Here is a 70,576-nt window from a genome sequence, read left to right as displayed (position 1 = left end):
TTTTATTTTGATAGTAATGCCTTTTTTTCTGATATGAAAAGTTAAGTACTTGAACTCATTTGGTTGCGGTGGTTGAAGCAACCAACTCCATCCATCCCCGCTACATTAGCATAGAGTACCAATCCGAGTGCATGTAACCATACTCATGCTACATTTTCACTGGCTTTACACGAATATCAATAAACAGTGTTTATTTTGTTTTCTTGTCTACTGCAGATATATCCTACCTCCGTCAGGACAACTGGTGCTGGAGTTGCCAACTCCGTTGGACGAATTGCGGGCATGATCTGTCCTATTGTTGCTGTTCAATTTGTTTCGGGGTGTGAAATAATGGCTGCCATAATTTTATTTGAGGTTATAGCAGTTGTTTTAGGACTTAGTGTTCTGCTTTTCCCCACGGAAACCAAGGGCCAGCAACTTAGTGATGCGGTGGTTGCTTCATGAACATTTGTTTCCGACTATTGAAACGAAAAACTACTACGTGCTACGCTTCTCAGTATTCTTAATAAAATATTTATTCGCATATTGCTGCCTGCCTGTTTTCCATACGCATATTTGTTTTTCAAATTCTGCCATTCTGGACCTTTTCAGTGATAGAATAAGGGAAAGAGAAAGAAAGACTCAGATTATGATCAAAATAAATAGAGGGCACTAGAAAGAAAAAAAAAAACACTGTTTTGGAATCAAAATTTTTCCTGCAGTCAGAGTTGGGCTTTGTCACAAGTTGCCAGTTATAGCCATTTATGATAACTAACTAATTCTCAGCATAGGAAGAAAAACTTCAGTTGATCTTAGGCTTCTGTCTTCTTGGCCTCAAAACAAACCACAGAATGGAGACAACGACCAGAAAGGCAGGTATGGTTGTCATGTCAAACTCAACATCAACTTTCCGGTTCCTTGTGCAATGAATTGGATGGAGACTGGCAAGAGTGGCATTTACATATTCAGCAAACCTGCAAAATGCAAGCACTTTCTTAATGAACAAAGCAAGAGAACAGAATGTATATGTGGAATTTCCAGTGATTATGAATTGATCTATAAAGTACAAGGCTGGGGGAGGACAGACTACATATTTACATCATATAGCTCTATAGCTTCAAATTCATTCATGTTCAGGGACCAAAAAACACTGAAAATTTTATTGAATACTGGTCTTCTTCACAAAAATTGGTCACATATCAGTAAATACAAGCAGAGAGAAGCTAACCCTTTTGATGCATCCTCTAGGGTGTGCACAAGTGCCAATGCATCTGTATATCGAAGTTCCCCTGAAACACTTGAAATCTGAAAAGAGACTCAAATCATGAGTATAACCATGAGCAAGAGAGAGAGAGATCCATACTGTGTACCAAATACCAGCAAACATGAAAGGCCATGAAACATGATAATATGAATCAGAAGAAAATGGCATTTTACCCAAAAGATTTTTCACATAACCAATAGATGTGTTTAGAGGATGCCTTGGAATTTATTTATAAGCTCTTGTAGCACCATCTAGTTTCATATTTGCAACGAAGCGGGAGTATGGGAACATGAAAATTTTTAATTGCATTCTATATACGGCTATATGCAACACTAGAGTATGCAGAACCGTAAAACTCTCCAGTGTGGAAAAGAATGCTAAAATTGTGCTTCGCTTACCCTTCTCCACAAGCTGACAACATAATTGTATTTGTTCAATAACTCACGCTCTTGAGTCTTAAATGGCTTGAAAGTCCGCTCTGCTGTTTCATGTTAAGTAGAACAAATGTAGATGGCATTTACAAGTTTAAAGGGCAAAGAGTATACAATAATTTCTTGGACAAATATTTTGAAAATTATGCTTTGGATTCTGGACCTAGTCAACATATGCCAAGGATACAAGTTATATCACAGATAAGAAATGTCTAACTAGTAACCACTAGCCATGGTATTTTAGCCAAGGATACAAGTCCCTTAATCATTGGCATGCTTTCAGTTCGGAACATGTCATAAATGCAACTAAAAATCTCCAACTAAACACAATGCAGTGTAGCTGAATTTCAGTGAGTAAAGATAATAAACATGGGAAATTGATCTATGATAGTATGATTGAAGGATACACGTCTTCTCCCTGACAAGGCGTCTAATAGCTGAGTTGACAAGTAGAATTGATTCCTCAAGAGTTGTGAGCATATAACTTCGAGCAATAGTATCAGACAGAAATCTTGAGGTGTGCCAGCCTTGAGAAGTGATGGACAACGGGTTGCAACCCACTGACCATATCCAATCCTGTTAAAAATACCAGACACTAACAAGATTGAGTTAAGTAGAAAAAACCCAACTCAGTGGCACATGATCCTCCAGTTAAAGGCTAAATTAGGATGCATGGAAGAAATTGCATGTTATAATAGATATGGCTAGAGATAAATTGACCTGAATGGTTCACAAAATAAGCATGCATTGGCATTTTCTAGCGTCAAAAGATGATCACAAAATTTTAATTTTTTTTTTTTAAGTATTCAATTAGAACACATTGCACAGTCGTTTTCTAGTCTTGAAATAAGCAGAGAAGTAAAGGTCAACTTGAAAGGGTATGTCTAAAGATATCCAATATTTGTCATCTCCTCACCAGGCATGAGTTGCCTGTGACCATTTAGCTTCTATCTGTGGTCATAGAAGTGTGTACCTGGATGTCTAGATGTTGACTTGTTCAAAGGAGTGAAAACACTTCATGTCAAATTAGACAGATATGTCCATCCATGTATCAACTTAAAAAACCAATAATTCAACTCACTACTTTTGCAATAATATGATTTAATCAAATACTACAAAAAATGTGATCAATTTTATTACAATAAAGAACCATAAAGAGTAATGTAGACAAAGGAGTTCCCTTAGATGGATAAAGTCTACACTCTACACCTATGACAACGTAACAAGTATGCAAGCAAGTGTTCTCAATAATCAATGAGTATAAGAATCCAAACTCAAAGATTATGATGGGTTATTGAAACAGGAAAAGATATTAGTAGAATCCTATGCTGATTTTTCCTCTCACACGATGAACCTTGGGAAAAAAGAGAGAATTTTCCCTCCTTGTCTTCTAGATTGTAATTTGATTTCTCTCCTTTTCAATAAAATCTACTTTTTCCAACAAAATAAAATTAACAAGAATGCATAATATTGGCAATTTAAGAAAATAGCAGACACATTAGTTCTTTAAACAAGCATGAAAAGTAGGGAGGATGGAGGAGTGTGAGAGACAGAGAGAAGATTTATTAGTCAAATGTTTAAGATTTCTACAAGCATAAGGCACTTGTTTGGCATTTGAGCTTAAAAATGAACAAATCCTGAAAAGCTTTAAATATCAGGTAATCAAGGTGGAAACATAAATTAACATCCCATGGAAGGCAAACCTCGATTGCAGTTTCATGGGCTTGACTGTAAACAAGATGGAGAGGAAGTATTCCTGCCAGATGTTCAGAAACAGCAGCTAAAGCAGCCTTTATAGGCCTCCTGACAGACCATGGGAAGAAAAAGGCTAAATGAGTACTATCATTAACACTGATTTCAAGAATGAAAACAATATTTTATCTGAGGAAAAATATAAGTGCTCAGGATGAAGGATGATACAGTCTGTGGTCATGATAAAAATGACTACATGGGAGATTAAGCCTTCACTTTCTATCTTTTTACCAAACTGATATCAAAATGGTGATTATACAATGCGAATGCACCGAGTGTCAACACAATAAATTAATGATTCTAAATTAATTACTTCAAAACAACCTGCAGATACTTAAAAAGATTTTAGACAGAGCATAGCATTCCAAATATGCATTGTCAGAAAATAATTTGCTATCTATACCAATTATAAATGCATCATAGATATTCATAATAATTTGTTCCTATCTATACCATTAATTTTAGATTCAAAATAATGCTGCTACTATCTATGCCAAATATCCATCATAGATTTAAAATATAACCTCAAGTCCCACTTAAGTGACTGCCCATTACACTGCAGATGACTTTCCCATGATGATGATTCTGACTGAACAACAATAACCATATCGGATAGTGCCTTTGCTTGGTAATGCTTGTCAACTAACAATGTTTCCCCATGAATAAACCAAAAAATAGGGATTTCGAGAGTCGACCTGCTATGTGCATGTGACCCTGCATCATCAAAGAATTGACGGGAAGTCAGTAACTATACTTACAAGTGTAATATCAGGCATGACCCCCCCCCCCCAATATAAATAAACCTAAAGATATTTATAATTTATGAGCCATGCTTATTAATCTATTATAGATACATGCACATGTACAAATTAAATTTGTCAAGACAACCAGGGCAAGTGATTCTAAAGATAATTGTTCCCCCTTCTCCTTCCCTTCCTTTCATTCCTCTTATGTTTTTCTAGGCATGCCACATTATTGGAATAACTTTTTTAAGTAACCTGTTTCCTGCATGGTTGTCTTACATTCAAGTTATTGCTCAAGTCAATCGGGCTTGATAATAACATCGGTTTCTTTTGCCCTTTGGGGGGTAAGGTTGGTTCTTCACCATATCTTGGGAAATCACGGAAAAACAAAACACACCAAAAATGCACATTTCATGAAACAAACCTTTCAAAGAACCATGATCATTCAATCGTTGTAACTGATGTTGGAGAATGGAAGAATCAAGATAGGAACGAACAGTTTTCCTGTATGTTCCATTAACCAGTAACAGAGGGACAGCAGCAGCTCTTCTAGCCACAGAAAAAGCCATTGCCAAAGCAGGATCTTCAGACAGAGGTAACCTACAAGTGTTAGGTGAAATTATGAAAATATTACAGACAAAAGCACATCCACAAAGAAAGAGCATATGAACAAACTGACCACAAGGTTCATGCAACATACACAAAGAAAGAGCATTCTCTCCTTTTCAAAGTTTTTAGGGGTGGGGATTTATTTATTTATTTTGGTGGAGGAGTTGGGGAGGAAATATAGGACTTCTACTTTCTAATCTACAGGGATAACATAGGGTAATGTAAGAGAAAACTCAAAGAGGTTAGACCAAACAGGGAGAAGACAAATAAGTCAAGGGCAAACATTTATAATGTCACCTGCTATAAAAGCAAAGGAGAGAATCCAAATGAAAAAGGAGCCAATACATACATATGTTGACTGAACATCACTTTCTGATTAGGCAATTTCAGCATTGAAAGTCCTTCCATTATAGACTTGAGGTCAACAGGCAGCAATTTAAAATTTCTAAATTTCTGCAGATTAAATTTGGAGAAACATTATTCATAAGAAATACTGTCAATTTCACATTATAAAAAAATAATCATACCTCCTCTGTGATAAAAAACAGCTGGAAAGATAGTTTCTCATAGTAGTGAAATGCCCCATCAGCAAGCGAAGGAGATATAACATGTCTCATTGACCCCCACAAGGTAGCACCCAAATGTGCAAGGAAAGTATCACGTGCTACGGTGTAATTTTGAAAATCCTGCAGCATCAAATTCCTTGTTATAACTTCTTCCTTATCATTAATTTCCTTTTTCAAGTGCCAATATTACAACTCTATTTTGCAGATATGGTGCAGATTGCAAGCACTTTCAAAATTTTACAGACAATAAAATTTCAGCAAACAAGTGTCTCAAACGACTGAGCAAATATATAAAAGCCAATGACACACCTCTCGAGTATCACTGAATAAATTCCAATTCTCCATCCTTTTCAATGCATCCACAGCCTTTTGTTTATGGCTTTCATCATACTCCTCACCCTCAAAAGACTGGAGTTCGTTTTTCAAATCCCGCATTCTCTCATCAAGCTCTGGTATCAGAATTCCAAAATAAATCATTTCAATACCAGCCCATTCACTTCATGTAAAAGCATTGCAGGAAAAGGAAAATGTTTTTCCAACATTTAGTTTGAATACTGAACTACTTTTAAACTGTTCACTTACAAAAATAAAATAAATGCAAAAATTTTCAAATAACCAATACACTATTACAAGCAAATAAGATAATTCATTTTTATCTTCAGGAGATGTTGTTTTCATCAACTTCTTCACATGAACAGATCAAACACCTATCCTGCCACTATCAGGGGACAAAAACAAGCATTCACATAATGAAATTCTTTGACAACTGCAGTTCCATCCAGATCCAGTGGTCAGCTCTGATCATCCTAGTGGTACACAAGTACAATGATTGAGTGGCAGTTAGAAGGCTCGGATGGAAGAAAGTTGAGTGGCGAAAGGGCTTGGAGAGAAAGAAGTTTGAGCGAGAGAAGTGACTAAAAATCAGATTAAGATGGATAGGAGGGTTATATAGGTATAAGAAAAGATGGAACAAAGAAAAAATTTTACATGGCTTTTGAAGCATAAAAACAAGTTTCAACTTTCAAGGAAAACAATTTAGGTGGGCTTCAATTCAGTAAACATCATAAATACTGAATACATGACCCCCATTTGATTACATTTTAATCAAACATAAAGAAATTTGATAGGGAAATTTTTTAAAAAAAAAAAAAAAGTAGACCAGAAAGAAGTAGCACAGGTTTCATGAAGCTTGAACTACACAATCTATAAGGTACAAGGAAAAGGGCAGAAAAGAATTCCAATACATTAAAATAAAAAATTAAAAATTAAATATTAAAAATTAAAAATTAAAAAACTGAGGTGGAGAACAGAAAGTTACCTTCACAAAGAGCAAGTTTAACCCTCCTACCCTTGCAATGTTTAAAAGCAAACAGCTCGTATATGTCAATTTCTGCAAGAAGGATATCTATGGCTTGATGATCTTTCTGCATCTGCATTTTCAAAGATGAAAATGATAGAAACATCAATATCCACATTTATCCTAAATTTCTAACCCCTGCATAAGAATTAGTATTAATAAAAATAAAATAAAATAAAAAAGGAGCAAACCATATGGGAGCTCAGAAGAGTCAGCTAGTTCGAATCCTATATTCAAGCACTGTGTATGTGATCTATCAGCATAGTATGCAGGATCCTGAATTGGGAAACTATTTTCTGGCCCTGGTACTCAGTTGTTAGTCTACTAGCAATACATGCAGTGACTACAACTTCCTACCATATACCTCTACATTGAGATGAAAAGGCCAAGCCTGAACAAAATCGTCATTATTCCGTAAGTCCTAGATGTGCCCATGCAAGCCACTTACTCCCAAAAACCAATAAAGTATATTTCTTTAATCAGACATTCTTCTCTTATACCTTTATAAAATATTTAGTTATTTATAAATAACTATGTAAGAGAATAAATCAAAATGCTCTCACAGCATTTCAGCAGAACAAAGCAACTTCAGAAAATATGAGCACCAAAACTTTTCTTTAATTAAATTAATACTCCGTAAATGAATAAAGAAAACAAAGCAAGATTGGATCTTTCAGAACATACATCACCGAATACTGCAAACTTCTCTTGTATCGCCTCTTGCAATATATCTTCAGCCTCTTCTTCAGAAATTTCTGGTGCAATTAAATTACATTTAAGAAGAAGAAAAAAGAATAAGAAATGACATAAAAGGATAAGAGGCTCTGCAAAAGACTGAGGTCTACATAAAATGCATTTAATAAAAGTGCGGAAACTAGAAGTGCTACAACTTTGACATAGATGTACTAATTTAGAAGTAAATCTTTTTTTGTAACCAATTAGACCAAAGAATCACAGATTTCATGGCATTTTACTAATTCCATATATTCTTGCAGCTTTAGGAATAGGTCACAAGCCATCATGGACACCCTTTCTGAAGAAAAAGAATTTCTCAACGAAAATATTGTTCAGATTATGCAAGGGTTTCAGATTAATTCATCAAGTTATTAAAATCCTTCTCCATGGAAAATAAAATAAGAAACCAAAATTCTAAGAATAGGGCCACAAATATGATTTAAAAAGCAGTAAATACAACAAACTAAAAAAAGACTGCACCCTCATTTACGATATCTCTGCCAACTTTATATCACAAAAATATTACTTAAGCTGGTTAGCAAAGCCTAGATCAAATTGTCAAATACACATTAAGTAGAAAAAAAAAAATTAAATCAGAAAGCATCCTTTCACTGCAGTACCTGCAACTGCACCTAAGGTTTTTTCTACACTTGGTAAGCTCAGTTCTGTGCGAACACCTTCTCCACCAACAGCAGGCCCCCATGTAAAGGGCCCCGCAGACAAGTCGATAAATGCCCATCTGAGAGCCAAATACAACAGAGTCAGGAATTGTGGTAAACATAAAGAAAGCTGTTAGGTGAGAAGCACACACAAACAACCATGGCCACAAACAGGAATAGAAATGAACCTGTGATTCCCTATCCATGTATCTGTGAGACATTCTGCATGTAAACCACTAAAATCCCCAGATTTTAACTGCTTATCAAAGAGAATCCGCATATCTTCATTTTTCCCTTTCAAGAACTTGAGAAGATTTGCAAGTTAGAATATTTCAACAGTCTATTTTTATTGTGCTTCAAATGATAGAATAAAGCCAATAAACATAACTCTAAAACTGAAATGATTGCTCAATTAAAATGAGTTGGTTTTCTTTTAAAGAAAATAACTAGTGCTTGTTTAGCCCATCTTAGTTTGGGCCTTATATAATCCAAAAAGTAGAAGTCAGGCCAGACACTAAGAATTTAAAAGAACTTTCAAGGCTAGATAAGAGGGAAAATTCACTTTTTCAAATTTCAATAAACCCCAATATTTGAACTTCTTGAAAAGGGTTCTTAAGAAGCTCAAGTTGAGCCAAACAAGCCTTTACTTTGAATATGCCATATGTCCATATATTTACATTCTGCAATGGTCATTTTAAAGGAACTAAATCACTTCTAAATGAACTAAATTCGCAGTTTGCAGTTTTGCACTAAACCTAACACACCACCTAACACACCATAGTAAGACTAGAAACTTCACTCCATAAAGAATTCCCTTCTTCTCATCACTGCCAAAAGGCAAGGTGGAAGGACATAGAGTCTCCATATGCACAACCAAGTAATCAAGTATACCTGCATAACTTTGCTCTGTATGATGGTGGCTGCATCCTTCCCTTGAGATAGATTTTCAACATTGTTTAGCACATCCAGGCATCTCTTGTACCATTCTACCTGTAATTATTTCAAATTTTCAACAAGGAAAGTACACTAAAATAAACAAGTGTAAAAACTTTCTAGTTTCAGCACTTGAAAAATTGAAATATATATAGAAGGCATAGGTTCCAACAGTCACTTATCAATTTGGCAAGAACAAAAATTATGGACTACAATAGGTCCGATATATTAAAGATTAAAGAAGTATAGGTCACAAAGTAAAAGTCAAAGTATAACAAGCTCCAATGAAGCTAAATATTTGAAAGACATTCCACTAATCCACCACGCATGTTAGACATTGAAGTAGCTCACAACACAGCTTCATAAGAGGAAATTCTAGGAAATAGTTCAATTGAAATTCCAGCATCAGTGTGTAATTGAATGCATCAGTGAAGATCAATAAATCCTTCAGTTAAAAAGAACCCTAAAGACAAGTGAAATAGAATCACCAATAAATAAGACATGAAATCAGAAATCCTGAATAAAGCAGTGCCCAAAAGAACACTAGTATTAAGCACTATTTGTCAATGGCTTCACAATCATACTGCTTAATGCTTATACATCATTCTGAGCATCTTCATGGAATGTACATGAAAATATATACTCAACCAATGCCTAAAATTCCTGCTGCTACAGTGTACTACATGTATTAAAGTACTTTAACAAGCATAATCAAAATTTAATTTTTTTTTTTTTAAAAAAAAAAAGTGCGAGTGTGTGACGGAGAGAGAGATTATTTATCCTATTAACACCAACAAAAGATAAGGAAAGATCAGCCACGGCCTCCTCCAAGTATAACAAGCTAAATCTAAAAACATTTCAAATTGCTTCAAGAGCCTAAACAGAAAATTAACTTACCGTATCAGTTTCTTCAGTAACAGTCCAGGAAAACTTTGCCATTGGATGCTTTTCGTATAAAGGTTTTTTTATTTTATCAAGAGCTGAAAATAAACCCAAAAAAATGGATGGAGTTGTAAGTTGTAGCCCAAAAACAACAAGAGAGAGATAGAGAGATAGAGAGAGAGAGAGAGAGAGAGAGAGAGAACATGAATTAACCTACCAAGAACACTTTCCGGAACACTTCCTGACTGAAGAATTTTTGACTGCAACTCCTTATTCTGTACAACATAACATGTCAGTATAATCACTTCAAAAAGTTCTGTACAAGGGTTAAAAAAACAAGCTTCCGGAAGTGTTAAACATACTAATTACTAAGAATGAAAAACAGTGCACTATGAAGGCGGGAAAAAAAAAAAACACAGCATAAGATAATTGTCCAGCACATAAGGGTCAAAAGTAGTAACAACATTCATGTGTACCTCTTTCAGAAAGTTTATTTCAGCCTCAGATAATCCTCTCCTGCAAAGTTTTATTTTGAAATATTCAGGAAAGTGAACTGAAGTAGAAAGAAGAAAGATGAAAAAAAACCTTCATAGAAATCATGTATGCATGTGCAGGTTTTAGACCCCTTAACCTAGCATGGTTCTAAGATCTTTTACCCAGGATCAAGAGGCCAGAACTGCTTCCTCAGCTCAGATTTCAATCATTAGGACAGTACAGTTGCATCTCATAAGTATATATTACATCAATACTTGGTTTTTATCAATTTGGATCAAAATGTTTTTAAAAAACAAAACAAAACAAACAAAGTTTTGATACTTATAATTAACTACTAAGTCACAGAGCAAATAAATCCAATTCGGCTAGTTATATACTTATATATGAATATAAGATTAAGTCACCTCACTGTGACAGGACTCTGAATACAATCTGAGAATGATATTTTTAGCCAACAAAAAGGAGGAAATCTTTTGGCCTAAGGAAAGTAAATTGGAAGAGAAAAATCAATTGACCAACTATTCCAAATACAAACCGGTAGCCATATTTAACTCTCTTTTCAGCGCGCTTGGGGTTCAAAATGAAAATGTTGTAGGCATCTTCTAATTGGAGATACTCCACAAGGCTATTAAAAACAACTTCCATCATGTCCACATCTACTTGCCAAAGATTGTCTCCATCGTCCCTTCAAAAAAATGGTGGTGCAAGGAAACACATAAGAATACCCAAAGCACCCACACAAAATGGTGTGTTGCTGGAAAATAATATGCACCTGGTATTTAACACATCATCTTTACGCCCAAAGACATCAATGGCACGTTCAAAGATGGATGTGACTTTTTCTCCCATCTGGATGGCATGAACTGAGAAGCTGCACATGCATGTTTGTATTAACAGAATGTCATAGTGAATACTGTCAACTACAATTCAAGGATGTACATTGACATTAAGAAAATTATACTAGAGAGAAACATCAATACTTGTAACTTAAATGGCTGATTAAGGGAAGATGATGTCGTTGTTCTTTATCAATACTAATCTTGTAAAATGGTGTAAGGACTTCTCCTATCTGTGGAATCCTTGTATGATCAAATATGTGATCAATTTTTGTGAACCAACGCTCCATTTCCTCAGGTTGTAGCTTGAACTCTAGAGCAGCAGAAGGAACAGAGTCCATATCATAAAATACATAACTAATTTTAAATTAAATAAGATTATATAAGACTGGAAAAAAATGTTCAGCCAAAATTGGTGAAGAATATGAGTTAATACCTAGGTTACCCTTTCCTTCAAATCCTATGAAAATGAAATTCACAGGGATTGGAAGGTATATGGAGTCAATTTCCAAAAGCTTCAAATAATTTGCAATACTACCTGCATACAAGAGAGATAGAGCTTTACTATTAACAGTTGTGTCCAACAACAAACTATACTTCACATGGTTTTACTGTTTTATATAGAATATGCAAAAAAGTTACTTTTAAAAGAGCCACCCACAACAAGTGCATTTCATTCAAAAAAACATGAATGTGAAATGCAAGTGTATCAGAGATCATGCTTCTTTGTTGTTCACAATTCAGCATAAGAATGAAGACAGAGAATCATGACTATTATTGAACTCTCCAAGACACTGAGTATAAACATATGCTCTTTGGGAATCTATGTGTGCATGCTACGCAGCATGTGAAATACCACAAAGAAATCAACCTTCATTAGTTTTCCAAAACATTGGCATTTTGCAGAGATTCTGGAAGAGAGTCAATCTCTCATATCTTAAAAGTCTTTCTTAGGTACTTTGAGTTTTGGAATAGTTTTTAGTATGCAAAATAGGTTTTATAGTCCTTATTTAGTAAGACAAGATCTTAGAGTATATAAATCCTAATTTAACACTTCTTCTTCTTCTTTTTTTGAAAGGACTAATTTAACACTTCTAAGTTCATACCCTTCAGTCAATTATGAATATTAGCCAATGATGCTTGCTTTGATGTAAAGGATGAAGTTAATATTCTTAGACTGGTTGCTGAGGCAAGCCCACAGTGAAATGTCATGGGAAGTTTATGTGTGATTGCAATAGCATCTTTATTTCTTGTACTGCATCTTGAAATTCAAAATTACTTGATTTTGTTCTTAATTCCATGTTCATCCCCTGAAGAGCCTTTCATTTCTTTTTTCCTTCCTTGTTATCTATTTACATTACAATTTGCTATACATCCACCTCCAATGCTTTAGCCCTTGTATAACCTTACAATTCCATATTTTTCCAACCACAACACTTTACAAAATCAGGTGTCCTCGTCATATCGTCCTACATCAATTTGGTCTCATCTTGAAAACTGAAAAGTATAAAACACCTACTTGATTCCTACATCAGCATCATTTTATTATTCATATTCATGGGGGAGAATCAACATTTGATCTATGAAGACTGACCAAATGTTGAAGAATGAGATAAATATAGACAAAAATATTATTGTTCTCAGCAAGATGGTAAGTATAGCTGAGCATCCCAAGGGAATAACAAACTGAGAAAGGTTGTTGGATCTTTCTAGGCAAATAAATAAATAAAATAAAAATAACAAATTAAGCCCACGCTTTCCACACACACAAAAAAGGGAGAACATGAATTAGGAAATAGCATAATCAGTTAATCTCTGAACACATTTTATTGGTATCTTATTCATCCATCATCCAATGAGATTATAGTTTCCGGTGTTCGCCAATTCCCTTTAAATTTACCCCCAAAAAGTCAATTAAACAGAACAATTCCTTTGAATGATAGTTGAAAATGAAAATATATCTATATGGAAAGGCCCAAAAAAAAAAAACAAACAAACTTTGAGATTAGCTTATGGACTTGGTAAAGCATAGCCCTGGGGACACACAAGTACCTGCCTTGGTATAATTGAGAATGTCCATTTTATCTGGCCCAGAAGATTCCAAATCATTCAGATCTGCATGCATACAATGGCATTGTCACAGATCAATATAGATAATATTGTAATAAACGATTCAGTTAGCAAGTTAAATAAGCAGAAAAATGAGTTTACATACTCACCAGTACGGATAACAGATTCACTCCAGAATCTACTCTTGTCTTTGAGGTTAAACAAAGAAAACACAGAACTCCCGGTTTTCCGATTTCCAACTGAAGAACCATATGAGCCATCACCAAGTAACTGAAATAATAAAGTCCCAAACATAACTTTTAACAACTGTGAACATATCATGAAAAGATTGGTTTAAATTTCTCACAATAAGCACAGAAACCCAAACAAATTACACAAATTGCAAATGCCAAGAACATTCAACCTGTCAACTAATAGATCCATTACCCTTGGCAAGGAAATTAAAAAGAAAACTAACACTAGGATTTCAACCTAAATACATGGATCTGCTCAATAACAAAACCTATTCAATGACCTAAAAGTTACTTTTCCAGAAAGAAAAAGAAAAATCAATCTCCTAAACTCCAAGGTCTGCTTTAGGTCCTTTGTGAACCAATATCCAGGAAAACAACTCAACTTTAAATAATAATAATAATAATAATTTAAAAAGTTATAATATATATATATATATATATATAATATAAAAACAAAGTGGCACACTTCCACTCTCAGTTTAGCAATTGCTTGGATGGTGAAATTTAGGGAGCCCAGCTCGGTGTGGCAGCAAGAGAATGCATCCTAAGGATCAAAGGAGCATCACCTAAGTACATCCTCTTGCTCTTCATTTCTGCATTTTGGTGTTTAAAAGACTATGCATAATCCATTCTACGTTCAAATGTTAATAGATAAATTTATGTATTGATCTCATTGAGAGAAAAAACTATTAAGTCCTGTCAAATACAACCTAAAGCAGAATTCAATTCTTAAAGCCAATAAACTTAAAGAGACCAAAAACTACGCAATGTGAATTGACTGAACAAATTATCTAAAACGGCACAATGAAACATGCAAAGTAAAACGAGAAAATGATACCAAAATGAAACTAAGTTAAAATGCAATAATTAAAATATCAAACAATGGCAAAAATTGATGAATTTCCTAATAAATTGTTTTTTTCAATGGATAACTACGCTGACCAGAATGATGAGGAACACGAGAGAGAAGCGACGACTTGAGGAAGAGCGAAACATCTTGGCGGCAGATCTATCGCGAGCTCAAATAAACGGATCGTAAATTCAACGCCCAAATCGGAACTTCAATTCGGATTCAGACTCATCTGCAGTGCGACAGGGGAGCTCGAGAGGGCACGGAGAGACTGAAGAAGACGAGCAACGACTGTTTCTTATTTGGTGCAAAAATTAAAAACCCCCAACCCTCAATATTAATTTGCTAAAATATGATTTCACCCCTACTCTTTGCACTTAACGTCAATTATTGAGCCTTTATATATTTCTCGTTTGCCATTTGACGTAAAATCTGTTGAAATTCGAACAATTAGTCCGAAGCTATTGAGTTCTGATGACGTGTCCGACTACATTCTACAGGCTATTGGCTTTTGTCATGAATTTTATTTTATATTCTTTGAATTATTTTTTTAATATTATTGACTGTATTACAATGTAATATATTTTCTATACTTTTTCAAATTAATATAGTCCAAATAATCAATACTCAACTATCGGATTCGATCCTGTGACCTTCCTTCAAGGGGAGTCACATATGTGACATTCGAACACAAGGTGCTTGACATATTAATTATTTAATCTTCATTTTATTCATAAATTATATATTTTTGATATTGTTACAGTGTTTTTTTAATATTTAATTAATATATTATATAATATTATATTTATTGTTTATATATTGTTTATTTATATTATATGTAGTGCATTATACATTTAAAGTATAATTAATTATACTACTTATAGTAAAGGAAATATATTCTTTAAATGTATAAGGCCACTTTTCTTTTCTTTTCTTTTTTCAAATACAAAATACAAATTTATTTAACTTATTAAGGCATTCATTTGATATTCATGATTTAGAACTTTTAAAACTTTAATATAATATCATTTGAAATTCATGATTTAAAGTTTACAAAACATTTATGCAATGCCTACAAATTAATGCATGATAGAAGCCCAAATGCAAGTCTACTAATTCAAAGCTACGCCTTATTTAGAAGGACAGTTGTGGTGGTGAGAGTGGTTCATCATGTTTTAAATTTTAATAAATTCTGAAAACGATTATATGACAAAAGAGTATTGAAGTGGTTAGTGTGCTTCAAGAGCGTCAGGCAAACTATCATCTACCTATGTTCAGCAGAATAGTGTATCATATCATCAACCATAAAAAAAATAGTTAGGTGTTGCTAATTGGACTCACTAGTGTATTCATGCCCCAAAGGCATCAAGAAGTTTGTTCTCATTGATGCTTGACAGAAGTGTGGCATTGACCATGAAAACTACATTGTGTAAGATAAGTAAGTTCACTAGTGCATATATTCATGCTCTAATGTCCAAATCCATATTGTGACAAAACAGTTCGTGAATAAGGTTGGACACTTGGTGGATGATCATTTCCACACATGCTTGATACTTTGTGCATTGGTCCTTAGAATTTGTGCACCCTTCAGGGGAAAAAATGATGCAAATGTAATGGGATAAACAAAACTACACATCCAAGGGCCTTGTGGTCTAATTGCACTAAGTTGCTCCCTCATGTGGGAACTTGAGAGATTGTGGGTTCGAGTCTCATACTCTTTGTGCTTACAGATACTGCATTGTAACAGAGTTAGTAATACTAAAAACAAAAAAAAAAAAAAAAAAAAAAACAAAAACAAAAACAAAACTACACATAAATATGTTTCATTGATAGTCAATGTCCATAGTGACAATATTTATAAATAGGGCGGATGACATTGTTAAAACAAACTTTATATCATCTCTATTTATATGATATTTAATTATTTATAAATATTTTTTATTTTATTTAGATCAATTTTAAGTAATTTTTAGTGAATGTAATCAACTTTTCATTATATGCCACTTGCCACTGTCAATCTAATGATATAAAGTATATACCCTGTACTTTGGTTATGCTGAGTCTAGAATGCTGGCAAATACAATATTTTGAAAACATTAGTTCTACACATACTAATTGATTTGTATCGGCCCATAAGCAGCTTGTAAGTTTTAACTACTTTCCTGCCCTTGTTAGTTGTAATAACATTGAGTTTTATCTAGATAACATGCATGAATCGGCTACTCTTTTGATAATGATGTGTGGGAAGAAATTCGAAATCTCAAGAAATGCCTCGTTATGATGTTTGCAAAGCAAGAGAAGGATATTGTGTTCCTTGAAATTGTTATGGGGTTGGCAAAGCAAAGGGGCGTCAATGTTTAGTTGAATGCATTCCTCTACGGCAAGAAGTTGCAAAACACGTACATATCTATTTCAAGAATGTTTGACTTTAAAACTATCCTTTCATTTATGCTCTAACGGCCTATTTACTTTGGGGTCACTGATGGGATGAGTTTTTAAGTAGTATTTCTTGTAGGTTTGTGAAACTTGCCAACCTTTAGTTTTATATTGGAGTAGAAATTGGAATTCTGAAAGCATGGCTGTTGCAAGTTTGGCACGGGATTGGGAGCCTTTTAGAATTGTATGATTTGTAATGTCTCAATATAAGCCTCAGTTCAGATTCCCTTGCATGTATAATGTATTGCAGGAATGTATTAGCATGTTAACATTCTTGCACCAATTGATTTCATTTTACTATTCTGGCACTATTGCCATATTTCCTTATGAGGGTACAGGCAAATGAAACAACCAACCAGATTATAATTAAAATATTTAAAAAAAATTGTTATTTTTCACAAGAAAAAACTCTTTCACGTTCATTAGCTAATAGTATAAAAGAAAAAAAAAATGTTCGGCAACTCATTGAAAAAAACAATGAAACATGGGCAAAAAAATGCCGTAAAAATCTTACTATCCAAATTCCGAACTAAACTACATATCTGAAACAACTTTTCATAATTATAATTCAGCATTGGAATCTAGAAATACAATTTGTAACAAAGAATGCATTCCCCAGAGTACAAGTTTGGATTTTATTGATATTCAAAAGAGATGTTTTGTGATCTTCCCTTCAATACTTGATGCAATTGTGTGGTTCTTTGGACCTTGGCACCTTGCTACCTGGCTGCATAAGTATATACCTGGCAAACAACAAGACAATAGAAACCATACCAGCTTAGAGGCTTCCCATTTCATAGGGAAAATATGACAAATCTCAGAGAGCTGCACTATCAATCTCATACTAATTTCAAGGCAATTCAGTAATCTAATATTCTAATCCAAGGGCATAACTTCATGGCATACACTGGATGCAAAGCTTCAACATTCCTCCAGTTAATGACTTATTTTTGACAAGTATCATGAGTAACTTTACTGAAAAAATACGGCAGCAAACTTGGTTACTTGGGGCTACAACTTACAACAGGCTATATAGGGGGTCAAATTTGAATAGATCAACTGCATAAGCTCTTTCATACCACGATTAGACTCATCATGTAGTTCACAGCTTCAGGACAATAATTTAATTGAGATATCAATGGGATTAGAGCTAACACTCAGATTTGATTTTAATTTATTAGAGCTTTCTTATTCATTGGCTATGCCAGTTTTAAGGCATAAAAATAAAAGGTTATGCCATATCATAAATGTTACCCCATATGACCCAGTGTGCTTCTACCCTGCATAATGTAGGGTTAGTGTTTCCAGAGTCTGGACTAATAACCTACTGGCCAACAGTCTGCCCTGCAGTAATAAAGATGCATGACCGTATAGAGAAACTACTACAAAGCTAATAAATAGTATTTCTAATTACCTTGGGGCCAAGAAAAACCTAGTTTTCACAATTGAGATTTACTGTCATACACTACGCAGTAAATTTGGTCCTACATTTAACGAGTCAGCTAGCATAGAAACAGCATAGAAACACCCATACAGATTAGCAAAATGCCTGATAACAAGTAAAAACAAACTATTCTAGCATAGTAGTTCCTATAAAATGACATAAAAGGGAGGTATTAACCTAGAAACCAAATATACAAATGGAAAATCATGTTTGACTCCAGAGCATCAGAACCTGGCATGACACACATTAGACAATAAGCTTAGTCAGACCTTAGGTTGAAGATGGAGCTGAAACACCAGGTTTTCTCTTTGAATTATCATTGGCAGATACTTCAGTCTTCATGTTTGCCTTTGCCAAGGTTTCCGCAGATGGAGGCACGTAGATTCTTGCTCTCTTCAAAATTTCAGAAACAATCCAGTGCTTATTCTTGCTCAATGGTCTGGAAGGATCCAATTTGACCTGAAGTTGCAGTTGCATGTAAAGGTGTTACCTTTTTCCATAGACTAAAACATCTACTTATGGATGCATCAAGTATGATATTAGGAATTTAGGAGTGGTTGAAAACACAAATGAAAACAAGGGCTTAACTTATTGCTGTGGTTTCATAAAATGAAACAAAGAAACACAGATTAGAGTGGTCCTTCAATAACTCAATTACTTTTGCACACTCCACATAACAAAGGCAAAGTAAATAGTTGACGTAAATCAATGAAAATTTCGTAGATATTAGTAGCTGCATCTAAGACACAAAGTAATAACAAATTTATAAACAAAGCAACCACATCATATCAATAGAAATCAAAACAATCTCCAAATCTCAACTCCTAAGAAACATATTAAAAGAAAATGCAATTACATCCTCCAGCAAGAAACAATAGGAATATAAAATCCATCATCTGATTTTTTGCATGCGATTGTTCTCAAATGTAGCAATTGAGAGTTTTCATGGACAATAATATATTTGTCCTCTACTTTCCAGGTTCTTTTACAAGCAGATTTGGTATTTCTCCAATACACAATGGATGGGGACAAAGTGGAGATCATTTTTCCAAAAATATTGATTTAAATCTGTCACTACTTTCCAGGTTCTTTTACAAGCAGATTTGGTATTTCTCCAATACACAATGGATGGGGACAAAGTGGAGATCATTTTTCCAAAAATATTGATTTAAATCTGTCACAACAAAAGGAATTTTTAACAAATGGCGATCTTGTCACTCAAAAATAGGCAATGACACTACGAATTTGAGCCAATTTCAATGTGTATTCTTAGTAGATAAGCAGGAAACTGGTTAAAATAAGTACCAAAAAACGAGTCATTGAATCAGTAATATATATGATGAAGGTTTTACAGAAAAGTACGTACGCGGTCGCCGATGTTACACTCGTCCTTCTCGTCGTGCGCCATGAACTTGGAAGTGCGCTTGACGTAACGGTTGTAGACCTTGTTATGGAAGAGACGGTCCACCGCCACCACCACCGACTTCTGCATCTTATTCGACACTACCGTCCCCACCACCGGCTTCATCTTTTCTGTTCACTTAAAACCCTATAAAACCCTAGCTTAGCGCCCTGCTAAATGTTAAACCCCTCCGGCTTCCACACCCTCACGGCGGCACCTGCTTATGTCCTGAGCACAAAACGACGTAGTTTGACTGCCTTGCTTCTATTTATACGCAATATTTCAGTAGGAGTTAATTACTCCGTATTTTCTCACCAGCACTTTTCCCTTTTCTAATGTTTTTTTTCCTCTCTTTTTTTATTAAAATTTTTCCCCTCTCTCTTTTTTTTTTTTTTTTTTTTTTTTTTTAATTAAATTTGTCAAAAAACTAATAATAACAATGCAATTGAATCATTCAACATTTGAATTATAAAAATAAAAATAAAAAATTGACTCAATAAATAGTTGCATTTTTTTTATAATTTGAATTTTATGCTTTTATTATTTTTTCATCTTTATCTTTATTATTTTTAATAAATAACTTCCTTTACCCTCCCAATTAAAACAATAACATCCTCCTTCATATTCATTCGAACCATTGGGACCACTTTGATGGTTACAAAATGAGCTCCAATAGGTTATTTATACTTATTCCACCTCTTCAACACGGAAGGCGGAAGGTGTATACCTATTTGATTGTATGACTATGATTATATCTCTAAAATCTTTCATAAAATTATCTACAACTATATGAGTTTTGTAATGTTTTATAAGATTATATAAATCTCTACACTAAAGGCCTATTGATCACCACTATCCATCATTCGCACTTGTCGTTGAAGAAAAATAGACAACCATATGGGTCGCCTTATCGTCAGAGAAACGACTTATACCAACTTCTTAATGTGAGAAGACAACCATCTAGGTCGCTTCTCACGAAAGGCGATCACTAGGCCGCCTTATCCAATGAGGGGCGGCCTAGATCGCCTTCTCACGTGAATAGGTGACCCAACCTTCACCATCAGAGAAGACAAAAGCGACCGGTGATTGTTCGAAGTTGTTAGTTGTAGGTATTTATCCCTATAGCATCACATGAACCTAATAGGGAATTACTATTACAAATCACTAATTGAGTTTTGGGCTTTAATACACCAAAATATAATATTTATGAACTTAATTGCATTTTTTAAAAGTTTAGAGAGACTTAATTGAATAAAATTTATGAGTTTATTTAGGTCAGGTTTGGTAAATGGCCATTAGTTGTTAGCTGATTGGATTAATTAGAGGGTATAACTAGATGATAGCATTAGCTGATTGTAGAAAGATGTTTGGTAAATTAGCTGTTAGTTGATAGTTGTTTGATATAATTTATTTTCTTAAAAAACTAATTGAAAAAGTTGCTTTGAACAACTTTTTGAATTTTAACTTTATGAAGTTGATTTTTTTTAACAAAATCAAACAATTAATAGTGGTCAAATAAGCCAAAATTATCTAATAGGCTAATATTTTACCAATGGCCTTAACCTTTTTCCCGATTATGTTCAATACCGCTCTTGAGACTCAAACATATAACATTCCATTTAGAAGAGTCATTTCATGCCGCTAGACCACAAGGTGAGCGACATTTTTTCCTTACTTATTTGTGTTTAAAATAAATTTCATAATTAATTTAAATAATCTCGTATAATAATTTTGCTCTCAAAAAAAATAAAAATCTCGTATAGTAATTAGTACAAACAAAACTGGTGAAGTATTATTAAATTTTAGAGTTAATTCATTAAAACATCCACATTTGGTCTATTGTGGCATAAAAAGAATTAGAAGTAAACTACCACCTATTAAAAAGAATTAACTCTAAATTTGGGAGAAGATAATTAACTCTAAATTTTATTTATCAAGGTAAGAAAAACATTATTTCCATCGGTTAAAAATTAAAATATTACGTTGCAAACAGAAGAGAATCATAATTTGACGAATGTCTGACGCACTTTGAAGAACAGGGTTTATCCCAACAGAATCGAATCCATACCGTTATCCACTAAGCCACCCTCCGCTTTTGGCTTCCACCCAAAATTGTCTCCATTCTGCACCCAAACCGTGAACCCAACTCCCACACTCTGCAGTCTACTGAATCGAAATTTGGTCCTGTTCCAACGGCATGCATTTCTTGAATTTTGTTGTAAAACACTGATGAGGATGCTGGAAAATGTGGAGCTGTGTACGTTTTTTTAATGAGCACTTCAATACTCTTCTGCCCGAATCCCATCTCTCTGAAGCGACCCACTTCCGGTAATTACTTGTTCCTTGGCGGGTCATCGCCATTCAGTGGTTCCGAGGTCCAATTGACCCATTGCCGGAGTTGGAAGAGAAGGTTCCGGAAGTTAATTCCCCATGTCAAGAAAAGGAATTCTAAGAAGAGCAGGGGTAGGAAGAGTTGGTGGCAGAAGTTCTTCGACGAGGAAGGGAACTGGTTTGGTTTGAAGGACGATGAAATGCTGGATGAGGTGGAAATAGAGGAGGGATTGAGCGGCGGCGGGGAGGAGCTGTCGGAGGATGAGAAGTTTGAGGCCTGGAAAAGACGAGCGGAGGCCATTATAGAGTTGAGGGAAGCGCAGGAGGATATTAGGAACGAGGAGAATAGGAGGTGGGAGGACTGGCTTGTGGACCCCACTGCTATTGATCTTGGCAATGGTTCTTCGTGGGTACGGAGCTCCAATGGAAATCCCGAAGAGGGCGCTGTGGGGGACGATCTCAGTGACTTAATTCCTGTGAGGGGATTGGTTAAATCAATGAGGGATATGGTGCTTGGCAGGGAAGAAGATGACATTTTGTATGAGGATCGCATATTTCAGTATGCCTCCTTCAATTCGGTAACTGCATTTTTCCTTAGTGTTGTGTTCAATCTTTTACTTCCATGTCTTTTTGTCTTTTGAGTGACAAGGAAAACCCGCAACCATTATTTGGTAGGGTGTGCAATGGACAATGGTAAACCCCGCCACTTGAGCCTAGTCGGCAAAGGACCATAAGGTAAACTAGGTTGTCCATAGCTGATCGGCTCAAACGAATAAGGTCAATAGGTCGCTCCCGCTGGGAGTCGAACTTGTAATCTTGGTTACCAAGTCTGTAATAGGCCACTCTTGCTAGGAGTCGAAATTATAACCTAAACAGCTTTGGCTGGGGTTGCCCCTTACTTCCATGTTGTTATCACTATTCTTATGCCGTGTGATCTTAAATTAGAGTACTTTCACACTCAATGTATCATGGATGATATAACATATTTCTTTCCTATATACAATACTCCATGTGACTAGGAATCAGATATTTGTATTGGAATCCATATGTAACCCAGATTCTTATACTAGCAACAGAAAAGAACGGCAGCAGATTAAAGAGGCCATACTGCTGTATGCTCATGATTAGGAATTCTGTAATATCCATTTCACTAAGATTATGAGTGTCTTGAAATGAAAAAAAGAATCTTACTTTATATATAGGCTCATATCAATCCAACAACATTAGATATTATAAACAGTATCATATTGCTAAAGTAAAAGGATTTGCAAAATAAGTTTCTCTTGGTTAGTTTCGTCTGTTATGTAACTTGACAGATAGTAGAAAGCATAATTGGAAAAATGTTCATCTGATGCTCTCTTAGACATTCCATTTGTTGTTTTTATTTTCAATGACAAATAATTCCATCGATTTGTCATAATTTTGCATATTACACATTTCTCAGTAGAACAAGATCCTGAATCTGCTATTGTATATAGCATGGTAGGTCAATTTGCCTTGATAAAATTTTATTTTCATTTTTAACAAGGCTTTTTTTGTTTTTTGTTTTTTTTTTTTTTAAATAAAGTATTATTCCTCATACCATTGCTAGGATGACACTAAATTATGTATGATATGTACTTCCTTTCTTGTTGCAGGCTAAGTTTTTGGCAGTGTTGATTATTATTCCATGGGCCTTGGATTTTTTAGTTCATGACTATGTTCTTATGCCCTTTCTGGACAGGTGATCCTTTTCTTATTGCATTCATACAAAATTCTGAATTTCAGATCTTTTGCTTCCAAAATTTGCTTGACAAATGGTTTTACTGGTCGGGGAAAGAAAGGGATCCTAAGTAACTTGTTTTGTAATACTTAAAATATGTATCCATTTATGTGTGTTCTTATTCTTGAACCTCTCTTGTTATTTTCCAGCTATCTGTTTCCTTAAGGATGTATCTGAATGTTGTCCACTCACCTTGAATGCTAATTCAAAAGATAGTTCCATAAAGATATAATGAACAGAACAAATAGTAACCATTATAATGGTAGATTGGTCCATGGTCACTCAATTGGGCTATAATACACATAGGCTAAACCACACTAAAAATTGAATCCAACCAATTAGCTAGTCTAACCCATAGCCTTATAAACTCATATTTTCTGTCTTATTTTATCAATGTGGGACTCTTAACAGTAACTAAGAGACAAAGATGGAACACTGCTCTTTACATTTAAAACCAAGATTTTTCAAGAATATGATACCACATTATCTGTCTATACTTTATCAAATAAGCTTGGTACTTGAGAATGCATAGAATTGGCACGTTACTAATGTTTATTGATTATTGGTACTGTTAATCCTCTTAGAATATTTATGGATGGTTACTACTGTGATTGGAATTCATATGCAAGCATTCTGTAAACTGACTCTCATATATGGTTAATATTTATGGGGAAGGTATGTGAAGACTGTACCACTTGCAGCACAGATGCTTGATGTGAAAACAAGCCAGAAGCGTGAAATGATTAAGGAACTCAAACTTGAGCAAGCACGATATCGTCTTGAGGTCGAGATTGGTAAATCCCCACCTCTTTCTGAGAAGGAGCTTTTCATGGAGCTTCATCAGAAAGCGTAAGTTTTAGAGTGGTCAAATATACTTCAATGGGTAACTTTTAATTACATTTAGCAATGCTCCCTACACATCCTGTTTGTACCTCTGACCTGCCACCATTTTTGTTTTTCTCTGTTATTTTGCTGAGGAAATCTCATAATATCATTAATATGTTGGAGCTAGACCTTTAAATGCCTATGATCTCTTCTTTTATTGCCAATGTTGTTTAACATCTTGGCTGTTGATCTTGCAGGTTAGAAATGCGGGATGAGCGGAGGTTAGAAAATCGCCGAGCATTTGCTAATATATGGTCGGATGCTGTATTTGGCATCTCATTATTCATTCTTTTGTACTTCAATCAGAACAAAGTAAGCTACCATCCCATTCCCTGTAATTTCTTTCTTCTTGGAATAGTTTACGTGTTCATCAATATAGTAGCATTATTTATCTAATATTATATAAATCAAGGGAATGACTTGATCTCTCAATATGTCCAATGTGGTTTATATCAAATTCTCAACTGTAGAAGCACCTCACTGTTATTATATTTAGGATATTACTAAATTGAGATAAGAAAGGCTGCTAAACCCAGATTTAGGAATCATAGAAGTATAAAATGAGGGATATTGTCTCTTGCTTGGTATGTATAAATGTGTTGGCTGTGATTGGATACATATAGACATACATTTGTACTTTTAGGGTGTTTGGTTTGCACATGGAAATCGGAATCGGAATGGGAATCAAATACTTGGTAATTGTAATGAGTTTTGGTGAAAGTATTTTGCATGTTTGGTAGTAGGGTGGAATTGGGATGATTACCAATATTGTTGTTTGGTTATGTATGATCCTATAATGGGAATAAGGGTGTGTTTGGTTGATAGGTTTTGCCCATAGGAATGGGTATGAAAGTGATTGTTATTGTTTGGTTGATAGTTATTAGAACACTACTATGGGTTTTGAATACCCCATCAATTGAAAAACTCATACCCAAATAAAATAAGGGTTTCATTCCCTTATTCATTCTCAAGTACTACAATTAGTAACAATTCCCATTCCACCCTACTACCAAACATGTTAAATACTTTTACTAAAACCCATTACCATTACCAAGTATTTGATACCCATTCTGATTCCGATTCCCATGTGCGAACCAAACACACCCTAAATGTTTTAAAAATACATGAACAAAAAATCAAGACAATTTATTCTAATATATAAAGACATACAAAACACCAATATGAACAAAAAAAAAAAAAAAAAAAAATCTAAAAGCACTAATCCAAACTTAAAAATCAAATTACTAATTAGGAGGAGAATAATGGAATGAAACCCTTATATTTTATTAGGGAATGGGTTTTCTAATTAAGGGGTAATCAAATCCCATAATAGTGTTCTAGAAACCTGTCAACCAAACAATAACAATCACTTTGATTCCCATTCCTGATAGCTAAACCCATGAACCAAACACACCCTTAGTGTCTTTGAGTTATTAGCTGCTTTCTTGTGCCTTTCCTCTCGGATATATAGATGGGAAATGAGTTAAACTGACATTGTGAACTGAACTAATATTTCTTTTTTCTCTTTGACACGTTGATTCTCTGTTGATATGTTTTGCAGGTGTCTTTGCTCAAATTTACAGGTTACAAATTAATAAATAATGTCTCAGATACTGGGAAGGCCCTTCTCATTATTCTCATTACTGATATATTTTTAGGGTAAGCATTTCTTGTCTCATATCTATCATGACAACATGTCGTTAATTGAGTCTGTTACCGAGGTTGAATTATTCCTCGTCTGTTCTCTTGAACTCATGCAAAGTTGCAAACCATGTTGATCTATGTTTCTGGTTGATTATTCGGAGAAAACATGGTTAAGGGCACACTCATTTTTCATTAATGAATTGAATGAATTTATACTCGGCTTTAGAGAAGTTCTGGCGTTATGGTTTTGCAATCTATACTAATTCCAGCTTCCTCTATACATTGGAGGCTGTTTAGAAAATAAATGTTATATTTGCATCTTTTTATTTTAATAATGAGATATAAATTGATTTCAGCTTAACTGTATCAGTTTTTTGTACGAGAATTTTCAGGTATCATTCTGAATCTGGTTGGCAGACTTTGTCAGAGGTAATCGTGGAGCATTATGGGTTTGAGGTTGATCAGGCTGCCATAACGATATTTGTTTGCATTGTTCCAGTTGTCATCGATGCATGCGTGAAGCTTTGGGTATGTTCTGCACCTTCAATCTTTTGGACTTTGGAATTTAGATTTCGCCAAGAGCTAGAAACTGTGGCATGTGGATAAATGATAACTTAACCTTTGGTGATTTTGATACATTATCAGTGGGTAAGATTTAGGCCTTGAAACCCGGGGTGGTAGCTCAGATGTTAAATGAGCTCTCTTTGTGGGGGCGAATTTTGGGGTAACCCGGGTTTGATTCCCCCTGGGCCAGCTCCCAGCCTCTCGGAGCGAACGGGGATTAGTTGGATGGACCTGGACCGTTAAACGGACAGAAAGACCCGGACCACCTCGTGGTTTACACCTAAAAAAGATTTAGGCCTTGAGACGACTACTTGAGTAGCTCATCGAGATCTCTTTTGCTTAGCAATTTAGCTCTTCTTGTTATTGAAGCAACCCGTATTCTAATGCATCATCCCATGGTCTTCGCTTTTCAGTTGTTCAAGTACCTACCAAAGATATCCCCAAAGGTGTCAAATATTTTCCGGGAAATGAAGAGGCATTAGAAGGATTGTTTTCCGATCCTCTCCAGCACCTATTGCAAGAGTTCATCTCCCGTTCTCTCGTTTACACGATTTTCCAACTCGCCATTTTCTTCTCTTGGTCTTGGCTATAGAGGATCCTGGATATGGAACCATGAGTCCATGACCCGAATTTAATTGTCTTGGATATATTCACACATATAGCCATAGTATATCTGGGAATGTATGTATGTATGTATTCCAACAAATTTTGTGGTTCTTGTCATTGATTCCCCAATATATATTCTCAGAGGTCTGGAAAGCTCTCCTTTACCCGTGGAGTTGTTGAAGGCTACAGCTGAAGAAAAGTTGTTGTGCTTGCCAGTTGCCACCCTCTTTTCTTTCTCATTTGTAAAACTATTGCCAGACTTATTGTCAAAACAAAATACTCTTCACAGCAAATTGAATTTAGCATCTATTAGGTAAAAACAAGGTAGAAAAGGTAGGCATTGATTGTGCTACACTTTTTAAAAGTACCTCATTTCCAGCCTGAGATAACAGCCTTTTATTCCATGTGCCTATTCTCTGTTTTATTTTATCTTCAATATATGAGAACACCGCCTTCTTCCTCCGCCCAATAAACGAAGGCAGACCCAAATACTTGCCAAAATCTGTTGCCTTCGGAACACCCAAAAGTTGCGCCACTTGATCCCTGCAATCCTCCGTTGTATTTTTACTAAAACACACACTGGATTTATGGTAGTTTACTGCCTGTCCAGACAAGGCCTCATATTCAATCAAACATCTCTTTACCTCCCCGGCTTCCTCAACATTTGCTTTAAAGAAAAGCAAGCTGTCATCTGCAAAAAACAAATGAGATATTGGCGGTGCACCTCTGGTTACTCTGCATCCATGTATTTTCCCACACTGCTGTGCCTGTTGCAAAAGCATAGATAATCCTTCTGCACATATTATAAATAAATACGGAGACAGAGGATCTCCCTGTCTCAAACCTTTTGTGGGTACCACCTGTCCTACTGAGAAACCATTTATCAAAAATTCATATGAAACCGTAGTGACGCAATACATTATCACATAATTATAGTAATGTTTTTAGTCCTTTTTTTAAAATATAAAATAAAATTATAACATCTTCATTTGGTCTTAGTATTATTGTGACATGACTATTTTTAGTCCATCAAAAAAATCAGTGAAATGTCTTTAAATACAAAGATATTTTAATCTTATTTTATACAAAGTAGGTTGAACTAAAAAAATAAAAAACTTAAAAAAAGGATTTGAGTGGGTGCTTCTATATGCACTTGACTTGAGAAGAAAAGAATGAGAACATATAACGCAATTATGCCGTGGAATCGTGTTCACCGAGAATGGTGAACACAAGTCAAAATGACGTCGTTTTTAGGTAAAAAAAAAATAAATAAAAATCGCGGATGTGGAGTTAACAACGCGTTACTTTGATCAAATTATGAATTTTCTGTTATGAGATTATGAATTTTCATAAAATTCATAATCTCATAACAGAAAATTCATAATCTTATAACAGAAAATTCATAATCTCATGGTTCCAAAGTGAATGTGTAGGCATGGTTCCAAAGTGAATGTGCAGGCATGGATTCATAATTTATGAATGTCCGTGATTTCGGGCGGGAATATGTAGGCATGGTTCCAAAGTGAATGTGCATGCATGAATTCATAATTTATAAATGTCCGAAACTCCGAAATTATGAATGTAATGAAAATTCATAATCTCATAACAGAAAATTCATAATCGCATAACAGAAAATTCATAATCTCATAACTGAAAATTCATAATCTCATAACAGAAAATTCATAATCTCATGATTCCAAAGTGAATGTGTAGGCATGGTTCCAAAGTGAATGTGTAGGCAGTCACGTAATTAATTAAAAGAAAAAAAAAAAATAACGGTGCACTAATACCGTTGGAACCGTGTTCACCATGAATGGTGAACACGGTTCCATGGCATAACGTCTGAACATAGAATCTGTCGGCCTATTAAATCCGGGGTGGTGACCGTAAGTTTCAGAAAATACAGGGGTCAAAATGAAAATAACCAAATTCATTTACTCCGTAATTGTTTGACTTATGAGTTCGGACTTCGGACTTTAGGAGGCGAGATTGCTTAGACTAAACTTACCCCTGTCAATATCCCATTTGCAAGCTAACATGGATGTGGGCTTTATCTTTATTTATTTATTTATTTATTTATTTATTTATTTATTTATTTATTTATTTATTTTTTAATCTGATTAGGATTGTCAATTTGCATTCTATGCAAATTAGCAACCGTACAAAATATGCGGCAACTTTTGTACTTATTTCTTTTTTTTTTTTTTATTTGTTTATACGGTTTTGAAATTGTATGATTTAGTCTCCCTCAACGATTTTACAATGCCATTTTATTCCTTTTGGCTTGTTCAGGTTGATTTCGGTACAAATTATAAAATTATACAATTCGATTCCAAAAGTTATTACCACTTTGATCATTTTCAACTGCAGCATCTTTACTAATGTTGAGTCATGCGCTACATAACAACATGTCATCCTTATTTGTTCATCGACTTTTCAATATGTTTGTTGGTCGTGTTTCTTGATGTGTTGGCATTTCTTGAGTGGAGTACTTAGAAAATCCTGACAAATGTATATTTGTTGTATGAGTATGATGAGTAACCTCAGTGAGAGTAGACATTAGAGTAAAATTATAATATGATGGATGATAGGTTAGTGAACACCTTGAAACAAACAAGGTAATTGCTGATAATTGACATTGCTCATTCCGATTAAGAAAGGAGAATTGAGTGATTGGAGGTTGTGGATTTTGATTGGCTTCATTAGGTTCATTATGTGAAAGTAGTGAGAAGTTAAATAATGGATTGCGTGGAGGATCCATTTGAAGGTGTTACAATATTTCGTAAAGGAAAAAGGCAAAAGATGGATGAAGTAATATGCAAAAATATCCATTAATTTCCTTCAACTAATTATTAGATTCCATATCCAAATTTTCTTCAACTAATTATTAGATTCCGTACCCAAATTTCCTTCAACTAATTATTATATTCCATACCCAAACTTCTTACAAACTCATATGATATTCTAGATTTAGGATTATGAAAAAATAATTTTTTTTATTAAAAAAAAGAGAGAAAAGAAACAGAAACCGAAAAGGTTAAAACAAGCTTCCAAAAGCGTTTGTAAACACACGCACTTGGACACAGAGAAGCAGAGAGAGATATACGTACATACATGTGTATGTAGTACACACATATATATACTGGCGTATGGTGGACCCTAAACCCCCCTTGCTTCTCTTTGTTTTCAAACCCTCCCGCGAAGCAAATTAATCCTTTCCTTGGATTCTCACTCCTCGATTCCAATTGGGGAAACCTCAGAGGAGAGACTCTCTTTGTTTTTATTATTATTATTATACTGTTGGATTTACATCTGAGTGAATAAAGAGAGTGATTTGGTTCAACTCTAGAGCTTTTCTGTTGTCGACGTTTCCGATTCAATTGGATTCATGGAGGAAAACAACCAGCAGGGTTTTGATCGATTTGCTCCCAACTCCTCTCCAGGTTCGTGTACATTCCTTCTCATTAACAGTTTTGGTTTTTGGTCAATTCGATTCAACTGAATTTTGACTTTGCATTAGGAGCTTTTGTTTGAGTTGTATTTGCCGGCTATTGGTTTTCGTAAAAAAAGAAAAAGGATCCGTTTTGCTTGTTTACAGTATTGCTTGCACCAAATTCGGAAGTTTAGGGTAAGGAAAGGCACGAGTCCTAGTGTCTTTCTTGCAATTGTATTGAATTCTCAAGTAGAGATGTGGTTCTGGTTATAGGGCTATGTACCTAGTTAAAGATCACGGCTTGCTACTGAATACCACAGTGGAAGTTGTTACTTTGTTACAATCACTTAGCAAATTCTGTGGACCTTTTTGATTTAATTATTAAATGTTATTCCAATTGATTGTATAATTTGCTAGTTAACTCCTGGCTATGGCCTTGTGTTGTTCTTATTTTTGATGTGTTGCATCTGATACAAACTGTGGACAGAAAATTTAAGGAACAAATGTATTTTTTGGTGAGGCCTGCATTGTTTATTATGTCAGTATTTAAGTATTCCATAAAACAATCTGCAATTGCTGTATGAATTAGTAATCATGGTGAAACAGCTAGAAATGTCTGAGCTGGTTACTTGTAGTAAATAACCCTTCACTTAATTTACACTTGGGAATTTGAGTCAAGGAACTTCTAAGGTTCTTGATGCATCACTGGTTTTGGATGGAAAGAAGCAGTACTGGTGCACCTTATGAGTTTATTTTAAGTACTCCTGCAGTTCTGAACAGTATGTAATTATGTATAGCGGATATGGTTTTAGGAATCTTATGGAAACAAAACATACTAGAGTTGATAGCGTGATGACTGATTTTGTTATATGCTCTCACTAGTCTCTACTTGAATGGAGCATCTTGTTACTTTTGGCCACCAAGTGTCCCTCAGTTAGTTCAGAGATGAATAGTTGTGCAAGGAATGATGGAACTGGCAACACTGGCATTGAGTGTTTTTATGGTGTTGGTTCTTTTGGGTGGGTTATAATTGTAAGAACTTTGTGGTTAGTTTTAGTGTACTCTTCAAGTCATGATTTTGATCACTTCAGTTGACATTCGGTTCAATGCTATCTGCATTATAATTGTGACTTCTATAAAGGAAAAGAAAACTTGAAAGAGTTTTCTTAATTATTAATTGCTTCTAGTTGTGTTATAGTGCTGAGTTTGATCTACCCTAAAGTTGATATGGTTAAATATGTGCCAAGAAGTAACTTTTGATACATTCAGATACTTACCCTCAAATTCCATTTACTTCTATGGGAGTTAAGAATGGTCACAGTACAATGCTTGCTTCTAGATTCAAACAGAGGAAAAAAGAGCAGTACGATGGGAGGAAAAAGTGTTGTGGTTTTTAATTTATATGAGAGTTAGGCTAAATAAGACTGTTTGGTTCATGGAGGTGACCTTTGCTTAGAGGAAGTATATCACTGGCAAGGATCATTTTAACTAATTTGATCTATTTATCTTAGTTGCTTAAGATCCTTATCATTCACACCTGGTCTATTTCTACTCCCTGTTTTGACCTCAAGCCTTTTGCCATTTCCATCATTCTCTTTGTTTGCTCATCCTAGCCTGTTGGCATTACCCTTGATCCAGGACTATTTATTGAATTTGTTTGATTTTGGGACATTCCTTAGAGATAGTGTGAAATTTACAAGTGGAATTCCTTTTCAAAGTATCATTTGATTTTTATCCAGAATACCTGTTTGTGCATTAATAAGCTATGGGTTCTTCTGATGTTGATGTAGGTGAGAGAGCTGAGCTGCATGCTGTAGCGGAACAGGTATGCTGCTATTTGTCCATTATATAAATCAGTGTTTCATTTTGTTTATGTATTTTTGAATTAGCATAGGTATTGTGTTCCATTAGTACTTGTTTAATCTATTATCAGCCTATTTCGCCCAAAGATGAAAGGATTGTTTCTGCCAATCATTCTCCGGATGCAGCCATATCTGTGGTTCCAGTAAATGCCAAAGACCAATCTGTTAGCTCTGAAACAAGTGCAGCTCTTTCTACTATGCATCCACCCAATTCTTATACTCCACTGGAGCAAGGTTTTTATTATGGAGGTTAGTACCATTTAGCTACTGTTTTCTTAATCCATTGTTCTGTACTTTCCAGAATATGATAAAGGTCTTCCTTCTCATTAAAAGTTTCTTGAAGTTGGTTGACTATATGATTTATTAAGCGTGCCTCAGGTGTACTACTTTAACTCAATGTGGCAAATTTTTGATTGATTTCTGTTCGACAAGTACATAAAAGATTTGGGTTATTCATTTTTTTTTTTGTTTGTCGTTCAAATTACATAATTGCAAAGCTTGATGCTTGTGTCCTATTTGGATCACACCTCAATTTTTAATGAAGTGGACCAAAAATTATAAATAATCCTTGGTCTTGTTAACTGACTCTTACTTTGTCTATGGTTCAGGTTATGACAATGGCTCAGGAAATTGGGCTGAACACTCTAATGAAGTGAATGCAAACAACTTGCATGTTGTACCTCCTGTGAGTTTAAATCAACTCTCTCATCTTAGGTATTTATTTTCCTTGATATTGTTACTACTTACTGAGATGCTCATTTTGTTGTATTTGATTGTATCCAGGCAATGTACAATGATGGGAATCCATCACTCTTTTTCCCCCCTAGTTATGGTTATGATGCCCAAATGGCATATGGGCAGTTCTCCCCTATCGGTGGTCCTCTGTCCCCCATAATGATAGATGGTCAGCTATATTCTCCACACCAAGTCCCAGTATCTCCATCCTACTATCCACCACCTATTTCACCTGGACTGCCACATGTTACTTCAGCTCTTCCTGCTTCACAGACTGAGCTGATGGCACCTGGAAGTAGTGGCCATGAAAGTTTAGTTGATAGTATGCTTTATGGGCCGGGATCAGGTTACTACATGCCCTTTGGATCTTTTGGTGGAGGAGAGCTTCCTGGAAACAGTAACCTTGGTTTCTACAAATTCCAGAATGATTTTGGATCTGGAGAACCTTTGACAAATCGGCCCAATTCACTGGACTCTGGCAGATATGTGTCTCCTTTGACTTCAGCTGCAGTATATCCACAACCTATTGGCCTACTTGGGTCATATGAGCAAAATGCTGCACAGGTTGGCTAATACAAAATTGTTTGTTATGACTTAAACTCTTAAAGTGGGTTGTAAGATTATACCAAATTTGTAGATGTAAGGTGTCCCTGAATTACGTTTTCATTTTTAGATACCTTCTTCTTTAGATAATAGCAGTGACTTTCTTGACTATTTTCTTTCCCCAAAAAATTGTTGACTGTTTCTTGTTCCTTGAGTTGATTCCCTTTTCAGTGAATGCATAGGCAATTTCCTGTGGAACTCAAATGCATCAAATATATATGAGCTCTCTAGTTTTTCCAGTCATTTGACTCTTGATCATAATTTTCCTACCAAAATACTAGTCTTTTTGCTCCAGTTTTTTCCTTTTTAAATTTTTATTTTTAAAATTGCTCATTAATTGCTAGAATTTTAAACATTTTACACATTGGAGTACATGTATTAACTTTCATGATTACTGACATCACAACAGGCATCATTTCAGGGTCTTGGATTAGCACCAGGCTCCTCAGCCAGACACTATATACAAGGTGGCTCTTATCCAAGTTCAAATTATGCCAGTGGCTCTGTTTGGGAAACTGGCCACCAGAATCACTTTACCACTGGAAAAGGTGGTAGACGTCAAAGGGAGCAAGATTCAGTCCACATCTCTACTGAATCACTTGCTATGTCAAGTGACCGGAATCGGGGACCTAGGGCTTCAAAACCAAAGAGCAAAAGTTCTCCTGAAGAGAATTCGTCTGGAATTCATAAGGATCTTGACTCAACACCCAGTTTTCAGCTTGACCAGTTCAATCGCCCTGACTTTGTAGTAGATTATGAGCAGGCTAAGTTCTTTGTCATCAAGTCCTTCAGTGAAGATAATGTTCACAAAAGTATTAAATATAGTGTTTGGTCCAGCACACCCCTTGGAAACAGAAAACTTGATGCTGCTTATCGAGAAGTAAAGGAGCTTAATAGCAGTTGCCCAGTCTTTCTCCTTTTCTCGGTATGTTTCTTGAGTCATTAAGTATAAATGAAAAGTGATTTTTTTTTTTTTTTTCTTTCTCCTATCTGTGTGGATATATTTGAGTTGATAAACTGGAAGCATATTGATTTAGAGACACTGTAGTTTCTGGCTAAAGCTTAAAAAGGTTCAGTACTGTCTAGTTTCTAGTGAATGGATGGCAAGAGTAAATTCTGGTACTGAAGAAGACCAGAAGAGTGATAGTGACCCTGATAGGTAGTTGATCTCTGTTGGATATACTGCATCGTGGTCTTTGTTTGGACACTTATGTTGTGACTTGCCACTGGTATTTTGCTCATAGGAATGCAACCTACCAAAGCTATGGTTATTTGATGCTGGGATTTGACTCGTGCAAGATTCTTGACTGGCATGCCCTATGTTATATTAGTGCCAAACAATGGGAAGCATGCTCTTTGTTTCATGGAATGGCTTGTTACTGGTTCTCTTGGAAGATCTAGTATTACTAATTCATACATTCCTGTATTTAATGCCAAAGTCCATGATATTGGGCTTTACACAGCCTGAGTTTAAAGAAGAAATTCACTTGTTGGAGAAGGATAGATTCTTATCACAATTCAAGATAGGGACTTCTCTTGTGCAAGAGTCAGTCATTTGACATTCTGCACCTCCTTTATGTACCTGTTTGCAAGTGATGTGCCTGTCTCTGTCCCTATTGTCAAATTGTCATCCCCTCATCCTTTTTTTTTTTTCCACAATTTACTTCAGAATTGTATCTGTAATCTAATTACACCCCATAATTATTTATATTTTTCTTTGAACTACTCATGCATATCAGTGCTATTATTGAAATTTTATTTAAACATCATTAAATATGGCCCCTTTTGATGCAATTTTGTTATTGATATATGTGTGTTACCCCCTTTAATTGTTTCGTTTTTTGAACAATCTATAGGTCAATGCAAGTGGCCAATTCTGTGGGGTAGCTGAAATGTTAGGATCAGTTGACTTTGACAATGATGCAGAGTACTGGCAACAGGACCGATGGAGTGGACAATTCCCTGTTAAATGGCATATTATCAAAGATGTACCTAACAGCCAGTTTCGCCATATAGTGCTGGAAAATAATGACAATAAGCCAGTCACTCACAGTCGGGACTCTCAGGAGGTACACAAGATTTTCCCTTCTCTTGATTGATTACTGGCTATGACTTGCTATTGTTCAAATATTTAGGTATTTCAACTATAGTTAGTTTATTATTTTGACAGTTGTAGCCTGAACCCAGATGGTGGTTTCATGTGTGTTTGGCTTTTTTAAACTTGTTTTTTTGTACATTTCATGGATTATGGTTGTTTGGAAGCTTTTACTTGACTAACCAGTAACCGTTAGTTCTGGAGTAAGAAGGATCAATTATATGGATTCTATTTCTTCGTTCAACTTTATAAATCTGTTAAATTGGTCAAATGAATTGACTCTGTGATTAAGGAAGGTTGATTTTAGGCGTTAGAAAGTAAATACGTATCCTGTGAAGTGTGAAGACTGAAGAGTCCATTCAACTAAAAGTGCATTGTTAAATCTAAGTTGATATTCGTATTCTTTTGCAAATTTCACTGACATATGAGGCCAAATCTCCCTGCCTTCCTAGACCATCCTGGAATGAATTTAATAAAATATTTCTTCATATTACCACTATTCTCCAATTTTTTCAACACTCTTCAAGTGTCAATCATCTATGACTTGTTAAGAATATTGATGACTGTCTTCAAAACTTTGTTTATTTTTATATATTAATCACATTAATGATATTCCTATCAGTTGATGATGGGGTTTTATCATACATCACTTCTTGCAAACTGCTATACTGTTATCTTTTATCCATTTTCCATTTTTAGTTCTGATTTGGTCTTTTCAGGTAAAATTGGAACAAGGGATAGAGATGTTGAAAATTTTCAAGAATTATGAAGCTGAGACCTCCATCCTAGATGATTTTACTTTCTACAATGAGCGGGAGAAAGCCCTGTTGGAGAGGAAGGCAAAACATCGAGCAATCTCAACTGGAAAAACTGCACCGGCTCTTACTGCTGACCCAATAAATCAACTGGCCGATAGCCTAGTCGAAACCCTCCACTTGGAAGGCAGTAAACAGTTGCCCCAAAAAGACCGGGAGTAACTCGCTCCTGTGAATATCCAAATTATAGAAGTAACTTCAACTGCTCAGAACTTGGCTAGGCGGTTTTTGTTTGGCACCCATGGTATCTTCTTATAATTAGACTGCTGACAGCAACATTGTATTCTTTCACCGTAGACCAAAACCATCTGTTCCCTTTTGCCCCCAATTCTTATTTGCCAGTTCATGAAATTAGTAGCTTTTGGATTGAGATTCCTGGGAAAGGGTAGCTTGCTGGAATTCCTGGGATATACTAATTTCCTATCATTTATTGGATCCACCATCTTGGTTTTCCTTTTTCCTAGAGGTAGGGGGTGTCTGGCAATGCAGTCAATATAATGTTCATAGACTTGTGCAGTTGTGCCTGATGTTCAACTATTGTACTCTATTTTTCTTTTTCCTGTGAAGGGCAATACTTTGTGCTGTTTCGTGTTTAATTGTAATATCCCAAATCGACAATGAAAAAACAGTTTAACTGCTGCAGCACATGACTTTAAAGGAACAAAGGAGGGGTATCTAACATCACCAATTGATGCTACCTACTAGTATAAAGTTAAGACTTTGTTTGGTTTTAGTATTCGACAAATAATTTCATTACATTTTGTTGCCCTCAACAAATTATACCGGTGAGTCCTAATCTAAATTATATACGTAGCGTTAATATATTATGTACCTTCCATTAATAGATTGTGTACATAATTCCCATTAATAGATTGTGTACATAATATATTATGTACCTTCCATTAATAGATTGTGTACATAATTTTCATTAATAAATTGTGTACATAATTTGTTAATTGTAAGTACATAATCACCCTATTTGGCTGTTTGATAAATAGCTGTTAGTTGATAACTGTTAACTGATTGAGTTAATTAGAGGGTATAGCTAGTTGATAACATTAGTTGATTGTAGAAAGATGGTTGGTAAATTAGTTGTTAGTTGATAGTTGTTTGATATAATTTCTTTTTTCAAAAAGTTAATTGAATTTTAGCATTTTGGAGTTACAAAAAATTAATTTACCAAATATTTATATTGACTTTTTAACCAAGTCAAACAATTAATAGTGGTCAAATAATTTAAAATTGACTGATAAGTTAATTATTTTACCAAACAAGGATATTCATACATGATAGGGTTCACCATGTGCATGATAAACTTTAATTTACACAAAATATGTTAATTAATTGTACATGATAGGACTCACCATGCGCATGGTGGACCCTAATTTACAATATAACAATTGTAATGTTGGGCCTAGACTTAGGAGTATATATAACTTGGTTTCAAAATTCATATTTTTCCAACTCAGAACAAAACCAGTTTTGTGACATTGGTAAAGAGCCAACAATGTACTAACACCCATCTAAACACAAACCATACCAAAGCCTTGGAACCAAGTATTTTCATATACAAACTGTAATATAAACAAAAAGGAAAGGAGGCAGAGGGGGTTGAAATTTCATTATTTCCTGCCTGGTAGATGAGCAGAGCCTCAATACTGTTTTCGATCGAATGCAATGCAGCTCTCTCTGGTAACAATTACCCTCTAACTCTTATGGAGTTGTAGACATCAATGTACTTCCCTGCTGTATTATTCCAGCTGTTGTCAATTTGCATAACCTTCTGCACGGTAGCGTCCCATTCACTTGGCTCTACATATAGCAAAGAAAATATGGAGTAAAAATACTGCAAGAAAATACACAATATATATTGAATTAACATCACGCAGTTAGTAGATTTGCTATCGGTCATGAGGATCAATGCCTTTAATCTATATACATTGATCAGCATCTTGTATCTACAATAATATTCCAGTCGAGGCGTAAATGTATCTTCTAAAAGGCATTAGTACTTTTGGCATGTCCAGTGTCCAGTCAAATCACCGCCAAGAAATCATTATTTTAAATAGTGATAGTGTTCACTGTTCAGTAATGAATTTCTTCTACATGCTCATATTTGATAATTTAGCTCCATATAATGAGTGCAAATTAAACATTAGCTGGCAAATGATATAAGAAATGAATGATGCTACTTTGCTACTTGCTTTTTCCTTTGTGTTATTTATACATATATGTAAATCAAAGATGAGGGCAGATGCTTTAGGTTTTGGGGAAGGGGGGAAATCTTTAAAGTACTCTCGACTTACTTTCTCTATAGTGTAAAAATGCACGCTCTAAAGCCCAGTTTAAGGATGCTTCATCAATTCCTTCAAAGACAAACCTGTGAGGAAAATACAAGTCAAAACGTAAGTATTGTATTTGTTGAAACCGTGTTTGAAAAAAATATATAATAAAATAATTACTATGATATTCACAGAAAATTCCTTAATCAGCATAAAATCAAGAAGCTGCCCGTGATAAAATATCACTTGTCAATTGGTTTCATAAGGAAATAGCATAAACAGTTGTGAATACAATCCAGATTTATGCAGACTAAATCATGCTTTTTGAAACCTTATGCTGTAATTGTTTTCTCCATTTGGTGTACAGCATACTTCTCAATAACCTCAAAACATGTGCAAAGTTGTCCAAAGTAGTACTAAATGTTATAACGGGAAAAGAATTAAAGATGCAGAAATAATAAGCAATTCATCTACACTTACAAGGCAGTTAATGCTGCTAAACCTATTCAGGATACTGAGTTCACTATATGAGGCCACAATCAAGCGGTATCAATTTTCTATAGAATAAAAAAATGGCAGTAAATATGAACTTGTTTAGTACCCATTTGCAATATCTGAGTTTGACTCATTGTCCATGTCAAAAACTGTGTCTGCAAGGCCACCCGTCTTCCTAACTATGGGAATCTGAAACAGCCAGAGTAGAAGCGCCGTTTGAATTCACTTTCATATTCAAAGTTACTTATGTTTATGAAAGAATTACTGTAATAGCTATAAGATAACATAAGCCAACATTTGGAGGAGCAAATATAATTGGAGGACCACTGATTCTATCTTACATAGAATCAAACACTAACAATCAAACTTTGCTGTAATTATCAAGATGTAGACCAATTTAAGGCTTTAAGGCTGAAATGCTTTCAAGGAATAGAGTCCTAACACACAGAACTAGATACAGATGCTTGAGGGCATTATCTTTTTGGTGTAAACTGCAAAGAACTAAGTAGAAGGGCATGGAGGATTTCATGGATCTCTTAGCTCCCAGCTTGGGGCAGCTTCCCTTTTGTGAATAAATGCATTTACTAAGTAGAAGGGCATGGAGGATTTCATGGATCTCTTAGCTCCCAGCTTGGGGCAGCTTCCCTTTTGTGAATAAATGCATTTACTTAGTGTTATAATCTCAGATTGGGTCAATGTCATTCAATTGGGCAACCACACTAAAATAGTGAATCCAATAAACTAGCTAGTCTAACCCATGTCCCCTTAAGTGGACAACCGGGTCACTCAATTAGGCTATAATGCACATGGGTCAAACCACACTAAAAACTGAATCCAATCAATTAACTGTCTAACACATGACCTTATAAACCCATGTTTTCTCTCTTATATTTTCAATGTGGGACTCTTAACACTTAGCAAAGTTGAGAAAATATTTCTATCAACAGAAGATGCACATACCGCTCCATAACGCATTCCAATCATTTGAGCAAGTCCACATGGTTCATATATTGAAGGAACCAGGACCATGTCTGCAGCAGCATAAAGCATATGAGACAGTTCCTCACTGCACATTTAAAAAAAAAAAAAAAAAAAAAAAAAAAAAAAAGACACTTTCAGAAAAATTCACAACTATATTGCCAAATTTTGCTTCACCCACAAAGAATACAGGGATTACCGTAAAGTAATAGTAGTCAGTATGAGGAACAACTTCTAGTAAAATTTCAATGCAAACATATATAAAGCCTTGTGAATCATTTTACTTCATATTTTTATCTTGCAATTCTATTCCATTTAATGTTTCTTGCTTTGCAATCAAGTAAAGGCGACAATTAACTTGTGCTAGTAACCCTTTCAATTTTGAATCAATGGAATTAATTTCTTCCAATAATTTTGAGCAATCACTTGTCGAGTATTTCTGCACTAATATCAGCTTTAGATCTATAATACATGACATTCTTTGTAGTGATCTGAAATTGAAATTAAGCCAATATCAGTGTGCTTTGCTCAACAGAATACTGGGCATATTACTTCATTAAAATTTGTGGCACATCTAATTCTGTTGAAATATAAACAAATCTAGTTTCTTTAAATTCTCTGCTAGATCGGTTACAATCCATGACTTGAAAAAAGTAACTAAGCAACTTGCTATTGCATTAAAAACCAAGATTTACCGGACCATCAGTAGTACAAATCTTAAGTTTGTTTCTGGTTTCTAAAGCTTCTAGATAAAGAAGGACTTACTTTTAATTCTGAGTTCTGACAAGTCCAATTTGACAACTATAGGAGGATGAGATTGTTGTGTGGTTTGGGGAATTCCATTGGCATTTTTTTTTCCCCTGTTGGTCATGAAAATGTTTTTATTTGGATTACTTTATTTAAATTTTTCATAGAAATCATTTTTTTCTTCTTAAACTGCCTTATTCGGACATAATTTGGTCAGTTGGAAAAACCTAGTTATGATTCAGGCCTTAATCCAATGAAGAAAAGTAAACTGGAGAAAAAAATAAAGCAGAAAGAGGTTAGATTAAACAATGAGGAAAATAGGAAATCCTGGCCAACTTTCAAGAATAGTTTACCTATACATCAAAAGGATACGGATGCTGGAACCAATGCCATGCTACAAAACAAATAAAGTGTCACTGTGCAGGATCCTAAAGTTAAAATATGATGGCATATAGAATGATTAGAATCTATTCAAAAGTAGTAATTTTGTTGTCCTAACATGTCCAACTAAAGGCCATTTCCCTAATATGATTTGAAATCTCTAGACCTCTGAGAGGAAAGGCTGTTTGCAGGCTATATCAGTATAACTTCAAAAATGCACAACAATCCACTAATTACTTATCTAGCTCTAGAATATGGTTGACATTTGGTGAATGGGGAGTTTTTTTGTTGAGTACTATCTGTTACAATGTAGTATATGTTCATAACTACTTTCTCAACCTACTGAAGCACAAATAGCCAATACCGCCTCCAATGGGTTCGAACCCATGACCTCCCATTTGGTAGAGCCACTTCGTGCCACTAGTTTACTAAAAAGTCATGAATACAGTCCAACTGGTTAAACAAGAGTGTGATGGCCCAAAATGTGATAATTGGCTTATTTGTTTAGTAAAGGCTCTTACCCAAGATAAAATTGATAATATCTAGATCTCTTATACTTCTTGATTAATCTATTTTCTTCATTTCACAACATTACTACACTTTCTATATGACCCATATGAATCACAAAAGTATTATCATGTGAGCACTTCAAGACAATTTATTTAGAAAAAAAAAAGGATTACCAATTTAGCAAGATCTTGAAATTCTCTTTCAACTTGACCTTCTGAAGCTTTCCCCAATACAACCATCTGCCCACCCTACAAATAGTGCAGAGTCCAACTTCAGTGGCAAAATCTGATAAGAACTTCTTCACATATTGACACACATACAGCAGAGGCAAAATAATGGAATAAGATGACCACTTCTTTACCCTGTTTTTAATGTACATAAGGCTGCTATATAAAAAAAAAAAAAAAAAAAAAAAAAAAAAAAAAAAAAAAAAAACAGTGAATTTAAATCATTTAGGGCAATATAGGAGAAAATTCGTTATTAAGAGCATGAAAGTATTGGGATTTTATACTGGGATTGGGAGGAATCTGGTGGCCTAAATCCGATGGCCTGTGCACCAATCTGTCAAGGATGTGTTCTTAGGACTTTGGGCGGAACCTTTTAGAAAAAGAGAAAGCAAGAAAAAATGGAACTTGGCCCATATTAGCTTATTACTTTGGTTAATTTGGAACAAGAGAAACTGACTATGCTTTGAAGAGTCCAGACATTTTTATTTTATTTTTGGTGCATACCCTTTTTATTTGATCACAAGGTCGGTATCCTAATCATACTCTTCTTTGGTTGAGTGTGTAGACTGATTCAAACTTGTATAAACCTGTGGGGCGCCTCTTTTTAGCTGCTATAACTGTGGGTGTATCCCCTTGGTACCTTTTATTAAAGCTTTATTTAAAGAAAAGGCTCAATGTTAATCTCATTTAACTGCATGCTGGATCATGGGTAATATGCATACATGATGAAGGCAACAAGCACATGTCCTGCCTCTAGGTGATATGATATACAACTCAACCTAAGTTCCACCTGAGACCTACTCCTTGTGACATGGTGATTGAAAGGGGTGTTTAGGGCGCAGGGATAAATATTGCAATTAAATGTAGGATACAGACACATCCACACACACTTTAGTACTTGATGAACTTCATTTGAAACAGTAAAGGCAAAGGAAAATGGAAAAGTTTCCAACAGGTAATCAGGATGAAAAGCAGACTAACTATAGCTCATGACTAGATCTCTAGGATAACATTATAAATGAATTCAGAATAGAGGGCTTGTTGAACTACACAACTTCTATTTTCCCTTTTCCTTCAGTAGCAGACTCCAGAAAAAAGAGATTCCAGAAATGACTTTTGACAATATACTATTCTCTATAAAGTTTCAACAAAACACGGATAGGTGAAATAAATATACACAAGTTTTTGTATCTTTTACTTCACGATATGAAAACCCATATTTCCATATGTAGCGAAAATAAGAAATCACATTTTCTTTAAATAGCTAAGATCAAATGATCTTTTGGTTTAGACCATCTAGTTTAAGAGCTAGTGCCCATAGGGTATTCTGAGTATCCTCTTCAGAGAAGATAAGGAGCAGAGGGACTTACTAACTCCTCCACCCGCTTTATTGCCTGAATTATCAAATGAAGACCCTTTTGACGAACCAGTCTAGTAATGCATATAACCAAAGGCACTTGATGAGAAGAATACGTATGCAAGCTCAAGTCATTCACAGTCAAACCAAGCCCCCTTTGCACAAAGAGTTTGCATATCTTCTTCCCCATGATGTTATGAGCTTTCAAAACCAAGTAAATTAGATTAAGAAAAAAAAAGGGATGAAGAAAGAATAACCAATAACATTAAAGTTTTCATAGATCATCCTGATAACAGTAATATCTTATAGAATCTGATGGAATATAATGGGGATGATAATTAGTAAAAATGGCATTCTCAAAAAACTAGCACATGAAGAAGTAGTTACCATCAAATTTAGCAGGCAGATAAATATCAGTTGCAGGGTTCCACATTGCAGTATCTATTCCATTTAAAATACCAGAATACCTGCATTATTACATAAAATTCCTGTCACATTCTTTTGGGATATAAGTTAAAATTCCAGACTGTTGAATAGGCAATTAAAACATGTATATAGTTATAAAGATTTCCTAAACAATAAACCAGATCATTATCAGATGCTTCAATTGACAATAAACCCCAAATTTCTGAAATCTATAACTAAACAAATTAATGTATGAGAGATTTCAAAGAACTTACTTATCACGGTTTCTTATCATAGTGCTGGCAAGCCATCCAGAACAAAGTGTTTCTTTGAGATATGTTGGAGAGACTGTACTGAACATTAGAAGAAAAATAAAGAACTTCCTTTTTATAACAAGTAGAAGAAAATCACACAAATAACTCTAATATTGTAATACACTAGGTCTATATGCATGGGATGAGTAAGTCAACAATATTTTGGTGCAAATTCCTAACTTTGAACATACAACCAAATTTGAAACATGACCGAAAAAAGAATTCCAAGCAGTGTCATGCTTATATGGTAGAGTCAAACAGAGCACTAAAATGTATGCTCTATAAAGATCCTTGCAACTAATCATTCTTTTACTATTTTTCTATCAAGTTTATTTTATTCACATAGCTTGAAGGGATGCATGATGTCAATGATAAATTTTGATTACTTGTCTACATTAGCACAGAAATATCAATTTGTCTAATTGTCTCAGGACAAAACTTCACAGCTCCACACATGTTGAGCACAAAATGTTTCAGTTTTTCTTTAAGAAAGAGTGACAATGGCATGCACTGTAAACTAATTAAAAGCAAATAACGGGAGCATATCACTTGGTTTTACAATTTTTAGGTATGATAGGTAAGAGAGGATAAAATTTATTTACTGAGTACCAGTGTACCACCCAAGTCCATAGATATACATGAGTCTGGTTTTTGTCTGTCAAGCTATAGTTGGCAATCACCTCTACAAGATTTCACTAAAGAGACAAAGCATTTGAAGACAAGAACATTTGTCAACAGTTCATCTTGATTTTCTGGAGAAAATCTCCAATACTGAATTTGGAGAACAGCTCTCTAACTGTTTTACCAATAAAGTGCAGAAGGTACTCAAGAGTATTAGATTTGTAATGGCAATATAGGTCTTAAATAAGTTGAAAACACAGATTTTACAAGGAATATTTATTACTCATATTAATTGTTTATATCATGTTGATGTTAATCCAAGAACAATGCTCTTAATGTTTACTGATAAAGCCCAGTAATTACTTGAGAGTGTCCAATTTGTAATAAGAAAATAGGTCTTGATACAATTGAAAACACAGATTTTACAATGAATTGTTATTATATTAATCAAAGAAAAGTGACTTTGTTTTACTCAATGGCATATTAGTTACAAACTTAAAATTGCAACTACAGATGGTTTAAAAATAAAAAATTGAAGTCATTTATATCCATTAAGAAAGATGTGTTCTCCCACATTGAAAATATGTGTACGATTTATGAATGCTAGGGAAGCTACTTATAAATAGGAGTGACATGTAATCCTTAATATACATCAAATATCAATACAATACACACACACACACATAAATTCTTTTTATTTGTCAGACACCTGCCAAACTTTGAATCCTTCATTTGATTACAATGTTAAAGACACCCATTGATGTCAATCTGAGAAATTTTTGAGCTGCTAGATGCCTAGATCTTTTGTTCCCAAAAGGAATGCAACTAAAGAACAAGAAACAGAAAACTATTTAATGTGTTCTTTTGGTACATTTAATGTGGATGGGGAAGATATTCAACTTAACTGAAGTTGCCTCATTTTCCTATCCATTCCTATTTGGCAACTAGGTAGTAGGTACTGCCATTAAGTCAACCATATTTCTTCACAGGTCATGGAGTACAATTTCTAACTGCATCTTATTTGAATAATTATAGCATCATGGTATTTACTTCTATTCAACAAGCATAGACAACTCAGAGTTTCTCATGCATGTTATTATAATTTAAGATTGGGCACTGGGTCACTCAATTGGGCAACTCAGAGTTTCTCATGCATGTTATTATAATTTAAGATTGGGTCAGGGTCACTCAATTGGGCTATAATGCATATGGGCCAAACCACACTAAAAGATTGAATCCAATCAATTAGCTAGTCTAACCCATGTCCTTATAAACCCATATATTCTCTCTTAGTTTTTCAATTTGGGACTCTTAACACATGTAAAAGAAATTGTCTATCATATACATACAACAAAATACAGCTGTGCATATACTGAAAGTTGAACACCCAGGTCAGTAAACCAAGTAAATCTTTAAGAATACAGGTAACACATTTCATGAGGATGTCTAAGGTTCTTTTGCATAGGAAATATGGGTGTATATACATGTATCAATACTTTACACACCTATCTGGCCAACCCTTTTTTACTCTACTTAGCTTGTAAAAATTTTCACTCTGGAGTGTTCCACATCCATAGACCATAATAGAATAAAAACTAGTCATAGGTCTACGTATATTACTTTTATTTGCACATGAACCAATTTAATATAAAAAATGAAGTTGGCTGAACTTACACTACTGCATTGCTGAAGACTATTCCACCTTTAAGCAGACTTAACCTCTCTGGATTGTGTCCGATTGTGCGTTCATCAATTGCCTGCCATGTTAGAGGCAAGGTGACTCGTTTATAGAGGATTTTCTCCTCTTGAAGGTGAATGCAATTCAAATATTTAGCTGAAACAGATCATCTATTATATTTAACATATGAGAGCAATTCATAAATAGCAAAAGAATGTCGTTCAATATTATGCATTTTCATACAAAATATGGCATGCCTACAGAGGAATTATTGAAGCTTTTATATTTGTTTGATAAGCAAACCTTGTCTTCAGTTGCATACACAGATCCATCAAGGCCACACTTGCTAAGTTGCTCTTTGCTGTCAATATAAAGTATGGCAGACAAGGAGGAAAGATCATTATAAACTTAGGGCAACAGTTGCACAAAAGTACCAACCAAAAGTTAATGAATACGTGGTGGCACCTCAATATATATAAAAATTCAACAACAACAACAACAACAAAAAAAACAAAACAAAACAAAAAAACAAAAAACAAAAAACAAAAAAAAAAACAAAAAACAAAAAAAAAAAAAACAAAAAACAAAAAACAAAAAACAAAAACAAAAACAGCACTTGATGAGATCATAACTTAACAATAAACTGATAAAGGTAACCCAGTCCATTACTATGCCAACCACTAGGTCAGCAGTTGAATTACGAGCACAATAAATAACAAAGAAGATAAATGGGTAAATGATAAAAAGACTTCAATGAACAGTATTGGACTGCTGTATTTCTTGTTCTTGTTTATAAAATAATTTTCAATATGATCAGCAAAACATGTTCATGATAGAAGCAAGTGAATTCCTATTTGCGACTTTAACTACATAAGTAGCAAGTATCCCAACCCAGGCCCTGAGGCACCAGTTTCCAGCTCCATTGGCCTAGGCAACACAAGATGGCTTACAAAACATATTTAGAAGAATCAGATTCCCAAAATCATACATCTCTGAAAGAATTCTGAATAGTTTTCTTGTTGCTTCATAAATCATTTGTAGCAAGACATGAGAACAGTTACTTGTTGTGAAATGAAAAAAAAAAAAAAAACGGATGTGAAAATTGCAGTATCCCCCATCCCAGATTCACAGACAACAATATTACAGAAGTACAGAACTTATAGAATTTAAAAAGGTATAGAAATTGAAATCATGCCTTGCAAGTATTTGGAAGCTTGGGCATGGAGATTGATTAAAATTGTCTGTTGTATCTTTTTCTTTCTATTTCATAATTCTGTTACCTTTAGAAACTTCACATAGTTAAGAAATAGGGAGTGAATCTAGAGCTCTACTAACTCAACTCCTTGTATGGTATTCCATCCCAACTTCCCCATTCTCCACTGGCAAGGCAATAAGCTTGTATCATAAAAAATGAATATAAAGTTAAGCAAAGAAGAGATAGGTGTTTCTGGACAGAATCTGTCTTTGCTTGTCTATATCTGTTAACCTTCCATGAGGAGAAGAGAAGGATTGGAAGAATGGAAATACAAATAAATAGCCCACAATAGCGCCCATTAAATAAACAAGTTTCATTTGTTACAAGACAAGAAGTTACAAGTGCATGAAATTAGTACTGTACCTGCACTCTCCATAATGCTCCATGTTGTGGATTGTAAGTATAACTCTTGGTTTCTACCAAAGATTGAAGACAATAGGATATTTAAATGTAGTGCTGCAATTTGTATATCAGCTCCATAAAGCTGAGACAGGATAAAACAAAAGAGCTATTAATTATACCTGCATTGAGAGATACTGGTACATATCCCAGTAAAGGAGAGGTAAAGCACCAGTTTGCCATTCATGAACATGAATAATATCAGGTTGTCTTCCAGTTACCTGCAACAGGATGATGAAATGATCAAATTTTAGATGATAGCAATATTTAAAGTTATTCTGGAGATTAACTCAAGAAGAAACAGAACGAGGTGTGACTTAACACTAAGAAAAAGAATTTCATGATCAAGGACATGGAAATCAATCAAGTTGAGGAAAGTAAAACACAAAGAAGAAAGTGTCCTGACTGTGCCCAGAGGCCAAAATCTGGAATTAAATTAATCAAGGGGGTTATATATCACTTGTACATATTAAGAAATCAAGTTGAGGGCACAAGCCCTTAGATTTTCCTGCTCACATTCACCTAGAGACATGCAAACTCACCCTGGTAGATACTTATACAGTTGGTTTGATGCACACAACACCCCTTAAATTTGGCTCTACAATTGTCAAAGCATAACCAAATTCATTATAATAGAATACCTGCATCCACTCAAGGCACGCACGGCTGAAAAACAAGTATGCCTCCAGCTCATTGTATGATCCTCCATATATGTTCTGTCCCTTGAAAAAGTGGTTAGTTGGTTCGATGAATATCACAGGAATGTCTGAAACTTCTCCTTGATAAGCATTAGTAGGGACCCAGTTTCCATCGTGATAAGAACTAAATGTATTAATCAAAGCCAAACCATTGATATAGTCCTTTGGTATACACTCATAGAAAGGAAGCATAACCAAAACATTATGTCCACGCAATAGACAAGCACGGGCAAGTCCAGTCACGACGTCACCTAGACCCCCAACTTTTGCTATGGGTGCCATTTCAGCTGTCACATGAATAATGTGCATAAGGTCAGAATCCTTTTCCACACCAGCTGAAGCTCTTGAAGCAAGGTCCCACAACGGGAATTCCCTCTTCCAGAATGGAATTTCGTCATTGGGAGAAGGCCAATCAAGATTTTCATACCCAAAATCAGCTTTTGAACCTTCCAGTTGCTCAACTTCCACCTGTATATATAAAACTAAGATCAGGTAGGTTTTTATTCATACAACCAGCTCCCCACCCCAGCTGCCCAAATAAACAGATGATCTTGGTTTCCTAGTAAACAAATTCATATAGATATTCTAAGCATCATAGCATTAAGTCTGAGAAACAGAACTGTGCACATAAATTTACAGAAAACCCTCTGCTCCAATAAGCATAAAGCACACAAAATTCCCATTTCAACACTGAAGTCCTGTGCCCGTTTCAACTTAGACGCAGTTTTCAAGCTTTTGTGCTCTAAACAAGAGTATGCAACTAGATACTTAATATCACCAGAATTAAATACAACTAATAACAGGAACACTGAAATGTATGAAATTAATAACAGGGAAGTTGAAATGAGAGTGGGAAAAAAAAAAAAAAAAAAAAAAAGCACGGGATTCTTACTTGACCCAGAGCTTTATTGTTATGAAGGATTATAGTCTTTAAGTTTTGCGAATGCGAATAATACAAATGTTGAGATGAATTCAAAAAATTCGCCCCATTGATGTCGTTCTTGTTCTTCTTCTCACTCTTGTACCCGTAATCATAATAATTACAACAGTTACTGATGTAGCTGTTGCTTCTCCTGATACGCTTAGGCACCGACGATGACAGAAATGAGAAAGCAGGGCAGCAGCCGGCCGTTATCGACTCCATTACTAAACACAATCTTCTTCTGATACTAGTACAAGTGTGCAGTGTACTAAAATCAGAAAAGGTTATGCATAGGTTCTCCGCAATCCGTATATTCTAGTAATGGAAACATGGAATCTTCTTTCTAGGTGCTGAAAGCGAGGTGGCGAATGCAACAAATTTGAGTTCTACTACCTGTAGTACCTAATCTTATTCCCTGATATGATGGATTCAGTTATTTTTTTCACGATTTTGTGTGTGAAAGGACAAATTGAGAGTACAAAATAGGGGTACGTATAACATTTTCCAACAAACTTATATGCGCTTTAACCGTTCTTTTTTATTTTTTTTTATGTTTTGATTCATTAAGTTTTTTTTAGTTTATGCAAGATTAATTCTAAGTTCTTAAAAGACCTTCCATTCTGCTGTTGGAGCAAGACTTGTGACCTTTGAACTATTGGATTAAGTCCAGCAAAAAAACTTGTTGTCACCTTGTAATCTAGTTAGCAAAAAACAGTCCCATCACATAGGCTGATTCTGTTGAGAATCAAACTTGTACTATTGTGATTATCAAATCAACAAAGGTCATAGTTATCAAATCAACAAAGGTCGATAGACTAATTCCATTGAGAATCGAACTTGTAACTTTGTGGTTACCAAATTAACAATTCAACTGACTTAACTGGAGTTGTACTGAATTTTTATTTTTAATTTATGATTATTTTGTATTATATTTAAAAAATAAACATTTCCTACATTAATAATGAACAGTTCGATATATTACAAATGTTTAATCAATGATTTACATTACATATGAACCGTATGATTCATAGTATAATTTGCCGTTACCCGTACTGCTGGGCTTATTGTCTGGCTCGCTTGCTAAATGCCAAGCTGGTTCAATCCTGTGGGCGGCCTACTCTGCTGGTTTCGACAAATTATTCCTGAAAGATAAACTCGGGTCTAAAAATATACAATTTACATATTGAATGTTCACAATTTATATACTGAATTTTCACTATTTACATACTAAATGTTCATAAAATTTACATACTAGATGTTCACAATTCAAATTGTGAACATTCAATATGTAAATTGTGTATTTTGAACTCAGATCTATCTTGCAAGGAAGTCTTGCAGACTCTGGTCCATGGTATAACTGCTGGTTTGAGCATATGGTCCGCAATATTATCTCGAATAGTATGATTATCATAAACTCAAAAATTATCATAAGAAATAACTATGATTTCGTATACAAAAGTGTTTTTGTGGTAAAACAATGGAAGACTAGAAGGAGTTGACTAGAAGGAGTTGAGTGCATTTCAGGGTAAAATGAAGGACAGGACAGGAATACTGGGAGATGAGGTAAAAGTAAAGATGGCAGGTGAGCATTATGCAAGGACCTTCAAGCCCTGCTATATTCAGATTCTGATGAAAGTCAAACAACTAAACAGAGCAGGTTTAATCACATCAACAAAGGACATGTATAGATACATATCAAGCCTCCCTATTACCACTAATCAGCATTGTTCTTAAATCCATCAAAACGAAACACAAAACAAGCAGTTCTTATCATCATCATAACTTTCTTCCCCTTTCTTCTATCTGAATAAAGAAATGATATGCCCGAATGCATACACAACTTAGAATCAGCTTTCCTCTCGCCGCCTTTTATCTCCATTCTGCTTCTAATTTCTCCTGTTCTTCATCAGTCCATAGTCATCGGTTGGGTCATGCAGCATCTGAAACGCGCCTTCCTCACAGTTGTCATGATCTCTGTTTCGGCAGCCTCCAGCATTCTGACCACCTCGGAGAAGGGGGGCCTAACATCAGGATTAGGATCCCAGCAGCGGCTCATGATCTCAGCCAGGACGGGCAAACAATCGTTCGGTATTGTCGGGCGGACACCTTTGTTTACAACAGCAAAAGCCGCCTGCACAGCAGTCATGTTCTGGAAGGGAAGCATCCCAGTGATCAGCTCCCACAGGACAACACCAAAGCTATAAACATCGACTTTCTGGGTGTAAGGCCTGTGCTGGATCATCTCCCTGCAAGTCAGAGTAAAATGCATGCAAGTAGAGAGAAACTGAGCATTGCTTCAGAATAAGGAATAAATCAATGCAATTATTCAAGACCAATTACACCAGAAAAATAAGATAAGATTTCACAAGCAAGGAATATCATTTTTTATGAGGCAAGCAAATCAAAAGGAATTTGGTTAGCCTAAACAAAACAATGCCATTGAGACCAAGAATGGAAGTACACTTATTAAAGAGAGAGGGGACCATGGCCAAATATACATTTTTTAAACATTAAAGTATCAATAGATTCACACAACAATAATCATCAGCCCTCATCTCCAAGATGCAAAGTCGTATCATACATATTGGATGAGGTTATATGAAGCTAAAGGGCAGGTTAGAGGTAATATACTGTAAAAAAAAATCTGTGTTTCACAGTGTTATGACAAGATTTTCAAGATTTCAACCCTCCAAGAATGTTCCCATTTGTGTAAACAAACCCATACCAACCACTTTAAAATTCACACTGACAAGTTATAAATCAGGTTAGTCATAAACCATAATCACTACTCAACAAATCCAGAGTAGCTCTTCACCTCAATCCTCAAATAATTTTTATGGGTGTGCCCCCAAACAGAAAAGCAGCAACAGAGTCCCGAGAAGGTAAGTACGGATGATTGGCGTTATGAACAATGTACAGTTTCTCCATTAGTCATGAAAACATACCCCAAAAAATCTTCTTTCTTATAAATTCTATATCAAAAAGAGAGAACAGGATAACTCCATCAAAAGCTGGTGACTTAATAAGGCATAATTAACTTTAAAGGGTTGGGAGGACCTATGTAGCTGTTATCAAGTAAATAAGAGCTTGGTTAACTATGTCCACTCACTAAGAGCTTAGCAATTCAGATTTCAAATACAGTGTGCATAGTTTCCACTTCTGAGAAGTTACATTTCAGAGAACAAATCCCTTACACTTTTGGCATATGGGATTTATATATATACTTTGATAAGTATATAGGCATTACATTCTGTAGACATCAATCAAAGTGCTATGGATGTTATTGCTACTCAAATACCACTGCTAAACAAACCATGCTTCCATTTATGTACATTCTTTTTCTACTTTCTTCATTTGATCTCAAGGAAAAACCCTATAAAGAAAATGTCTCTTCTTATTAACCATTAGTTAAGTGGAAACTAATAAAAGAAGCTAGTGGAAATTTTTGAAATTGGAGTACTAGATAATGTCAATTTGGTGAAAGTGTCAACGGCCATACACATGTCAAGAGGTATCAACCAATTTCCTCCACTTGAGAGACTACATTTAAGTTTGTTTTTATTCTAAAAGGGGAAAGGCAAAATAAAAAGTATAAAGAGTCCTCCAACTCTCCAAGGGTTGCCAATTCTTAGAAACTGCACAAATGCAGCCATAGATGTATAAATTACGTAGCTGCTGTTTCATGAGTTGAAGTTTTAAATCATGTCCAAAATCCTATTTGGAGATTTGAAACATAAAAGTCAAACATACTACACAGAAACAAATTCTCTGGAAAACCAAACATCAACAACCTAAAGGTTAGAAAGTAAGCTAGATCGAAGTAGTGTATCCAATAAGTAGGTAATTCAGTAAAAGAGATTGAATTGCAGGGAAAAGACAATCTTAAATAAAATCTAATTATGTCCAATGATTAGGTCAAAAATTTAAAGAAAACAATTGACAAGTTCCCCAAAAAGCAAATCAATTAAGTAAAGCTGACAAAAGAAGGAAGAGACTTACGGAGCCATCCAACGGTATGTTCCGGTCTCTGGCGTCATTCCTTCAGTCTGAACTTCAATGCGAGCAACTCCAAAGTCAGCAATTTTAATGGACTTGTCAGCAGAAATTAAAAGGTTGTCAGACTTCAAGTCACGATGGATCAAATTAAGGCCATGAACATATTCCATGCCCCTTGCAACATCCAAGGCCTGCTTTACAGCCAATTTCAAGGGCACAGATCGGTTTTGTCGCTTTGCCAGGAATTGCCGCACAGATCCTCCTTTTGCATACTCAGTTACAATACACCAAACCATGGGTTTACGGCATGCACCGATAAACCTAACTATGTTTGGATGCTTCAACCTTGACAACATCATTACTTCCTGCTGAAATTGCTGCTCCATCAAGTGAGCCCTCTCAAGATCATTCTCTGGTCTCTCAAGAAGCTTAATTGCAACATCCTCACCATTATAAGTTCCCTTGTAAAGTTTGCCAAAAGCACCCTGGGCAAAAGCTGGTCCCATATTAAGTTTCCTTAAATCAATTGTCCACTCATCATAATTCTCAAGCCCCTGAGTAGCATATTGTGGATCCATCAAAGCTCGTGCCAGTGCATCATCACTCAATCCATGAGAAACTTTTCCCCTGTTCACACTAGCTGCAACAGAATAGTTGTTGTGAACACGCTTGAGACCCTGGTGGTTTAAGATCCGAGTATTTGAATCATTGGACCCAACACTGCTGTTATCCATAGACATTGCAACAGACCCTCCGCCATTGCTCATTTGCAAGCTTGGATAACTGTCAATTGACATATTTGACCCCTCGCCAAGCTTATGATAAAAGTTTTGAGAGAGACCATAATTATCATGGTTTTGATTTAGGTCTATAAGTCCTGCAAATTTTGGACCTTCCAACATCTTCTCTGTCACCACTGCTGCAGCACAAAAAAATTATATTTATTTTACCTCGACTTATTCTTCTGCATGAGCATTTAATTCCTCAAATCTAACTTTGCATATGCCTGCAACAACCTTAAACATCAATGGGTCAATCAACAAGGAATAAAGGGGAAACAATGTTCAACAAAACAATTTGTTTTCCAAAATCAAGCTATCAATAAAACAACTGTCCGACTTAAATTCTTGCAAAGAACCCACCTTAATTTCTGTGTACTAAAGGTCTATGGATCGGCCTAGTTACCTGAAAACAGAAAATCCAAAGTTTTGAGAAGGCGAAAAAAAATCAATTAAAAAAGACTTCTTTACGAACTACAGAAGAAATTAGAACAACAAAACATGAAAAGTAAAATCGCCGAATGCATAATTGAGACTAAAAACAAAAGAAAAGGAACGTGACAAAAAGCAGACGAGAAAAATATATCTTTTTCACCTAAAATACTATCATTTTACACCCCAAAAAAATGAAAAGACTTGAGAAAACAGCTTTTAGGTAAATTGCCATGAGAAGACTTAATATAGTAACTTATATCCTCAACCCTTTTAGCTAAATTGCAATTACAGCTTCGACTTCAGCTCCCCGTAGAAAAGTTTCAAACTTGAAGTAAATTGGAGAAAAAAGAACCGAAAATGAAAAACATCAATACCTCAAGACAAGACCGAGAAAAAAAAAAACCAAAAAAACTCTGGAAATACTGAAATTGCAAACAAAAACCACCACAAAACCCCCACAAGTAAGAGGAATCGAAGTGATCCAGGTTAAAATCGGGAAGAAATGCATAAAAATACCTCGATCGAAGGAGCTTGACTTTGCGATTATGACAGTCGGTGCTTACCTTTTTCAGTTCACACGCCGATCGATATCCCAAACGACGACGTTTACCCACCCACCGCACGCCACTTCCACCTCAGCTGAATTATCACGGCTGCTGCACCGTACCGGCGGGGATGCTAGAGAGAGAGGTAGCAGTCCGAGAAATAGAGAGAGAAACAGACAGGCAAGGCGAGCAATTGAATGAATGCGTGTCTGTATAGCGCTATAGCAGCATAGAGAGAGAAAGAGAGAGCTGGCCTCTAGTCTTCGTCTCTCGTTTTATTTTTATTTTCTTTTTCTTTTTCTTTTTCGCGATAGGGGAAGACCTGCGGTGTGATCACTCGCACCAAACTCCCTCCGTGGGGCCCAAACGCCCATGCCATCTGCACCGTCGATTCGCTATTTTATTTTTATCTTTGACTGGGAAAAGTGTCGTTTGATTTTGCTTATGAATTATGATGATGACTATTGACGCACTAGGTGTGATCTCTACCTTTTTTTTTTTTTTTTCCTTTTAATTTTCTATTTTGTTCTGTTGAATTTTCCCCTAACCAATTACAACGTGGCGTATAGTCTGGGTAGTAAATTAAGTACGATTTTGCAAATACACGCTTAATTTTCGCGATAATTGCAATTCAATCTCTAAGCAGAGTAAGCACCGGCCTCAAAGGTTTCAACCAATACCACATCAATCAAATATTTAATAATTGAAAATCAAAATCAACATACATACATATATATATGTATACATACATACATCCATAAATCCATACATATATATACATAATTTAACTATGGTGAAAATTATGCTTCTTATGAGAATTGTGAACAAATCATTATTTATTATGGTGATTTAACATTTGGAAAATAAGAGAAAAATGAAATGGTATTTTTGTAATTATTTTAAATTTTAAAATATACTCATGGGGATGGTGGTTATCATATATATATATATATATATATATATATATATATATATATATATATTTTTTAAGTTTCAGTGCGGGTGAATGCTTCCCATGCGGTTGTGTGGGTGATTAATGTGCGTGAGTTTTGTACTTAATGTGCGTGAGTTTTGTGCTTAAGGTGCGTGAGGTTTGTGCTTAATGTGCGTGAGTTTTGTACTTAAGGTGCGTGAGTCTTGTGTCTAAAGTGCGTGAGTTGTGTGCTTAATGTGCGTGAGTATGTACTTTAATGTGAGTTGTTGAAATTTTAAAGTGCATGAGTTTTGTGCTTAATGTGCGTAAGCTTTGTGCTTAAGGTGCATGAGTCTTGTGCTTAATGTGCGTGAGTTTTGTACTTAATGTGTGTGAGTGTGTACTTAATGTGAATTGTTGTTAAAACTTAAGGTTCGTGTGTTTTTGTGCTTAAGGTGCATGAGTTTTGTGTTTAAGGTGCGTGAGGGTTGTGCATAAGATGTGTGAGTTCGTGTTCTGAATGTATTTTGTTTGTGTGTTTAATGTGCGTTTGTTGTGTACTTAAAGTGCGTCAGTGTAATGCCTAATGTGAGTCCATGCGCACCACCCCACCTGATTCCTTTTATATATATATATATATATATATATATATATATATATATATATATATTAATTTTGAGTTTTGATAACTAAATACTCCGAATTTGATTTCATTATTGATTTTGATACATTATTTGTGAAATTTGAATAATATATATGTGTAAGTGAGTTTGTGCATATATACACAAAATGTGTCTTTGTGGTTATATATATATATATATATATATATATATATATATATATATATATATATATATATGTGTGTGTGTATGTATGTATTGATGTGAGTCTATAATTTTAGCTTGTAGCCACTTTGCAAGTCCAAAATCACAAATATGAAAACAAGGTGTTGAAGAATGACCAAGGATCGAGTCTCACCAGCGGCAATGTGGAGCAACCTCTCAAAGTGAGAGTGGCTCCTTGTGCGCAGTAAGTAAAGGTCTAGCCTCTATGGTTCATGTTCAGTTGAGTTACCTTGATTTACATCCTCTCATATGCTCTATCGGATCGGGGTGTGGGGGCCCTTATGGTTGGGGTTCAACCTATTGGAAGAATGAAAACAAGGTGTGTTAATTCAATCATGTATAAATTAAGAAAAATATGATTTTCATTAACCCCACATCGTTGAGTACGAATAATATAATCTGAGTAACATTTTATGTACACCCCACATCGTTGTTAGAACAAAAAACAAACTATAAAATACAATATATGAGTTGAGGTTCAAAGTCCTTTATAAGCAATATATTACATCTCGATTGATTATTTTACTTCAACAACCTCTGTAAGTATATTGTAGCCCTTTAATTGTGCCTAAAATAACCTTATGCAACACATTCCATTCTAATTTATAATTTAAAACTACAAAACTAAAAGAGCTAACATCGTAGTGCCCCATATAAAACTATTAGATACCATTATAGAATGGTAATTCAAGGAAAGAAATATGAATCATTAGCAAATATAAGTATCTGTTCATAAATTACTTTCTCAACCAACTAAAACACAAAGAATAAAGACTCGAACCTACTCCCTTTCATATGAGAATGCAACCTAGGTACCATTAGACCACAAAGTCTTGGCAAATATACAAATGTTTAATTGCTAAGACAAACAACAAAAACTTATATTCAAATACAAATACCCAATTACACAATAATTTGATCAATTTTGAAATCTGGTAAGGATACCCATGTCCAACTATAAAAAAGACACATAAATTTTAGCGCTTATAACATATCTAACAACGTATTTACTCAAGCAAGTAGTGTTTGAGTGGTTGAATGTAGAGAGTTGATGGAAACAAACACCTTGTGCATTATTGTCAAGATTGAGTGTTTACCAGTATACCAAAAGCTACTTCAAACTCGTGACATGCTATGATACCAAGCAATTTTTTATTTTTTATTTTACCCAATGGAAGGGCATGCCCGGTGTCTCATATTTGACACCATTCCAAAATGGCCCTAATGCAAGGCAAACCAATCGAGTCCTCCCTCAACGCACTCACAACACTATAAGGAGGTTATTCCTAATTAACCACCTAATGGTATAGTGGCATGTTTGTTTTGCCATAATATTAGATATGGCTTTGCTTTGATACCAGTCAACCAATTGTCAATATCATCACACACTTACCACTACTCTAAAAGTTATAGCTAGTAGTAAATATACAACTTTATACTTCTTTATACATGCACATCAGTCAGCGTCAAATTTTGATAACAGGATGTTAGACTCGGCTCTCTGAGCTGTTGCCCAACAATTGTTTGTTATTTTCATTAATATTTATCATTTTTACAACATACCTTAGATTTATCTCTCTCGAGTGTGAAACATTAAGATGTCATTAACAAACTCTGACAACACAGAGAGAAAATGTAAACAAGGTAAATGTCAAATTCATAAAGAAATTATGTTTGTACAGTGAAAAAACACACACACCACCAAAAAGAAAAGAAAATACAATATACCAAAATAGACAATTATACCAACATTCAACATATGATTAAATTTATGATAAATAAATTTTACTTAAAGATCAATATTTCTTTGTTAACTCGACAATATAGCTCAGATGAGTTTGATTGCATACCACATATTTTTTTTCATTATCAAGTGTCCAACCCTAAGATGTCGTGTAAACAAGGAAAATGGAAAATCCATAAAGAAATTATGATTGTTAACACACACATACACACAATGTACAATCTATCAAAGCAAACAATTATACCAACACTCAACATAGGCTTAAATTTATGGTAAATAAATTTACCTGAAGATCAACACTTCTTTGTTAGCTTGGCAATATAGTTTGAATGAGTTTGATTGCAAACCATATATTTCTCATTCTTGAGTGTCGAAAACCCTAAAATGTTGTTAAGTTGGCATCACAAAGGGTAAATGTAAATTGCAAATTCATCAAGATTTATGTTTGTACCAAAAAAACACACACACAACACCCCAAAAAAAGTTGTACAATATATCAACACAAACAATTATACCAACATTCAATATATGATTAAATTTATGATAAGTAAACTTTACCTAAAGATCAGCATTTCTTTGTTAACTTGACAACATAGCTTGGATGAGTTCAATTGCATACCATAGATTTCTCATTCTCAAGTGTCAACCCCTAAGATGTTGTGTAAACAAGGTAAAGGGCAAATTCATAAATAAATTATGTTTGTAAATAAAAATAGAGAGGGGGGGGGGGGGGGGGACACACACACACACAAAATGTACAATCTATACTCGGTTGAAGTTATTATAAAAAAAAAAAAAAAAAAAAAAAACTTTAGGATGTGTTGCAAGATGCTGATTCTACTTTTTGGATCAGGATGCGGAAGCTCAAGTTGCATCCTACGGTACGATGAAAACCTTTTTTTCTGGCAGGCATATACAAACTCATTGCCTGATCTTTTGAGATTAAAGCACGTTTCAGTTCTAGAGTTCTATCAAATGCAAGGTTGCAAAATACGTTGAACGCCCAATTTTTTATTTTTATTTTTTAATTTTTTTATTAAAAAAAAGTTAATTAAAAATTTTAAAAATTCACTAATAAAATATAAGGTTCATATAGTTTTTCCTTACAAACTTTTTACGTAAGTGGTTGTAAAATGGTTTAAAATAGTGTTAAAACCATCTAAATACATAAAAAAAAAATAAATAAATAAAATTAAGACCAAAAGAATCAAATTTTTTTTAAATTGATGGGCCAAACCGCCTACGGAGAAAAAAACTAAAATTAAAATTCTCGAAAAAATACGCGATTTCAATAATAAAAAATAAAAATTGTTGAAAACAGATAATCGAGTCAAAAGTTATGCCTTGCCAAACTTTCTACACCTTTTTTTCAAAAAATAAAAATAAAATCGTCGGTTCAGGCGGCTAGGCGGCTGCCTAGTCGCTCAGCCGCGGAGGAGGCCGATTCCGGCCTTCCTCGTCGCAGCCGGGCAGCGCCTAGGCGCGATTTTTGCAACATTGATCAAATGTGTAACAGTGATGTTGAGTCAGCTTACCATATCTTTGTTCACCGTGCGTTAGTGACTTAGCAAGATCATGTTGGGATAAAGTTGGGGGTAGGGGTGGGAACAGGGGGATCTTTTGGGAACTGCAATTCTTTTCTTGATTGGGTTGAGTTGAATTTTAAGGTGCTTGATGAAGATGCTCAGAATCAGCTTGTTATGGTTTTACTGGAGATTTGGGAAGCTAGAATTAAGAAAATCTGGAATCATAGAGTTATCCCGCACACTATAATTGTTGATGAGGCTACTGCCTTTCTTCATAGTTGGTCTGCTATTAACCAAGGGACTCCGCATGATTATCTAAATGGAGAACGGGTTGAGAAATATACCAGACCTCCTAGTGGGTGGATCCAGTTGAATGTGGACGCAACCTTAGACAACAATGGGATACACATGGGCTTTGGTTGTGTTTTCAGGGTTTCCAATGGGGATTTTATTACAACAAAGAAAGTTTCTTGGGATGACTTATTTAAAGCAGGTGAAGCAGAAACTATTGGTGTAAGGGTGGCATTAAAATGGTTACCTGAACATCAACACTTCTTTGTTAACTCGGTAATATAGCTCGAATGAGCTCATCGAGAACTCGATTAAGCCATTGATATTAACATCGATCTTTGCTGACAACATGTGGATTTGGTTGTTGTTGTACTTGAACTCGATGAAGCCATTGCTATTAACATTGATCCTTGCTAACAACGTGCGAATTTGATTGTTGTTATACGTGAGGTTGAAATAGTGGACGAAGATTAAACGACTTAATGAAATGAATTGTGAAGGTTATTTGGGTATTACTCTAAATTTGTAAAATATCGAGATTGTCATTTAAACAATAATCTTTTGTTTCCTATATTTTTATTGACAAAAATCAAAGCTCACCATTTGGAAACAGTGAAAAACATGCACCCCGTTAAGCGATTAGAGTGATTGTCAGATTTCCCCGTTAAGCGATTAGAGTGATTGTCAGATTTATGTATTCTTTTTATTAAACCTTTAATAAGACTAATAATTCACTTCCACTAGGAGTCGAACTTATAACATTATGATTATCAAGTCAATAGATGGATCAACTTGGCTGAAATTACCCCAGGCCACCTACTTGCTCATACAACCCACTTATCGACATACATAGTCATTACTCATTAGATACGTGCATATCCACTCATTATTACAACTATACATTTTTTCTCATTACGGCATACTAGTAATTGTCTCGTGCGATACACGAACTATTATTAATTTAACAAACTTACCAATTAAATTTTTGACATCTTCTAAATTAGCAAAGAAAGTAATGATTATGGAAACAGAAAAACGTACTTGAGTTATTGAGCTTAGAATTAGTTTGATTAAAAATGTAAGTATAACTATACAATGTAATATTTAATATTTTTAAAAGTTTAATTATGCTATTATTATGTTGATTTTAAAGTTTTTTGTTACTTGTATTATTATTTGAATTTTTTTGAAAGGAATTTGAATTTGAAATAAATACTTTAATTATATAACTAACGTATTTAAATAAAACTTGTAAATAAAATAACATGTGATATTTGTCGAAAATCTCCACCAAAAACTTATTCATTTGAAAAAGATTATTTATGTAAGAACTATATTTATTTTATATCTAATTTCTCCTCTTTATATATGTGGAGTCAAATAAATTATAATTGAGGTTTAAATGAATATATACACAAATTATATTAAATATAAAACTTTACCATAAATTGAACACAATAAACTTTTTTCCATACTTCAATATATATAAAGATAGAGCTATAATAATTAAATATAGTATAATTTATAAAATATAAATACACATAATAACTTCAAAAAAATATGTATAAATACATATACTCACATAATTAATGTATTTATAATTGCTAATCTTGTTACTATCAAAATGCATTTACACATTGGAGGGAACATTTTGTGACTAGATTTTGCTTTATTATATTGGAAAATTGTAACATCAAATATGATAGAGTGTTTGGTTGGAGAGAGGGAATTACGTGGGAAAGAAATTGCAATTCCATGGGAGATGAATTATTGGGAATAAAGTGTGAATTTAAATTCCAGTGTTTGGTTTACGAGAATAGAATTACTGAGAATTTCAATTCCAATGTTTGGTATACATGGGAATTGAAAGGAAATAAGTAGTATAAAGTCAAAAATGTCCATTGTTGTTGTTAGTCATTAATTTTAGGTTAAAAATGAAGGGATAATTTTGACTCATTACTATCTTTTTTTTCTTCCTAAAATCCCAATAATTAAAATCTCAGGGGGACATGGGATTTTAATTCCATGAAAATGGAGGAATTGCAATTCCATGGAATTGCAATTCCTTTCAACCAAATAAGGGAATTTTGTAGCCTTTGGAATTAAGTGGAAATTAAGTGAGAAGATAATTTAAATTCTCTTCAACCAAACGCCCTGTGAGGGAAAACATATGTCCCCTTGTTTGGTTGATGAGATAATTTATTCTATGAAAAATGAACTTTTCAAATTTAAGAAATAAATTTCGAATATCTAGTTCGGTAAATAGAAAATTATTTTCCTTTAATAAATTTTTCTTAATTTTGAGAAAAAACATAATTTACCTTGTTTGGATTGACATGATTTATTCCATGGAAATAAAATTTCAAAAATTTGAGGAAAATGAATTTATTGCTCTCATTTGTCATTTTATTTCCCACATCTTTTTTATTTTTGAGAGAAAATATACAACATAAATTTATATATTACCCACATATCTTTACTATGCAAATCATTTTAGTCTTAAATTCATATATTACCCACATATCTTTGCTATGCAAAACATTTTAGTCTTTATACAATTATTCCTAACAACTTATTTCTTACAAAACAAACAACTAAATCAATATTTCAAGTAATTTATTTTCAATATAATTTAAATTCAATTCATTCTCAATTATATTCCACAAACTAAACTGGTGAATAGTCTCATTGAATATTTTATTCCCAACAAAATAAACAATAAAATCAATATTCTAATATTTTATTTTTTAACAAATTTAAATTCAATTTATCCGATCAATTCTTTTCCATGAATCAAGCAAAATGTTATATTTTACTTTACTAACTATTATTTGCTTATACATCTATTAATGTACCATATAACAACCTACTTATAGCACTACTAACACACCATAACTATTTGATATTATTGACATTCGTATTCTTTTATGAATGAACAAATTGAAACTTACCTTATATTTTATACATTACAAAATAATTGAAGTTGAGTATACTCTAATAGTTTTTTTTTTTTTTTTTTTTTTTTTTTTTTTTGGTGATAAACAAAAACTTAGTAAAAAAAAAATAGAGATTTAAATGAAACTATAACTATACTTGCTCTTAGGTTATGGCCTGGATTATACACTACAAGAAAAATAAAATTTACTTACATAAAATTTTGTATGTAAATTATTGAAATATATAGATATTTAACTTGTACTTATTTAATTTATTGCTAAATTTGTATGTATTTTTTTTTTATAGTTACGATGTACTTTTATTATTTAAATAAAATTGTAGAGTATAGAGTAATATAATTTAAAAATATTTACAAATAAAGGCGTGAGATGCAACAACTTAATTGTTATGCTAATAATCAATTGATCAATTATAGAATATGAGATATGCAATTAGATTCCAAGAGTTCAAGAAGTGTGTAAAGATTGGTGAGCATCATCTCTCTAAAACACATCTTCTTTATGTGACATGCACATATAATCGTTGTTTGGATCATGATGGAGCATTCAAGCGGGATGCATGTTATCACAACATCTGATTATTTGTAGTGGTAATCTAGTAGATGTTGCTAGAATGCCTCATGCATAACAAGTTACAATGAGTAATTCTGACTAGATTAACATCTCATTCTTAATTATGTTTTGTGGGGTTAGAAAGTTAAATTGAATTGATATAATTGTTTCCGTTAAAGTTTAATGGTATGGTCAAAAGTTTTAAATTGAGTTGATGTAATTGTTTCGGTTAAAGTTTAAAGGGTATCGTGGATAGTTTTAAATACATCCGTTAAAGTTTGATGGGTGCGTGAGAATAATGAAGAGCTTTATATTTGAATCGATGATATAAATATTTCCGTTAAAGTTTACGGGTATTGTGGCGATATAAATATTTCCGTTAAAGTTTACGGGTATTGTGGCGATATAAATGCTTCTGTTAAAGTTTAAGGTATAGTGGAGAATTTTAAATTGAATTGATGTAATTGCTTCCATTACAATTTTTAGGTAAGGACATTTAATTTGAATCGAACCAATGCTATCATTTGTGCTAGATTCCATGAATTATGGTGTATTTTCGGGGATATTAGGCTTTTTAATTGAAGTTAAGGAAATAATTCAAATAAATTATGTGGATTTATTGAATAATTATGTTAATGCAAATCGTTTGCATTAACTATTGATGTCAAGTGGATAGAAATTTCACTTCCTTAATTATTCTCTAGTATAAACTAAACAAGTTATAGATTTAAAAGTTGTAATTTATACAAATTAAATGTACCTATATCGTCTAACTTTCTACCCACATAATGATAGTTTTGGTATTTAATACACTTAGCTATCTAAAATAACTAATGCCATTAATCAACTATCATGTAATGTGATAATATCCCGGTTATCATCTAAATGGGTGGTCATAGGTTCGAACTGCGATAGTGAAGACTAAAATTCTTTAGACTGCAAATATGTAGAACAAGTATGACCTTATAAAGAATATTAATATTTATAGAAAAAAAAAAAAAAACTAATGCGACTGGAGCATTAAGAACGTTTTTTTTTTTTTTTTTTTTTCATTGCAAAAGGAATAGGCAATTTTATGGAATTCTATTCTATTTCGTGGTTTAAAAAATCAAATAATTGAATATACATATTCCGTGATATGTTATTTTATTTCCCATTTATTATAAATCTGTCAGTTGGGTTGTGTCCATTTAGCAATTTTTAAGGTGAGATAGACCATAGTTGTTATGGTTATACCATATGTACTCTCAAATTTTACTTTCTAAATTTTATTTCTTGATGTGATAAATACTGATAAGTTAATTTTTTTTATGTGAGTCGTAATACAAGTGTCTACATCAAGATTTTGTGTGTAAAAATAAAAGTTGAGAGTAAAAAATTAAAATACTTGTAATATTTTCTAAGTTATTATTGGCTTGACGGTCCCTTGACCCATATTACCCCCAACGCATGTAGTCTATTTACCTCTTAAATATTTTAATTTTAATTTTTTATGTGTTGTAATTAAAGGTGTCAAGATTTGCCCAATTTGATGATTTAGGCCGGCCCGTTTTCATACGAGTTGGGTTGAAAGTTTCTTAAATCAATTCGTTTCAGGCACAATCTATCTAATCAATTAGGTAGCGTGTTATACGAGTTGGCCTGTGTAACTTGTGGGCCAACTCATATAACCCACGACCCTAACCCTGAATTTGTTTAAAAATATTTTGGGGGTTTGAATTAGTGTTCAAAAATAATGTTTATTACTACATGAATTAAATTCTTAACTTTTATGTCAACTTAACACTATCTAAATCAACTATACTAAAGATACTTGTTGACTTTTCCTCGCGCGCATGTGTGTCTAGCCAGAGCCTGAAGAGCCTATCTACGTCTCTGATCGGAGATGAAGGCAGGTTCTTCGTCCAAAGACGAAGGAAGGGGGACCGTGGGGTGGCGTGACGTTTTCTTTACTTTTTTTTTTTAAAAAAAAAAATTATTATTAAAAATTATTAAAAATGCCAACTCACTTTCCACGTATGCAGGTAACCTGATGAAATTGATGGTAACCTGCTATCATGTAAAATTGCATACATTTGAGGTGTTCAATGACCAAATTATATTTTTTTCGTTCAATGACCTAATTACATTTTCCAATTACGTTCAGTGACCAATTCGAACTTTATTCATTTTTATTAAAATGGATATTTTAACCTTTAACCTTAAGACTAACTCATCTTCATTATAATCCATTGTTCAAATGAAGTGGCCATTTAGCTCACTAACCCACTAAGTAAATCCTGGAAAATTATGCCCTGAACCCGTGTTCACAGTGAATTATGGATACGGGCCCAAAACGACGTCGTTTTTCAAAAAAAACGCGTCATTTAGTTTTAAAAAAAAAAAAAAAAAAACGCGCGCGTTTTGCCGTTAACGGCGTTATTTTTTATTTTTTTGGATTATGAATGTACAGTTATGCCGTTATGAATGTACAGTTATGCCGTTATGAACGTACAGTTATGCAATTATGAAATTATGAACACAGAGCTCTAACATTATGAACTTACAATTATGAACATATATAGTGATAAAATTATGACCATGGAGCTTTAAAATTGTGAATATAGAGCTTCGAAGATTATGAATGTACAGTTATGGAGTTATGAATCTACAGTTATGGAGTTATGAATCTACAGTTATGAGATTATGAATCTACATTTATGGAATTATGAATGTACAGTTATTGATCGAATTATGAACAAAGAACTCTAACATTATGAACTTACAATTATGAACATATAGTGATAAAATTATGAACATAGAGCTCTAAAATTGTGAACATAGAGCTTCGAAAATTATGAATGTACAATTATAGAGTTATGAATGTACAGTTATGGAGTTATGAATGTACAGTTATGGAGTTATGAATGTACAGTTATAGAGTTATGAACGTACAGTTATGGAGTTATGAATGTACAGTTATTAATAATATAGTAATAAAATTATGAATATATACTCCTATAACAAAGCGGTCTGAAATTTAAAAAAAAAAAAAAAAAAAAAAAAGGAGATAACAGTGCCTAACGGCACTGTTACCCGTGTCCAGCAAGCATGCTGGACACGGATCCAACGCATAACGATTGGTAAATCCTTAACCCCCTAATTCCTTCATTCCAACCAAACACATCGTAAGACCACATAAGTAAAAATGTAACCCATTTAAAACAGTCAACCAATATGGCTGAGCTAGTTTGTTTTGATAGCTATTCTATTATTATACAACTAGAGTTAATTTTATTTTTTGACTGTCTTTTTTAGTCATTATTTTTTCAGAACATCCACATTTTGTCATAGTATTATTGTGATATGACCATTTTTGTCATCTGTCAACAAAATCGTTGAAATGTCATTAAATACAATGACATTTTGAGATATTTTTAATGTACAAAATGGGTTGATCCGTAGTAATAATAATAATAATAATAATAATAATAATAATAATAATAATAATGATATTATTATTATTATTATTATTATTATTATTATTATTATTTTAGACCTAAATGTCATTGCATTTTACGGAATTTAAACTGTTTTGTTAATGGAGGAGAAGAAATGGTCATGAACTCATATGATACAACAATACTAGGACCAAACGGGGATATTTTGAGAAAAATGACTAAAAGTGAATTGACACTAATTTAGGACAAAAAATAGAATTAACTTATGCAACTAAATACCAAGTAAGGGTGTGTTTGGTTTATGAGGTTAGACACATGGAATGAGAATGAAAGTAATAGACATTTTTTGAGCAAAAGAAACAGGTAGATTAATTCAATAAGGCAGAAATACAACGGGGTGGGTGAACATCCCACGACCCTAGGACAGACTCAGAACCTGTTGCAACGTGAGCCACATGATTCGCTGACCGCTTAACATGGTGAACCTGAACGTTCCCGATGTCACAGGCAAGCAGTTGACACTGCTTAACAATCAAATCAACATACGAAAAATCCAAACAACGCGAATTAAAAACAATAGAAAAATTTAAACAATCTGTTTCTACGACTACGTTATTTCGATTATGACGCTTCAGTCACGTGAGTGCCTCCTTCACCGCTATCGCTTCCGCCATGAGCGGGTCATTGTTACTGGTCAGTTTGCCACTGTATGCTGCGACAAAACGTCCCTCATGATTGCGAAGGACCGCTCCAAAGCCCGCTCCGTTTGCAAAGAGAGCTGCATCCACGTTGCATTTCAACCACGATGGCGATGGTGGAGTCCAAGTGACGGTGGACAGCTCAGTCCGTGCTGCACTTGTAATCCTCTTGTACGTATCTCTCCATTGGCTACAGAAAATATGTACCTGAATGCTCAAGGACTCTATCGATTTTGCCTCATCTCTCCAGACACTAGCGTTACGTGCAGACCACACTACCCAGAAAGCTGCCGCCAAGTGTACCGCAGCTTCAATAGATGAGGAGCCCAGCACCACCTCCATGCATGACGCAACAGTAAACACGCTCAAGCCAAAATCCTCCCCCCAAACTTTACGCGCAACGTTACAGTCGCAGAGCAGATGATCTAAAGTTTCAAACGGGAAAGCGCATAAAGGACAACCTCCCGCAATCCACACATGTCGAAGTTTCAGGGTCTCCTTCATGGGCAAAATCCCGCGAGCACACCTCTATAAAAGATTTCGCACCTTCGGCGGTACAGGTAACTTCCATAGTTTATTCCAGGCTGTGAAAGTTGATAAATTATCGGAGTGTTGGCGAGCTTCGGGGAGCATATTATAACCATGTTTAACCGTATACATACCTCGCATGTCCCCCTGCCAGCGCCACGAGTCGCCATGCAAGAGAGAAATTGGTGTTGCCATAATTCTGCTGCAATCGCTTACAAAAAAGATGCCACGAAGAACATCCTCGTCCCAACGTCCTTGTGGGTCGATGAGGCCACTGACGGTAGCGTCCTTAAGATCCTCGATAAGAGGGGTGTGAAGCTCAGGTGACTACGTATCAGACAACCATGGCCAAGCCCAAATCTTGGATGACTTACCGTCCCCAATTTGCCTGGCGGAGCCCATCTTGAGTAAAGGTTGACCAGCCATGATACTTCTCCAAATGTAGCTCGGACTGCCACCCAACTGAGCCTCGAGGAAATCATCCTTTGGATAATATTTCGCCTTCAGAATGCCACTCACTAACGAGTTGGGATAGATCATCAAACGCCAACCCTGTTTTGCCAATAAAGCCAGATTAAAATCGTGCATTCTTTTGAAGCCTAATCCCCCCTGTTCCTTGGGGACACAAAGGCGACTCCAGCTAAGCCAATGAATACCTTTACCACCAGAACCACCCCCCCCCCCACCCCACCCCACCAATATCTATTGAAACATTTCTCTATTGAGTCACAAACCCGGCCAGGTAATAAAAAAAACCGACATAGTGAAGACAGGCAAGGCTTGGGCAATGCTTTTCAGCAGAACCTCCTTTCCTGCCTTAGACAGGAACCTCTGTTGCCAGCCCCCGATTCTCTCTCGAATCCTCTGTTCAATATACCTGAAAGTGGCCGTTTTATTCCGGCCTAACACCGATGGGAACCCCAGATAACGGCCCATATCAGTAGTTTCAGGGACACCCAAGGAGGTGGACACCACAGTTCTCATATCAGGTTTAGTATTCATACTGAACATGACACTTGATTTATCGTAATTAATTACCTGTCCTGA

The 70,576-nt window shown here is 34.5% G+C and overlaps 8 protein-coding genes across 18 annotated transcripts in view; 4 read left to right on the top strand and 4 right to left on the bottom strand.

The window, feature by feature from the left end:
- The window catches only part of LOC109170185 (organic cation/carnitine transporter 7-like), a 3,226-nt gene extending 2,701 nt beyond the window's left edge, over window positions 1–525 (top strand). The window contains exon 6 of the mRNA XM_019319172.1: window positions 217–525. Within this exon, the coding sequence (XP_019174717.1) occupies window positions 217–444 (228 nt within the window). The 3' untranslated portion in view covers window positions 445–525. The remainder of the gene's footprint in view (window positions 1–216) is intronic.
- LOC109170186 (organic cation/carnitine transporter 7-like) overlaps window positions 1–10,049 on the top strand; it is a 21,576-nt gene extending 11,527 nt beyond the window's left edge. For both annotated transcript variants that reach the window (XM_019319173.1, XM_019319174.1), the window contains 2 exons: window positions 4,759–4,764; window positions 10,039–10,049. The gene's annotated coding sequence lies outside the window, so the exon portion shown is untranslated. The remainder of the gene's footprint in view (window positions 1–4,758; window positions 4,765–10,038) is intronic.
- On the bottom strand, window positions 600–14,742 carry LOC109170184. 3 transcript variants are annotated; one of them, XM_019319168.1, is made up of 25 exons: window positions 14,487–14,742; window positions 13,461–13,581; window positions 13,294–13,356; window positions 11,678–11,779; window positions 11,386–11,554; window positions 11,178–11,276; window positions 10,941–11,090; window positions 10,387–10,426; window positions 10,128–10,185; window positions 9,926–10,008; window positions 8,987–9,085; window positions 8,284–8,399; window positions 8,057–8,175; window positions 7,386–7,456; window positions 6,663–6,774; window positions 5,654–5,793; window positions 5,306–5,464; window positions 5,128–5,231; window positions 4,594–4,769; window positions 3,951–4,140; window positions 3,378–3,477; window positions 2,082–2,250; window positions 1,642–1,724; window positions 1,208–1,284; window positions 600–953 (listed from the first exon to the last, which is right to left on the bottom strand). In XM_019319168.1, the coding sequence occupies exons 1-25, from the start codon at window positions 14,538–14,540 to the stop codon at window positions 782–784; spliced, it is 2,826 nt and encodes a 941-aa protein (XP_019174713.1). In that variant the 5' UTR covers window positions 14,541–14,742; the 3' UTR covers window positions 600–781. The 3 variants fall into 3 exon arrangements, with proteins under 3 accessions (XP_019174713.1, XP_019174715.1, XP_019174714.1); XM_019319170.1 differs by having other exon boundaries at window positions 13,298–13,356; window positions 14,487–14,741; XM_019319169.1 differs by lacking the exons at window positions 9,926–10,008; window positions 10,128–10,185 and having other exon boundaries at window positions 14,487–14,741.
- A 2,553-nt stretch (window positions 14,743–17,295) lies between these two features.
- LOC109170188 (30S ribosomal protein S17-like) lies at window positions 17,296–19,931 on the bottom strand. 3 transcript variants are annotated; one of them, XM_019319179.1, is made up of 3 exons: window positions 19,641–19,931; window positions 18,506–18,733; window positions 17,296–17,553 (listed from the first exon to the last, which is right to left on the bottom strand). In XM_019319179.1, exons 1-2 carry the CDS (start codon window positions 19,800–19,802, stop codon window positions 18,545–18,547), a joined length of 351 nt encoding a protein of 116 aa, XP_019174724.1. In that variant the 5' UTR covers window positions 19,803–19,931; the 3' UTR covers window positions 17,296–17,553; window positions 18,506–18,544. The 3 variants fall into 3 exon arrangements, with proteins under 3 accessions (XP_019174724.1, XP_019174722.1, XP_019174723.1); XM_019319177.1 differs by having other exon boundaries at window positions 17,296–17,573; window positions 18,544–18,733; XM_019319178.1 differs by having other exon boundaries at window positions 18,544–18,733.
- Window positions 19,932–21,683: 1,752 nt separating this feature from the next.
- Window positions 21,684–27,788, top strand: LOC109170187 (chloroplast envelope membrane protein). The gene is made up of 7 exons (XM_019319176.1): window positions 21,684–22,585; window positions 23,645–23,730; window positions 24,445–24,618; window positions 24,852–24,966; window positions 26,216–26,313; window positions 26,691–26,826; window positions 27,276–27,788. The coding sequence occupies exons 1-7, from the start codon at window positions 21,947–21,949 to the stop codon at window positions 27,342–27,344; spliced, it is 1,317 nt and encodes a 438-aa protein (XP_019174721.1). The 5' UTR covers window positions 21,684–21,946; the 3' UTR covers window positions 27,345–27,788.
- Window positions 27,789–30,510: 2,722 nt separating this feature from the next.
- LOC109170554 (YTH domain-containing family protein 1) lies at window positions 30,511–37,637 on the top strand. Of its 3 annotated transcripts, none has more exons than XM_019319716.1 (8): window positions 30,511–30,911; window positions 32,692–32,726; window positions 32,835–33,012; window positions 33,372–33,448; window positions 33,547–34,062; window positions 34,523–35,026; window positions 35,958–36,170; window positions 36,916–37,637. In XM_019319716.1, exons 1-8 carry the CDS (start codon window positions 30,857–30,859, stop codon window positions 37,171–37,173), a joined length of 1,836 nt encoding a protein of 611 aa, XP_019175261.1. In that variant the 5' UTR covers window positions 30,511–30,856; the 3' UTR covers window positions 37,174–37,637. The 3 variants fall into 3 exon arrangements, with proteins under 3 accessions (XP_019175261.1, XP_019175260.1, XP_019175262.1); XM_019319715.1 differs by having other exon boundaries at window positions 34,511–35,026; XM_019319717.1 differs by lacking the exon at window positions 30,511–30,911 and having other exon boundaries at window positions 32,694–32,726; window positions 32,851–33,012; window positions 34,511–35,026.
- Window positions 37,638–38,440: 803 nt separating this feature from the next.
- LOC109170316 (probable starch synthase 4, chloroplastic/amyloplastic) lies at window positions 38,441–50,641 on the bottom strand. The gene is made up of 15 exons (XM_019319373.1): window positions 50,251–50,641; window positions 49,302–49,826; window positions 48,783–48,881; window positions 48,625–48,677; window positions 47,310–47,367; window positions 47,003–47,085; window positions 44,669–44,746; window positions 44,376–44,455; window positions 44,002–44,189; window positions 42,578–42,652; window positions 41,867–41,907; window positions 40,749–40,854; window positions 39,895–39,977; window positions 39,318–39,391; window positions 38,441–38,823 (listed from the first exon to the last, which is right to left on the bottom strand). Exons 1-15 carry the CDS (start codon window positions 50,500–50,502, stop codon window positions 38,711–38,713), a joined length of 1,908 nt encoding a protein of 635 aa, XP_019174918.1. The 5' UTR covers window positions 50,503–50,641; the 3' UTR covers window positions 38,441–38,710.
- A 1,203-nt stretch (window positions 50,642–51,844) lies between these two features.
- On the bottom strand, window positions 51,845–56,284 carry LOC109170317 (serine/threonine-protein kinase HT1-like). 4 transcript variants are annotated; one of them, XM_019319378.1, is made up of 4 exons: window positions 56,007–56,284; window positions 55,419–55,461; window positions 54,280–55,292; window positions 51,845–52,526 (listed from the first exon to the last, which is right to left on the bottom strand). In XM_019319378.1, the coding sequence occupies exons 3-4, from the start codon at window positions 55,176–55,178 to the stop codon at window positions 52,187–52,189; spliced, it is 1,239 nt and encodes a 412-aa protein (XP_019174923.1). In that variant the 5' UTR covers window positions 55,179–55,292; window positions 55,419–55,461; window positions 56,007–56,284; the 3' UTR covers window positions 51,845–52,186. The 4 variants fall into 4 exon arrangements, with proteins under 4 accessions (XP_019174923.1, XP_019174921.1, XP_019174922.1 ...); XM_019319376.1 differs by having other exon boundaries at window positions 54,280–55,282; XM_019319377.1 differs by having other exon boundaries at window positions 56,054–56,284.
- Window positions 56,285–70,576: the final 14,292 nt, after the last annotated feature.

Source organism: Ipomoea nil, unplaced genomic scaffold (assembly GCF_001879475.1).
Source record: "Ipomoea nil cultivar Tokyo-kokei standard unplaced genomic scaffold, Asagao_1.1 scaffold3321, whole genome shotgun sequence".
Lineage (NCBI taxonomy): Eukaryota > Viridiplantae > Streptophyta > Magnoliopsida > Solanales > Convolvulaceae > Ipomoea > Ipomoea nil.
This window is presented reverse-complemented; position numbering and strand designations above follow the sequence as displayed.

Bases quoted from the DNA above. Each gene is read 5' to 3' on its own strand.
- LOC109170188 (XM_019319179.1), bottom strand. From the start codon at position 19,802: ATGAAGCCGGTGGTGGGGACGGTAGTGTCGAATAAGATGCAGAAGTCG. The intron at 18,734-19,640 runs GTACGTACTTTT...CTGCAACTTCAG, and splicing joins AGTGTAACATCGGCGACCGC to GTCAAATTGGATCCTTCCAG.
- LOC109170184 (XM_019319168.1), bottom strand. From the start codon at position 14,540: ATGTTTCGCTCTTCCTCAAGTCGTCGCTTCTCTCTCGTGTTCCTCATC. The intron at 7,457-8,056 runs GTACTGCAGTGA...TAATTGCACCAG, and splicing joins AACCTTAGGTGCAGTTGCAG to AAATTTCTGAAGAAGAGGCT. The intron at 1,285-1,641 runs GTAAGCGAAGCA...GTCTCTTTTCAG, and splicing joins TTGTCAGCTTGTGGAGAAGG to ATTTCAAGTGTTTCAGGGGA.
- LOC109170187 (XM_019319176.1), top strand. From the start codon at position 21,947: ATGAGCACTTCAATACTCTTCTGCCCGAATCCCATCTCTCTGAAGCGA. The intron at 23,731-24,444 runs GTGATCCTTTTC...TTTATGGGGAAG, and splicing joins CTTATGCCCTTTCTGGACAG to GTATGTGAAGACTGTACCAC. The intron at 26,314-26,690 runs GTAAGCATTTCT...GAGAATTTTCAG, and splicing joins ATTACTGATATATTTTTAGG to GTATCATTCTGAATCTGGTT.
- LOC109170317 (XM_019319378.1), bottom strand. From the start codon at position 55,178: ATGTTGGAAGGTCCAAAATTTGCAGGACTTATAGACCTAAATCAAAAC. The intron at 52,527-54,279 runs GTAAGTCTCTTC...TCTGACTTGCAG, and splicing joins ACATACCGTTGGATGGCTCC to GGAGATGATCCAGCACAGGC.
- LOC109170554 (XM_019319715.1), top strand. From the start codon at position 30,857: ATGGAGGAAAACAACCAGCAGGGTTTTGATCGATTTGCTCCCAACTCC. The intron at 30,912-32,691 runs GTTCGTGTACAT...ATGTTGATGTAG, and splicing joins TGCTCCCAACTCCTCTCCAG to GTGAGAGAGCTGAGCTGCAT. The intron at 33,449-33,546 runs GTGAGTTTAAAT...GATTGTATCCAG, and splicing joins ACTTGCATGTTGTACCTCCT to GCAATGTACAATGATGGGAA.
- LOC109170316 (XM_019319373.1), bottom strand. From the start codon at position 50,502: ATGGAGTCGATAACGGCCGGCTGCTGCCCTGCTTTCTCATTTCTGTCA. The intron at 48,882-49,301 runs GTATTCTATTAT...ATCCTGTTGCAG, and splicing joins CGTGCCTTGAGTGGATGCAG to GTAACTGGAAGACAACCTGA. The intron at 44,747-47,002 runs GTAAGTTCAGCC...TCTAATGTTCAG, and splicing joins GTCTTCAGCAATGCAGTAGT to TACAGTCTCTCCAACATATC.